The 72,089-nt window shown below is 35.1% G+C and overlaps 3 protein-coding genes across 5 annotated transcripts; 2 read left to right on the forward strand and 1 right to left on the reverse strand.

Moving 5' to 3' along the window:
• Window positions 1-12,694: 12,694 nt before the first annotated feature.
• LOC142177528 (uncharacterized) lies at window positions 12,695-13,246 on the forward strand. Its single transcript, XM_075246542.1, has one exon. The coding sequence runs from the start codon at window positions 12,695-12,697 to the stop codon at window positions 13,244-13,246; it is 552 nt and encodes a 183-aa protein (XP_075102643.1).
• Window positions 13,247-17,293: 4,047 nt separating this feature from the next.
• Window positions 17,294-42,335, forward strand: LOC107829893 (exosome complex exonuclease RRP44 homolog A). 2 transcript variants are annotated; one of them, XM_016657369.2, is made up of 24 exons: window positions 17,294-17,551; window positions 17,661-17,801; window positions 17,898-18,055; window positions 18,924-18,979; window positions 21,812-21,934; window positions 22,148-22,278; window positions 22,380-22,620; window positions 25,054-25,198; window positions 26,800-27,040; window positions 27,306-27,462; window positions 27,598-27,666; window positions 28,101-28,226; window positions 28,379-28,431; window positions 29,187-29,293; window positions 34,343-34,397; window positions 34,512-34,611; window positions 38,183-38,294; window positions 38,786-38,906; window positions 40,474-40,533; window positions 40,623-40,728; window positions 40,815-40,910; window positions 41,582-41,663; window positions 41,748-41,813; window positions 41,923-42,335. In XM_016657369.2, exons 1-24 carry the CDS (start codon window positions 17,498-17,500, stop codon window positions 42,116-42,118), a joined length of 2,796 nt encoding a protein of 931 aa, XP_016512855.1. In that variant the 5' UTR covers window positions 17,294-17,497; the 3' UTR covers window positions 42,119-42,335. The 2 variants fall into 2 exon arrangements, with proteins under 2 accessions (XP_016512855.1, XP_075106132.1); XM_075250031.1 differs by having other exon boundaries at window positions 17,385-17,551; window positions 18,697-18,979.
• A 2,773-nt stretch (window positions 42,336-45,108) lies between these two features.
• LOC107829903 (protein PIN-LIKES 7) lies at window positions 45,109-50,989 on the reverse strand. 2 transcript variants are annotated; one of them, XM_016657378.2, is made up of 11 exons: window positions 50,827-50,989; window positions 48,803-49,143; window positions 47,935-48,014; window positions 47,614-47,738; window positions 47,219-47,340; window positions 46,922-47,125; window positions 46,701-46,817; window positions 46,285-46,385; window positions 46,047-46,099; window positions 45,567-45,752; window positions 45,109-45,448 (listed from the first exon to the last, which is right to left on the reverse strand). In XM_016657378.2, the coding sequence occupies exons 2-11, from the start codon at window positions 48,935-48,937 to the stop codon at window positions 45,324-45,326; spliced, it is 1,248 nt and encodes a 415-aa protein (XP_016512864.2). In that variant the 5' UTR covers window positions 48,938-49,143; window positions 50,827-50,989; the 3' UTR covers window positions 45,109-45,323. The 2 variants fall into 2 exon arrangements, with proteins under 2 accessions (XP_016512864.2, XP_016512870.2); XM_016657384.2 differs by having other exon boundaries at window positions 46,701-46,814; window positions 50,827-50,986.
• Window positions 50,990-72,089: the final 21,100 nt, after the last annotated feature.

A 72,089-nucleotide genomic window follows, 5' to 3' on the forward strand; every position in this document is an offset into this window, starting at 1 on the left:
CTTTCTTCGAAAGAGAATATTCCAACAATATTGTAGGAAGACAATGCTGCATGCATAGCTCAATTGAAAGGAGGATATATCAAAGGAGATAGAACAAAACACATTTCACCGAAATTCTTTTTCACTCATGATCTTCAGAAGAATGGTGAAATAGATGTACAACAAGTTCGTTCAAGTGATAATTTGGCTGATCTGTTCACTAAGGCATTACCAACCTCAATATTTGAAAAGCTGATATATAAGATTGGAATGCGTCGTCTTCGAGACATTAAGTGATTTTTCATCAGGGGGAGTAACTACACGCTGCACTCTTTTCCTTAACCAAGGCTTTGTCCTACTGAGTTTTCCTGGTAAGGTTTTTAATGAGGCAACAAGCAATGCATATTATAAATAACTATGTACATCCCAATATATTTTTTTGTAAGTTTTTAATGAGGCACATTATCTTACATGGACATCCAAGGGGGAGTGTTATGAATAGTTTGTACATTGGATACTACTTTGGATACTACATTGGATGCCCATGACCTATTTTATGTCCATCATCTTTACTTTTTATGCCTATAAAAGGTCATGTAATTGCAATGAAAAATTACACCAAAGTGAAAGAAGAAAATACTTCTACATTCTCTTTATCTCTTCTTGTTTACATTTTACTGCATTGCTTTTATTTTATAACAGTAGGAACATTATTAACAAGGAGAACTTTGAACAAAATGAAATGAACAATAACTTCATTTTAAAGAAAAGTTTTAAGAAATTGCGTAATTCTTGAATCATCGTATCACTGCCTTAGGCACGCATTTAATCTACTATTGTGATTATGTACACGTTCGCGTGACATAATTACGATTCTAAAAGCTAATTCGGAGTATGCGTTTGCGCAACTTCGATCAAACTTTCTTAATAATAAAATTATTTTAATAGACTGCTAAATTAAATTTAGTTTATATAGTCCGAGGTGTGTCATCCACGATTTAATCCTACATGGCCCTCGTATTAATTTTACGACTTAGATATTTAAAATGATGTTCGTAGTTTGCTTTTAGGCACGTTTAGTATACCATCGTGGTTGTGTACACGTTCGCGTGACATAATCACGATTTTAAAAATAAAACCGGAGTATGCGTTTGTGCAACTTTGGCCAAACTTTTCTTAATAATAATAAAACGTTACTAATTGTGGACACGTTCGTGTGACATGATTTTTTACGCGCCAAACAAATGGGTACACATATGCGTGACCCGTTTCAAGATAATTTCTTAATTAAAAGAGGTAAAGCACATAGGTTTCTTAAATAAGTAATTAGACAATTTGATTAAGCCAAGTATGATCAAAGCGACCATGCTAAAACCACGGAACTCGGGAATGCCTAACACCTTCTCCCGGGTTAACAGAATTTCTTACCCGAATTTATGTGTTCGCAGACCATAAATAAGAGTCAACTTCCTCGATTCGGGATTTTAAACTGGTGACTTGGGACACCATAAATTATCCCAAGTGGCGACTCTGAATTTAATAAATAATCCTGTTTTGATTGCCACTTAAATTGGAAAAAATTCCCTTATACCCTTTTGAGGTAGTAAAAAGGAGGTGTGACACCTTTTCTATACAAAAATCAGATTTTCAGACCCTAAAAAACATTTTGAAAGGTTCAGCTTTACTGTTTCATTAATTGTGGATCAAATCTTCTGCTTTTAAAAAGAAAGTTCGAGCAAAACTTTCCTGAGATTTCTGATGATCTAAGTTAAAAACATGGTTTAAGTTTTGGAGTTGTATGGTTTGTTGTTGTATGCTGCTGATTCCTTGAAATTTTCCTTGCTGATTTCTGTTGTTTCTCAAAGATTTCTCATTTTTATTCTTTACTATATCCAGGTATCCTCATGAGCCTTGAAATGACAAAATGAAGATGTAATACGTTGGCTTGAAATAGAACTTCAGATCTTCTTATTTGCATAATGTCTTCTATTTTCTTTCCTTTATTTCGTAGCTTCTTTCAGTTGTTTAAGTCTGATGTCCTACTCTATAACTTAGTCATAATGTTTAGGTGTTTGAAGATTTGAATTAGTTTTAGTTGTTTCATGAATGGTTGGACAGATTGTTATGCCTAACAGTTGTAATTTAATGGGACTTTTTGATAAAAAATGTTGACTGTATATGGGTATTATCAGTTGAGTCATCTTGAAGTTCGATATTATAGATTAATGGCATGTTTGAGTTAATGTATGAATGAGCTCAGGAATTGAGCATTCTGATATACTAATCTACTAATTTTAGTGATATGCAGTATGCACTCATATTGAATCACGCCATACCTGTCTATAGTCAGAAATTTCATCATGTTTCTTGAATTATAGTAGTATTAAAGTGATTGCATGTTTAAGTTTGATGTGGCTCATGAATAAGTAGGGTTTAAATTTTATTTGTTAACACTAATAGCATGTTAATGGTTAGACTTAAAATATGCCCTTGATTTGTGCTGAAATTCTTAATACTTTGGGCTGCAATTGATTTAAAGGAAGTTGAATCTCAATTTGACCTAACATTGACCCAGATGAGACAGCCCAGTCAAGTTTCGAACTGGGGCATTTCTGCCATGACCCAGCTTTTGCTTTGGGCTTAATTCAGGGCCCCAATCAGCTCCAATAATTTATTTTACTAAGTTTACACCCAATGTAATCGGAACATGTTTTAAACATTGAGAACCCGTCTTTGAAGAGCTGGGCCTGGTATTGACCCAATTGAAATTGCCAAGTTTATCAGGTCGTCTGTCCCCTTCCCTTTCGGCTCCAATTTTGAGCCCAGTTCTTACCAGCCCTTCTGCCTTTAGAGATTTTCTTAGATAACAAATTGGGTCTGTCGTTGGCTAACTCCTTCTCAAATAATTAAAAGCCTAGTGTATTACCCTAAGCATGTATATAATTAATAGCCTTATTGAAACATCAAATTAGTTTTAAATATGAACATCTTTAGTTTGCTTTAGTTGAGAACAATCCTTTAAAAATAATTTGAGGTGTGCCATACACAAACAAAATCCACAACTTATGGCCCTCACATTAATGCAAAACTAATGCTTTGAACCTTCGTAGTTTGCTTTAGGCGCGTTTTATAATAAACCACCGTGACTAGGGGTACGGTTCCCGTGCCATAGTCATGATACCTAATTCCCAAATTCGGGGGTGCATTTCATGTAACCCGATCATAACAACTTCGAATATAAAATACACATGTCGTGAATCACGGGTGCATTTCATGTAGCGCGCTTCACGGCGTGTTCCAAAACAAACAAGCGTACAACAATCGTAACTTGTTCAAGAATAATTCCATAAATCTTAAAAGCGTTAAAATAATTAAAAGTGGTTATAAAATGCACAATAGGTTTAAACTTGTAATTAATCATATAATAGGCCAATTTTAATAGTTTAAGCGACCGTGCTCAAACCACGGAACCCAGAAATGCCTAACACCTTCTCCCGGGTTAACAGAATTCTTTATCTAGAATTTTTGGTTCGCAGACTTTTAAATAAAGTCGAAAATTTCCTCTACTTGGGATTTTAAAATAAACCTGTGACTTGGGAAACCATAAATATTCCAAGTGGCGATTCTGAAATTGAATAAATAATCTCATTTCGATTAATGACACTTTAATTGGAAAAACTCTCTTATATCTCCCTCGGGTGGTAAAAAGGAGGTGTGACAAGGCATAAAATATTCTCTGATAAGAACACTTTTTGAAAAGCAAACTCTCTCTATATAAAATACAAACATTACTTTTCTAAAGAGATTCGACTGTCTGTTATTTGACACTTTTCCACCAGATCCGAGAAGGGTCCCAATATTCTAGTATTTTTCTATCATTCATCCTTGTCAGAAGGAGGAATCATCCACCTCATTCAATATTGGGTGAATCTTTCTCCTTATTTATTTTAATGTCATTTATTGCTTGATATTCTCCCATTATTAATCGTCCTGAAACATTGAATGCACACTGTATTTAATCTCCTCTCAACACTATTCTTAGTTATTTGTGTCCACCTATTATAGAGCTGGGGTTATTATCACTAACTGGGTTTAACCCTTCATTACACAAAATTAATTAGTTTAACCAAGGGTTTATATTTTTTTGGTCAAAACCCATAACTTTCGATGTGGAGTAAAAATTTATAAGTAAAAAATCATTAAAATTGAAAAAATATTAGATATAAACCCATAACTTTAAAAATATAATGGGTTAAAGGCTAAAAACCTTAAAAGTTGAATCCATAGAATTAAAATCTTGAATTCGCCTCTGAGTATAAAGTTGTTTATTTCAGTAATATCAATCATTATAATTAGATATACATCAACTACCAGAAAGATTATATATCAATAGAAGTTAAGAATTCAATCACAACGTAAGCCGCCTAACAATTTTATATCGATAAAATATAAAATTGTTATAAGCCATTTATTAATACTAGTCTTAAGGTACGTGCTTCGCGCGTGTACCTATATCGATGAATGTATAATTTTGAAAAATTACATCAATATTATTAGTACCTTTAAATTATAAAGTAAATTTTTTTTAAAAAAGTTAAAATTCTTGAAAATGATGAATGTTGATTAGCTAGTTCAATAAAAGAAGAAATCATGTAGCACAAAAGTTCTTTAATGCCTTATTATGATTTGTGAATTTTTTGTTAGAAAATCTTGTGAAACTTGTTTTTAGTTTCTTCGGTCAAACCCTACTTCAACAGAGAACAAAATCTTATAATTTTAAGTATTTTTACTTAATCATTTTTTGACTTGCGCTTAATATAACATACTTTATCTTAGATAAAAATAACTTTACGAAAATTTAATGGATAATTCTAAAATCCAAAAAGTTACTACTACTACTAAATAGTTTGGTAAATATGAAGGTTGATATGGGTATTCATGTCTCAAAATATCAGAAGCACTTATCTTTAAACAATCTCTTTCTCCTTTTGCTTAAAACTTAAAAATATTTTATCCTACTACTTAAAAATACCTATTTGTCACCGGACTTGACAAAATACCTTATTTTTTTATTAAAAAAATAACTTTTTCGTAAAAATTAAATAAGCATTTTTGGTATTTCAAAGCTTGGCCAAACATGTTATTAGTAACATCTCTATATTGTGTTGGATTCTGAATACCTCACCCCTCTACCTTCCATTGTAAACTTTTTCTCAAAGGCGAACGACATTTCGCTAAGAGTCATCGTGTTTTTAATATAATATATATTACGTTTAACTCTGGGTTAATTTCAAATACCCCTAACTTCGTAATGCTATTCTTTGATTTCCTAAAATTTACCTACATTCTTGATTTCTTTGTAATAATCTTTTTGACCTATTTATCGTTACTATACAAATTATAATTAGACATATTTAACCATACTAATTAATATACTCATTTGTTTTTTAGAATAGTTAATTCTTCATTGTAGCATTTGTAGAAAATCTACTGTCCTAATAGACGTAATTTTTATTAAATTTTAAAGTATACAGTCCTATCAAAGCGTTGAAATTTTCCTCTTAAATTATATTAGTTAGTTTTATTTAATATGTAAGTAAGAAAATAGTTGAAAATACGAATTTCATTACACCTTCCAACAGTGATGATATCGTATGTAACTTTCTATAATCATTAAGAAATTGAAGTCTGCACCTAATAAATGGGACATCATGTTACTTAAACTTAATCAAAATACAATAGAAAAAAATAAACGTGAATCATTAAACTCTTATGGAGAAAATGTGTTCTTTTCCATTGTAAAGTAATGTCCATTTTTTTACCTGTTAAGTAGTAAAATGTTGAATAACTCTTTAGTTTAAATTTATTTATAAAAAAGTTAGTCCTTACATTTCAAGTCGAAACGGCAATTTAAGAAGAATAGTGAACAGTTTCTAGAAGTTGGTAAAAGAATGTTTAAGTCGAAACGTTTTTTAATATCTAGTTTAGAATTGTTGTTTAAGTTCTTTCGTGTTCAAATCAATAAATTGTAAAAGGAAAGAATTTATGTAATGTAAAATGTTACTTGGATTTTGTTTTAAATATTAGGATTTCCTACCTAACTCAAATAAGGAAAGATTTTAATTAGCTATATTTTAATTGAATTTAAATTTCTAAATATTAGGAAAATGGTAAAATGACTATTTTATCTAGTATGAAAATTAATTTTAAAGGGTATAAAAGGCGAACGACATTTCGCTAAGGGCCTTCGTGCTTTTAATATACTAGTTTTAGGATACGCGCGTTGCGCGTGTATCCTATTTCAATAAATATAAATTTCAAAAGATTATATAAATAATCTATTAAAACTTGTGTTAGAGTTATAAAATTAAAATTAATAAAAGTGTAAGTTTCTAAACAGAAAAGACTAAATTACTATGGCAAAAAATATTATTCAATCGCCATATTTTGATTAATCTACTCTTTCTTTGTTTTGGAGTGAGGTTTCTTTCTCCGTTCAAGCACATAACCAAATGCATGTGAATATTTTCTTTTATGAAAGTAAGAGTTAAATTATAACGGAATTGCTTACTGTTAAAGGATTCTAAAAGGACTATATTAATCTATGAGCGAAAAATATAGAGCTTATGTTAAAAAAAAATCCTATGCATTGCACGAAATTAGTAACACCCCTAAACAAATAATATTCTTAGTTATCCCCGAAGTTGGCTATTTGATAGTTATTACTCTTGGACATTGACGTGGTAATGTGCATGGATATATATACTCCTGTAGGCATATGAAGAAAATTTTAAAATTAACTTTAAGATGCAATATTTTTCAATCATTAATATAATTGTTTATTTGTTAGAATATAATTGTGTATTTGTTCTTGCTTCATCTTAATATACAATGCATACTTTATCTAACTTTGTATTTTAATTTCTTTTTTTAAATACAATGGTTATTTGATCCAATTGTATAGTATTTTATTTTTTGGGGCTAAATTTGTAAAAACTTAGCTGGAGTTTTGCCATAAATAAAAATAGTTTTAGCTAAAATAATAAAGTACTAATTGTGTATTATTTTTATTATTTTTTGTTAGATGCAAATGACTATTTATTTTAATTGTGTATTTTATTTTCGGGTCAAATCCAAAAAAAAATTGGCAAAAGCTTTATTATTTTCTTACTTAATTTAAAAGATATACCCAAAATAACATAGTTGCCATTATTTTCAAAAATCCATAACATCTTTGAAATGCTTAAAGCCACCTACTATGTTGTTTAAGTAAATAGAACAATTACATTCAGACCTCTCTATAGCAACCTTCCTATAAACAACACTTCACTATAAAAGCTAAGTTTTTCCGGAACTAATTTTTATGTTATGTTATAATATATGTTCTCTATAACAACATTTCGCTATAACATCCAAAAATATTCGGAACAAACAAGGCTATTATAGAGAGGTTTGACTGTATTATAGTATATTTTTTATTTCTTTGACAGGCACACACATTCTTCCTTAATTTTTCAAAAAAAAAAAAAATCAAAACTTGCATAACAATTCGTATTGTGTGGCGAAAGACTTTTAGAGTCATTTAATGACTATTGTTTCATAAGTTTCGAAAAACTTAAGTAATAATTCTTACAAAAAAAAAAGATAATTCAAATAAGAAAATAATTTATATTTATATATAAGTAATATCTCACTTTATGTGAACCTATTTCATTTTTGGTCCGTTCCAAAAAGAATGGTCCATTTCTAAATTTAGAATAATTTAGCTTAAACTTTCAATTCTAGCATTAGTGAGAAGCTTTTATAACCACACAAATACTTTGGACCCATTTCTGACTTGTTTAGGATCAAAAATTCTAAAAGTTTTTATTTTTTCTCAAATTTCGTGCTCAGTCAAACATGTTCACATAAAGTGGAACGAAAGAAGTAAGAGTTTTTACCTAACTCAAATAAGAAAAGATTTAATAGTCAAAATTTAAATTAATTTAAAAGGCATACATATTAAAAAAATAATCAAATAACTATCCAGTGTGAACTTTATACTAAAAGGGTAAAAAGGGCGAGCGATATTTCGCTAAGAGTATTTGTACTTTTATTAAAAAACCTATATATATATATATATATATAACACATTTAGGCTTGTGCAGTTTTATGTGATTAGATATGACTCTAATTGTACATGAACTATTTAGTTTGTATGATAAAAATAAAAGTCTTTAAAACACGTTATTAATTGTTTATTGTTGAGACAATATTACGTGCTTAGTGTTTTGAATGAATTTATATCTTCTCTATAGTGCTTTGTGATGAACTGTTGATTTCACATAAATTATTTGTTAATCGCGTTAAACATCCTACATGTTACATATATGGATTTATTTTCAAATAGCACACTTCATATAAGGAAAAATATTGATATATTTTAAACAATAAATAGTCGGACTTCGTACCAAAATTATAAGGAAAGATATTAACGGCAAAATTTTAGGTGATTTCAAGGTCCTAAATATTAGGAAAATGATTTAAATTATATTTTTATCTAATATGAAAGTTATTTTTAAGGGTAAAAAAAGCGAATGACATTTCGCTAAGGACCTTCGTACTTTTAAAATAGTATAGATAGATAGTAAGATATAAGTTATGCTGAAAATGAAAATATCAACCAAACACATGAAAAGTACTAACCATATTCTGTCGTGGGTTTATTTTTCCTAGTGTACCTCCCATTATAACGCCTCTTTAGTTCTTTATCATGATGAAATTCGTTCTCGTAAGGACAATCAACTTTTAGTAAAAACGTCATCCAATTGAATGTATCAATTTCCCTAGTAAAAACATTATTCATGTGATGAAAACACTTATTCTTGCACTAGTAGTAATATTCATGTGATGTATCAATGTCCCATTGATTGTCTGCTGTAAGAATAATTTCGTCTCTTAACTAATAAGTTAAATTTTAGAAAAGCAAAAGTAAAATTTGAATTTTTTTTTTTAATAAGTAGGTGCATTCTGTATATTAAGTACTTGGCGGAGTTAAAGTAACAGGTGGAGAAGTTGAGGAAACAACTTTAAAATAAAATCTAAATAACTAGTTTGATTGAATTTGAAAATTAAACTTAGCAATTCTACAATTATATGAAAAATGTTAAAACCATTTTCAGATATACTTTCTTTTAAAAAAAATTACATTATAATAAAAATAGGCAAATTAAAAGTATTTAAAAGACATATTTTGTTCATTTAGAGAAAAATCTATAGAAATGTATTCGGAATATATCAAATTTCTCTTCGTCTTTTTTAAGTTATTCAAAATGCCTTTTTGCGATCCTCTCATTGAAATATGTAAGAGAAAATATCTTTTTGACATTTTTCATAAGATAAGATGAAATTAAATGGAATAAAAAAAAAATAGTGTGAGCTTAGTGTCTTTCTCTCTAACGCCTCCTTTTCCAATAACATCTCACTCTTAATAGCTAACCCACACACCATTAGTGCCCATCCCAACCGATGGTCAACAAGTAAATCGCCTCTCCCTTTTTTCCTCCCCTTAGTGCTATAAATTCGAGGAATCACTTACTTATTCTTCTACAATTTAATCACGTGAAAATAACTTAAATAGAATTATCGCTTGGTTATTCAAATTAACGACAATAGGAAAAAAAATAGTATTTCAATTGGATAAAATTTGAAAAAATAGCAGACTAATTCAAAGTGGTATTTTTATTTTAAATATCATTATAAGTAGAAGAGTAATTTTTTTTTCTGAAAAAATCATTTTAAAAACACCCTCAAACCACACTTATAGAAAAAATATCTTTATATCGCAAAGTTTTTTTCAAAAAAAAAAAAGACTTAAATAAAGAAGAAATTGAAATCCTTTTCCTTTATTTTTGCAGGTTTTGAAGAAAAAAAATCATAGACAAATGCTGCCTCCCAACAAAAGAGAAATTGCTTCCTCACCAAAATTAAGATAACACAACTTTTTTTATTAGATCCTTGTATTTCCAATCAATTTTTTTTATCATTATTAATTTATGGTTACTACATTTGGTATTCTTTCTTTTCTTTAGATTAATTTTAAATTTTGTTTAAAGACACAATCTTCTATCTATATAGAATAGGAGAAGCGAATCAATGTAATTATACCAAGTATACAACAAAGATTTAACAAGTGTCAAATTTTAAGACAAAGCTCCAACAAATTTGGAGATTCAAAAATTATCTTTAAAAAAAGAAAATGATAAAAAATAAAAAGATGCAAATAAATTACCTACCTAAAATTAACTATTCAAACATGGGTGAAGGTTAGTTTAGGTTAGCTAATTTCTTTGTTTCTTTTTTTTAAAATCATTTTTCTTTTTCTTTTTAAAAATAAAATGTGTATTTATTCATTAAAATTCAGAAAATAATATTGAGAACAAGAGAATATAATATAAAAAAAATATTTCAACAGTAATAAAATATATATCTTCTATTATATTACAAAAAGAAAGCAACAGACAAAACTATTAAACAAAGTAATATTATTATAATTTTTTTTATTAACAATGCAATTATACTAAACATTGAATAATATGATAAAGAAAAATAAATAATAAAAAAGTTATTCGATGACAATATAAGTCCGCCTAATTTAATAGAGATTTTATTCATTAAAATTTATATAATATTATTGAGAATAGTAGAATAAAATTTAACATAAAAAAATATTTCAAGAGTAATAAAATATATATCTTCTATTAAATTACAAAAATAAAGTAGCAGACAAAAATATTAAACAAATTAATATACTAGTAAATTTTCTATTAACAATGAAATAATACTAAATATTGGATAATATAATAAATAAAAATACATAACAAAAAAGTCATTCGATGCCTATATAAGTCCATCTAATTTAATAGATATTTTATTTATTAAAATTCAAATACTATTATTGAGAATAGTAGAATAAATTTAAAATAAAAAAATATTTCAAGAGTAATAAAATACATATCTTAGATTGTATTAAAAAAATAAATTAGTAGACAAAAATATTAAACAAAGTAATATGCTAATAATTTTTTTATTAACAATGCAATTATATTAAACATTGGATAATATAACTAAAAAATAGATGAGAAAAAAGTTATTTGATGCCTATATAAGTCCCTTTAATTTAATAGATATTTTATTTATTAAAATTTAGACAACATTATTGAGAACAATAGAATAAAATTTAAAATAAAAAATATTTCAAGAATAATAAAATATATATCTTCTATTAAATTACAAAAAGAAAGTAGCAGACAAAAATATTAAACAAAGTAATATGATACTAAATATTAGATAATATAATAAAGAAAAATACATAACAAAAAAGTCATTCGATGTCTATATAAGTCCATCTAATTTAATAGATATTTTAATTATTAAAATTCAAATACTATTATTGAGAATAGTAGAATAAATTTAAAATAAAAAAATATTTCAAGAGTAATAAAATACATATCTTAGATTGTATTACAAAAATAAATTAGTAGACAAAAATATTAATCAAAGTAATATGCTAATAATTTTTTTATTAACAATGCAATAATATTAAACATTGGATAATATAATAAAAAAATAGATGAGAAAAAGTTATTTGATGCCTATATAAGTCCCTTTAATTTAATAGAGATTTTATTCATTAAAATTTAGATAACATTATTGAGAACAATAGAATAAAATTTAAAAAAAAAGATTTCAAGAATAATAAAGTATATATCCTCTATTAAATTATAAAAAGAAAGTAGCAGACAAAAATATTAAACAAAGTAATATGATAACAAAATTTTTACTAACAATATAATAATACTAAATGTTAGACACTATAATAAAGAAAACTATAAAATAAAAAGGTTATTCAATAACTATATAAGTCCTTTTAATTTAATAAAGATTTTATTCATTAAAATTCAGATATTATTATTGAGAACAACAGAATAAAATTTAAAATAAAAAAATTTTCAAGAGTAATAAAATATATATCTTGTTAATTAGTTTTTTAGAATCTAAACTCTCTCTCATGCTCTCGGCGTAAGTTAGATTAACATGCGCCGGTGTGAAAATGGCAGGAGCGAGAGACAGGGGTGGAGGCCAAGGAAGAGGACGAGGACGTCCACGAAAAATTCAGAACAACAATTTTGAATTGGAAGGAAAAAATTATGAAGAACCAAAGAAAGGTAATGAAGCTGAGGTACAATCGACACATGCAAACAATGGATCTCAAGCTAGGAGTCAAATTAAAGAAGCAGAAGAGTCTCAATTGAGATATGAGATGGCTATGAAGGAACGAGAGACAGAAAATGAGGCAATAAAAAAGGAATGAGACCAATTCACAGATAGAATCCAATGGAACAGTAACAACGACTGAAGAGAACAAGGAAAAAGCTTAGGAGGAGGTCAAACCAACATGGAGAAGCTTATTTGCGAAGAATAAAGCAGCTGAAAATGGTATGAAACTAACCTACATACTCCACAAGCGGTAGATGATGAAATTAGAGTACAATTAGAAAAGGAGGAAGTTGATAGAAAAACAGAGAAATGGAAAGGGGCTTTAATTGCGTATGTTCTGGGTGATTTGCCAGGATATAATGTAATGAAGAGGTATATAGAAAACACATGGAATTCGATTCCAGATCCAGAGTTATATTTGCATGAGGATGGTTATTACATAATCAAATTTAAATCGATGGAAGATATGAAGGAAATTTTGTTAGCAGGTCCATATACTATCCGTAATAGGCCAATTATACTTAAACAATGGACAACTGACTTTGATTTTGAGAAGGAATTTCCCACCGAGATTCCATTATGGGTTAGATTTCCAAAACTTCCATTTAATTACTGGGGGAAGAACTCACTAAGTAGGATTGCAAGTTCTATTGGTATGCCTATGTATGCTGATGAATGCACTGCAAAACAAATAAGAATTTCATATGCTAGAATGCTAATAGAGGTAGATGTGACAAAGCCTCTAAAGGAAGAAATAAGAGTGGAAGATTCAAATGGGAAAACATTTATGCAATCAGTTATCTATGACTGGAAACCAAAGTTTTGTGAAAAATGTCAAACCATTGGGCATGATTGCAAGCAGGAACGAGGTAGGCAGATTCAAATGAATACCAAGAATGAACAAAGAATACCAAAAAAAGTAGTGCAACATTGGGTTACAAAGGAGAAAGGGAAGATGAAAGAAGTTGGACAAGAAATTGCCCCAGAGAAAGGAATGATGCAACAATAGGATAATAGGAGAATAATGGAAGTAGGACAAGGGTCAAGAGAGGTTGAGAAACAGAAATCAATAAGCAATGAAGTACAAACACCAGGGAATACAAGGAAAGAGGTGGAAAGTCAAATCCCAGACTTCAATGACAATCATTTCCCAAATTTGGGATCAGTACCATTGAGGAGTGAATACCAAATATTGAGTAGAGAGGGGAAGGCAGCACACACAATACCTCCAGACATAGGAGGTAAAGTAACGAGATCATTATGAACTAGTTAGTATGGAATATAAGGGGAGTAAATAAAAGATACAAGCAAAAAGAACTGAAGAAACTCCTGAAAACAAAAAAAAATTGGGATAGCTGGCATAGTTGAAACAAGAGTAAAATAGAGTAAAGCAGAAGTATAACAAAAAACATAGCTACAGGGTAGAGCATTATGAATAATTATGCATCAGACAAGAATGGAAGGATATGGGTATTGTGGGACACTAACCAGGTTACTAAGATAAGGGAGAATGCTCAAATGATACATTGTGAAGTCATAGAGAAAGCTGGTCAGGTGGATTATTTGATGACTATCATATATGGTTTTAATACAATTGAGCAAACGAAAGGTTTATGGGAAGAATTGAAGACACCAGCTCAAGGTATCAACAAACCTTGGATAGTGATCGGTGATTTTAATGCAGTTATGTATGTTGTAGATAGGAATCAAGGCAATCCAGTCCAGCAGGGTGATGTACAGGACTTTGCAGATTGCATGCAGACAACCAACCTAAATGAACTGTTATGGAAGGGTAATTATTATACATGGAGTAACAAGCAAAGAATGGAAGATAGAATACAAAGTAGAATTGATAGAGCCTTTGGGAATTATGAATGGATGATGAAATGGGACAATGTAACAATGGAATATGAACTACCTGGGATTTTAGACCATGCACCAATGCTACTGAGATTGGGAGTGGATCAAGCTAACACTAGGAGTCCATTTAGATTCTTTGATGTTCGGGTAGATCACAAAGAGTTTACATAGCTGGTAGAAGAAGTTTGGCAACAGAGTCAAGATCCTTGGATAATGAGAGGATTATGGAGGAAGTTGAAAAGGCTAAGAACTAAACTGAAGACACTGAACAACAGAGAATTTAGGAATGATGAGCAAAAAATGGAAGATGCAAGGGATGAAATAGAGAAAATACAAAAGCAAATGCAGCAAAAGTTTGATGATGTATTACAAGCTCAAAAGAGGGATGCACTGTAGAAATTAGAAAAGTGGTCAATGATAGAAGAAAGCATTATGAAGCAGAAATCTAGGGATAAATGGATAAAATTGGGAGATGCAAATACCAAATATTTTTCATCAGTAACGAAAGAAAGGAAGCACAAGAAACAAATAAAAGAACTGATGAGATTAGATGGTAACAAGATAAACAAACATGATGGGATTCAAGAAGAAATTTTGAGATTTTATAAAGGTCTTATGGGCACAACAGCTGAGAAACTAACCGCAGTTAATAGAGTAGTAATGAAGAAGGGGCCTATACTGAACAAGGAGTAGAGAATGATGCTAAACACAGAAGTAACTAAACAGGAAGTGTATGAAGGGCTAAAAGGAATAATAGATGATAAGGCACCAGGGATAGATGGTTATAATGCAATGTTTTTTAAGAGAGCATGACACATTATAGGGGATGAGTTGACTAAAGCAGTGCAAGAGTTCTTCAGTACATGAAGAATGTATAGAGCTATTAATTGTACAGCCATAACTTTGATATCAAAGATAGAAAATCCATTAACAATTAAAGAATATAGACCAATAGCATGTTGCACAGTGTTATACAAGCTCATCTCAAATATATTGGCAGCTAGATTGCAGAGGATACTAGGAGGTATTATTTGTGAAGCACAATCTGGATTTGTACCAGGTAGGAGAATAAGAGACAACATTATTATGGCTCATGAATTAGTTAAAGGTTACACAAGGAAACACATAACACCAAGATGCATGATCAAGATTGACTTACAAAAGGCCTACGATTCAGTTGAATGGAACTACTTGGAACAAGTTATGAGGTTGATGGGTTCCCAGAAAGATATATAGCTTGGCTGATGGAGTATGTTAAAACAATAAACTACGCAATCATAGTAAATGGAGAACCAACAGAACCTTTTAATGCCAAGAAAGGTTTGAAGCAGGGGGGTCCTATGTCCCCATTCTTATTTGCTATAACAATGGAGTACTTGAGTAGAACACTGAAGGACACGACAGAAAGCAAGCAATACAAATACCATCCCAGATGTGCCAGATTATCACTAACTCATTTATGTTTTGCAGATGATCTTTTAATATTTTCCAAAGGAGAAACTGAATCAATAAATGCAGTAATAAGATGTTTCAACCAATTCTCAAAAACTTCAGAATTACAAGCAAATAAAGGAAAAAACTCAATTTATTTTGGAGGAATGAGACAACAAGAACAAGAGCAAATATTGAAGGAATCAGGATTTACAATAGGAGAACTACCTGTTAAATATCTAGGAGTGTTACTTTCAACTAGGAAACTGACAATGATACAATGGAAACCAATTATTGATAAAATTGTGGTAAAAATTACTTCATGGACAGTAAGAAAATTGTCATATGTAGGAAGAAGCCAATTAGTAAACAATGTCTTATTTGGAGTTCAATCATACTGGGCTCAAGTGTTTATTTTACCAGTTAAAGTAATGAAAGCAGTGGAAAACTTCTGCAGAAGTTACCTATGAACTGGTAATAATGTCATAACAAAGAAAGCTCTGATTAGTTGGGAAAGAGTATGAAGTCCAAAAAGCAGCGGTGGATGGAATATCATAAACATGAAGCTGTGGAACAAAGCTGCCATTGGCAAGCTATACTGGAATGTGGCACAAAAGGAAGATAGAATGTGGATAAAATAAATACACACATACTATATAAAAGGGCAGCAGATAGAGCAAGTTAAACTACCAAAGCAGGCAAGCTGGATGGTGAGGAAAATACTTGAAGCAAAGCAGATCATATAAGAAAATAATGTGCAAATAAGTAAGGGAAAAGAGATCATCAAACAGATATATCTGCAGCTATTGGATGAACAGCCCAGAGTCCTATGAAAATGTCTAATGTTTGATAATGCTGCAAGGCCAAAAGCAAAGTTCACTCTTTGGTTACAAATGCAGAATAGATTACTCACTATTGATAGGCTGAAGAAAAGGGGGATTCAGGGAGAGGGCAGATGCAGTCTATGCCAGGAAAAAGAGGAAACTCGAGATCACATATATGTGGAGTGTATATACGCAAAAGAGTTACTAAAGAAAGTGATGAATTGGGCATAGAAACAAAGCTTACCAGGAACTAACTAGGAACAACATGTGGAAGAAGTGATTAAAAGAGCTAAAGGGAGAACAAAGGAATGCGCAATTATTCAAGATGTTATATACAGAAATAGTACATAATATATGGATAGAGAGAAATGAGAGAATTTTTGAGAAGACAAATACGAGTTGGGAGAAGATAGCCAAGGAGATAGTGTGTGTTTGCTGTGCACGAGCTCCTCCTAGTATAATTGACGTAGTGCAAAGTTATAGATTTTGAATAGATAATAGGAAGAGCAGGAGATTAATGTACATATAATAGTTAAGCTGTGATAGCTAACTATGGTGTTATGTAAAAAATTACTGGTGATTAATACAAAAGCGAATTACCAAAAACAAAGAAGAAGAAGAGTTTTTATTTATCCTATCAGATTAAAAGCAGAAAAATATTAAATAAAGTGATATGCTAATAAATTTTTTACTAGCAATATAATAATACTAAATATTGGATAATATAATAAAGAAAAATATAACATAAAAAAGTTATTCAATAACTATATAAGTCTCTTTAATTTAATAGAGATTGGATATATCGTATTGACAAAGAGGATGACAATTGAAATTTATTAAAGAAATACCATCTAATATGTTCAAACAAGCCCAATTACAATTTAATTTAATTAATGTTTTTTAATATTAACGTTAAACCCTCCTCTTCTTTTAGGTTCTTCACAAAAGGCGGTCAGAGCTTCCAAATCCACTGCTTTAAGGAAGCCCAAATTCAAGAACTATAAAAGAGAACCGGTTCTTCCTCTTACAGGCAGCCTCTTTCGAACACAAACCAACAGCAGTTCGGTCCTAGAAACCAAAAAACGAGTAAACCCATAAACCCCAACACCCAAAAAAGCAGCGAAGAAGAATCATATAATTTCAACATGCTGAAGAGCAGAGCATTCACGCGCCAAACAAGACAAGGCAGAGTACTGAAGGTCTGCACTCCTCATTCCCATACCTTTCTCATTCATAATTGGCGCTGATTCTGTATTTGTTCTCTTTTCCCGTTTAGGGTTTTAATTTGAATTCCTATTTGGATTTCAGGAAGTTAGGGAACACTATTTACGAGACGATATTTATTGCGGAGCTCCATTTTGCGACAAAGGTTGTGACAAGTCATCTGCCCGCTTAAGCGCCTCTCGCTCCACTATTCTTGTTCTTGACACCAACGTTGTTCTCAACCAGGTACTGCACATATAATTTGATAACATGCCGCATATTTCGTGTCAACTTAAACTTTTTATTGGATTTATTGTTTGATATATTGGATTTATGTGTTAGATTGATTTGCTGGAGAATCCCGCTATTGACAATGTGGTAGTGTTATCCGTGGTATTGGCCGAGGTCAAGAACAAGAATATTGCGGTTTATAACAGACTCAGGGCTCTTTGTAGCAATTCTTTAAGGAACTTCTTTGTCTTTTCTAATGAATATCACAAGTATGTTCCTTTTTTCTTCTTCTATTACCCTAGTTATGTTGCTATCAATTTCACTTGCCTTTTGATCAAAAGCTGGGAACTTTTATGCTCTGACAAAACCACTGCCTACGGCAAAATACTTATTTGTGCTGTTTAATGATTGTCTCGTTCTCAATAATGCTTTTTCCCTTGTGCTTAGCAAAATTCCAAGTGCAGCATTTTGGGAAGAGGGCAGGGGTGCAAGAACTATAGGCTTTGAATGCTAGGGTAATATTTGTCATTTGATCCGCTTGAACCGCACTGGTCATTTTCTTTTTGGCGTAGAGGGACGAGATTTTCGAATTTTAAAAGACAACGAGAAAAAGAGGTAGGATAAGAAGGTATATTGTTTATCACCTCGGGCAGGAAAAACTAATTACTTTATTGGTTTCAATAAGAAGGTCCCTTTAGTTGTATGTCCATGACTAGTTTCAATGAAAAGAGTGTATCCGGTCAATGCTCCCTTTAGTTGCGATGAGAAGAGTGTATCACTATTTCAGACTAATTTTAAGATTTGTTATCTTTTCCGCGTAAAGAGTTGCATAAGATCAGAAGGCAGATGCAAGTCAAGTAGGCAAACTCCATTTGCCCACTTGTCCTGATGTTAACTCTCCCTCTTGCAGCTTTGCTGATTGCTACAGATGGCTTTTTTGGATAAGTAGAATAGCGTCTACTGCTATAATTGGGGATTTTCATGGCTGACCTTGAGCTATAAAAAAACCCACCTGGGTGTTCCTTTTGACCAATCCACTTACATGATCCATAGCACTCTACTAGACATCTATAGCTACTGGTTACAGCCAAGGCTGAGATCTGATGAAAAATATTCCTTCATCTGCACATTGTTCAGGGATACTTATGTGGAGGCCCTGGCTGGTGAAAGCCCGAATGATCGGAACGATAGAGGTTTGTCTGTTCACCTTTGTATAGCTGCAATTAAAGTTGTATTTCATTGTTATTCTTGAACATTTTGTGCCATGCATTTCTGCATTATCATTCCACTAGCTGTCTGGGCCCTTCCATTCTAATTTCTCTAAATCCTACAATTATGCTTATGTTAAGCGAATTAAAGGTCATACTTACATTGCATGTTTATTAAGTGCATAAAGGTCCATGTTAAAAAAAAGTGCATTAAAGGCCATACTTATGTGTTTGATCAGTAAGGAACAAATAACTGTACATTTTTACTTGCATCTTTGATGAGAACTGGGCTAGTCAGTAGCCTATGTACAAGGAACTATGCTTCTGTTCTATAGTACACAGTATTTTAAATAGTCAAGCTGCAATTATTAGTTTCTGTTTCAGTTCCAACTGTTGGTCGAGTCTGGAAGACCCCATTGCACTATAACCTAGTTACTGAATTTGGATCGAGTCCTATATAGGTATTGTAGTACAGAGATTAATTATCACTGAATTGTTTTAGTGCATATGCATTTCTTATTGGACATTTTGTTCATTATAGTAAAGTTGGATTTGCTTTATATAATGTAAAATGTGTTTGTTACTTTATCCAAAAAAAAGAAGAAGAAGTAGAGTGTGTTTGTTTTCAATTGAATAAGATTGTCTACTATTATATCCCTAGTTTTTGAACAGCAGCGTAGTGTCTTGGATTCAGAATCTAAACTTTACGAAAGAAAGTCTTGCTTCTGCCAATTGCAATACAAGGTGAGGAATAGAATGCTTGACTTCGTCGCTTCTCATTTTCTAAATTAAGCTAGGGCTATAAAGTTACTAGATTTGGGAAAAATCATTCACTATAAAAATGAAGGTATAACCTTGCATATTCTCTTACGGACCCCTGCTAAGGATGTCTTGTGTTCTGAGGTGCACTGAGGAGTGAAGCACTTCGTTCTTCAGGTTTTGTGGGATCTGGACAATGACAGAATAAGAACCTCTGAATTAACATGAAGGGTAATTTTTGGTCCTTTTGTTGTTTATCCAAGTATAATAATACAAGTACAGTCAAACCTCTCTATAACAACATCGTTTGTTCTGAAATTTTTGGCTTTTATAGTGAATGGTTGTTATACACCTATAACAACATTTGACATTTAAATATATTTTGGTTGTTATAGACAAAAATTATCCAAAAACTAATTGTTTTTCTTTTATAATATTATATATAAAAGATTATTAATAATATATTTAAATTCAAAATCTCAAAAGATATAAATATTTCACGAATTAAATGCTAAATAAATCTAATACATTGTTAAAAAATTCTTAGCTAAACGCACAAATATTTGAACTCTAAGGCACACAATTAAAAAAACGAATAGATTACGTTTACATATTATTGGTAATTGTCCAATATAAGATATATCATGTGTACATCTTCAAATAACAAAAAGAATGATATGCATATCTTCGAAAAGTATAAATAGATCTTTTAAGTATCTTTTGGCATTTTTCTAATGCAAGATATATCATTTGTAGATCTTTAGTTATAAAAATATTTGATGTGCATATGTTCATGGAACATATTGCTATCTTTAAGATAATACATATATGGACATATTGTTATCCTTAAAGATAATATATATAGCTATTATAAGTTGTACATTAAAGTTATAAAATATTTGCTTAAATATTTAGAATTATTATTAGTAATAATCTTAGAAAATCTGCATGAGTGTTATAGAGGGGTAATTTTACAAAGAGCGTGCTGTCATAAAGATGGTTGTTGCTATTATAGGCAAAATGTTGTTGTAGAGAGGTAAAATATAACATAAAAAACCGGTTATGAGAAAAACTAGACTTTATAGTGAATGACTGTTAGATAGGGATGCTGTTAAAGAGAGGTCTAATTGTATATTAAAACACGAAACAAAAAACGAAAAATAATAGAGAATGATATTTTTCCTGATACCCCCAACCAAAAACCAAAGGACCCTTAGTTTTTCCAGAAACACTGGAACTTAGAATTTTGTGATTTAAAGCTGACTTTGACTGAAAAAGTATGACAATAAATAGCTTCTCTACAGATCTTTTTATGTAGGGCTCAATTTGTCTCTTCTTTTTTCTCGTAATTTATTGATTTAGTTTCTTTAATTAAGTCTATTATTGTTTTTAGTTTCTTTAATAGATCTATTATACTAATAAGTCTAGAGGACAAACCCGTAAAAGTTTGATGGTGACCGGCCATTCTTGTTCATAGTGGTCGAGAGAGTCCTCTTCATGCCACTAGGTCAAGAGTTCAAGCCTGCTTCGCTGCCAAATAAAAAATAAAGTTTGGTAGTGGTGTTGAAGGATTTGTGTACTGTAATCATGTCCTCCCCTGGAAATAACTTAGTCTATCAGAATCCTAATTAGGTTGGTAATTTGTATCTTATGCATTGGTCTTAAAAATAATATGGTCCTTTATCATCCTGCCCTCTACTGGAGTATCTCACCCTAATTTTTGTTTTGTGTGTCTCGGTATTTTTGATATGTTGATGTAGGAAGATCTCTTAAAGAAATGAAACAAGATTCTCATTTTCTTCTCTAGTAAAGCTTCAAGATCTCTTCAAGTTTGATTATCTGAGTGCAAAACTCTATATAAGTCAACTATATTAAGTTTCATAGACAAGAAGCAGAATGGGAAAGGTTAACATGATTTGGGAAAGTATAACCGAGAACCTTGATGTCTGTCTCTAATGGGTCTTCGCATTATGGCTTCTACCTATTCTTAACAAAGTTGAATGCTTTTGTTTGTATCACCAGTAGATTGACAAACTTTGGCACTTTTTGGTGGTTCAGCCATTAGGGTCGCAGCTAAATGGTATCATGATCATCTTGGCACCGGAGTAAGTGTCTTGCTAATTACGAATGATAGAGAAAACAAGAAGAAGGCAATTGATGAGGGCATTTCTGCAGAGACAGGTAGAGCTTGCTTGTAGTTTTCTGATGTCAATCATTCAGTAGTATGATACTTTGGCGGTATTGATTTAAACACTGAGAGGCTTCTGTTATGTTCGTGAAAGTTCTCATTGGTCGTTACTTTGGACAGTGTTATCTCGACTTACCTGTTGCACTTCCTTAGTCAGTTAAATTTATCTTCAGGAGTCTTTACTGACTTACTTCCATTGATCTCAGTTGAGTGTTATGTAAAGTCGCTTGGTCAGGTGGAATTGCTTGACCTAATAGTTCAGCCTCCTTCTGAAGACGTTAATATGGAGGATGTTGAGGATTTGAGGCCTTCAAAGCGAAAAGTCATTTATAATGAGGTATTTTTAATTGCTTGATAAAATTTATTTAAACTATTTTGTTGGTGCTGTTTTTAAGGCTATGACCTCCTAAACTTGTCTGTTATTCATGCTTTCTGTAGCATAAACCCATGTCAGAAGTTACTTCGGGTTTGCTTCGGGGACTTTTCCACCAGGGGAAACTTCGTGTTAACCGTTTTAATCCATTTGAAGCATATGTTGGTAGTGAAAGCATTGGTGATGAGATAATTATATATGGGCGTGCAAATATGAATAGGGCTTTTGATGGTGATATAGTGGCGGTTGAGCTTTTGCCTCAAGAACAGTGGCATGAGGAGAAGTCTTTGGCATTAGCTGATGAAGGTCCGTCCACTTTCTTGTTTTCTGTTTTTCTTTAATGGACATGACATACTTATTATATCATGAAAATGTCAAATTTGTCCCTGAAGTATGTGAAATGGTCTAGATATGCCCTCCGTTAACAATTTAGGTCGATCATGTCCATGCCGTTACAGAAGTGGTCTACATGCCCTTATTGACTAATGCAAAACGGTTGAATCGAACTAATTAGTACTATTAATTGCCTTGTCTCCAACACGTGGCTTGAATCCAACCTTTAGTTACCCCTTTACCACCCCTTAACTTTTTACCCAGCCTCCATTCAACCTCCCAATCCTCCACGTTCCAACATCACCATCACTGGCGGTAAAGAGTAAAAATACTTGCAAGAGGTGTATCTTGACCTCCCTCTTTTTCCTTTCACCAGATCACCCTTTTGGTGAAATTTCACATGATCTTCCTTTTTCATTCTTATTACTCTCTGTGGTCCATTTTATATGCAATAAGGCTGTGAAGATTTTGTCTTCTGTAGAAGATGAACCAAACATGTTTCTTTTTGAGCTGAAAAAAGTGTAGCTTGGCGTGGCAGCTCATTGGGCCTATGAGATTTTGGAAAAATTTCATTTACGTGTTTCTTCTGTCTCATGAGCCTACTTAATGCTTGCAGCTATGACGGATTTCAAAGCTTTTTGTTTTTTGTCAAAGAAAAGGTTAATATGAGCTACCCCATTATGGTTGATTTTTTGGTTTTTGTCTGCAAAAAACTGTAGCTTGCCGTGGCAGCTCAGGTGGGCTTATGAGATTTTGGAAAAAATTTCATTTGTGGTGTTTCTTCTGTCTCATAAGACTAACTTATGCTTGCAGCCATGACATATTTCAAAGCTTTATGGTTTTTGTCTGAGAAAAGGGTAATATGTGCTTACCCCATTATGTTGATATTTTGTTTTTTTTTTTGTCTGAAAATATTGTAGCTTGGCGTGGCAGCTCAGGTGGGTCTATGAGATTTTGGAAAAAATTCCATTTTTGGTGTTTATTCGCTGTCTCATAAGGCTAACTGATGCCTGCAGCCATGACCGATTTCAAAGTTTTTTTGGTTTTTTGTCTGAAAAAACTGTAGCTTGGCGTGGCAACTCTGGTGGGTCTATGAGATTTTAGGAAAAATTCTATTTTTTGGTGTTTCTTCTCTGCCTCATAAGGCTAACTGATGCTTGCAGCCATGACGGATTTCAAAACTTTTTGTTTTTTGTCTTGGAAAAGGCTAATATGACCATGTCCCATTAAGGGGATTTTGTTTTCTTTTTGTCTGAAAAAATTGTAGCTTGGCGTGGTAGCTCAGGCGGGTCTATGAGATTTTGGAAAAAGTTCCATTTTTGGTGTTTCTTCTTTGTCTCATAAGCCTACTTAATGCTTGCAGCCATGATGAATTTCAAAGCTTTTTGGTTTTTGTCTGAGACAAGGTTAATATGAGCTACCCCATTACAGTGCTTTTTGGTTTTTGTCTGAAAAAAACTGTAGCTTGGTGTGGCAGCGCAGGCCGGTCTATGAGAATTTGGAAAAAAATTCCATTTTTGGTGTTTCTTCTGTCTCATAAGGCTAACTGATGCTTGCAGCCATGACAGATTTCAAAGCTTTTTGGTTTTTGTCTGAGAAAAAGGTAATATGTGCCTCCCCCATTATGTTGATATTTTTGGTATTTCGTCTGAAAAAACTGTAGCTTGGCGTGGCAGCTCACATGTCTGAGATTTTGGGAAAAAAATTCCATTTTTGGTGTTTCTTCCCTGTCTCATAAGGCTAACCGATGCTTGCAGCCATGACGGATTTTAAAGCTTTTTGGCTTTTGTCGGAGAAAAGGCTAATATGAGCCTACCCCATTATGGTGATTTTTTAGTTTTTGTCTGAAAAAACTATAGCTTGGCATGGCAGCTCAGGTGGGTCTATGAGATTTTGGAAAAAATTCCATTTTTGGTGTTTTTTCTGTCTCATAAGCCTGCTTTGCTTGCAGCCATGATGGATTTCAAAGTGTTTTGGTTTTTGTTGAACCAAAATTGATGATACAAAGTGTTTCACTTTCTATGATATGAAGGAATAATTCAGTACTCCTTGCCTACTATTTATGGGATTACATTTCTATTTCAGAACGTTTGATCCACTTCTAACTATTACTACTTATACAGATTTTACAAATTTCATTAACTTGCGTCATTCCATATTATTTTTACTGTAATAGCTTATCTTCAAACTTACTCCTCCGGGGACTACTTTAATATTTTTTCCTACTATGAATGAATTATTCAATTCAAATTAATGTCCTATAAATTCCATGCAAAACGAAATAGTGATTGTGAACTTGTCCCTCTTCTCCTGTATGTCTGTACATCACGATTGTCCTTGCTTGCTTTCATTATGGTGCAAAACTTTTCTGTTCATGTAATCTCATAACTATTTTGTATCCTGAAGACGAAGAAGAAGATGTTCATTTAGCTCCAAATAGCGCTGATGATGCTCCTAGAGTTGTGAATCAAGGGCAAACTGCATCTGAGGAAATGAAACCTTCTCGCCCAACTGGTCGTGTTGTTGGTATCATAAAGCGGAACTGGCACTCGTAAGTTATTATTGAATTATATGCTGGCTTTAGATAGTCATGGGGAGAACTCTTAGATAAATACTTTTTGGTCCTTGAAGTTCTTCTGATAATTCAATGGGGTTTTAGCGTACTTCCTAAGGATTTCTTTTCCCAATTTTTGTTTTTTTAAAGCACCTGAAAGGATATTTTGAAATGCCTATGCATTATACAATCACGTGTTCAGAAAATCCAAAAAGACATTTCAAGAAGCTGGCACAGAAGTTTTTTCCATTTCAGGAGATACTTTAAAAAACAATTGTCCTATGCTGGTTCTTGCCTGAATCAGCAAATAAGTTATCGAAAATTTTAAGGTGAGATATCCTATCACCTTTAGAATACAGTATCTTTTCTCTTATAAAAAGAGATTGTATCCTTTTCATAATTAGAAAAAGGATATCCACTTGGTTCCTCCAAATAGGTCACCACCTGGCAAAATGGTCACGTCCATATCTGGGATCGAACTTGATATTTGTCCTTGGTTATATTGTTTAATGGTTTATTCCTCATATTTTTCAAATTGTTAGGCTTTTGAGTTCTTTTCTTTCCCTGAAATGGAGAAAATGTTTGAAAATATGTTCCATGCTCTTCATTTTCTAACATGAAATATATTCTGTAAAAATGTTTTGGCCTAATCTTTTGATAATGTTAAATACACCAATTACTTTTAACTTTTAAATTCTTCATCACTTTTGAGTGTTGTGGTTTATATTTGGGGCTGCACAATGACCATTTCTGGCCAGTGAAATACTTTTTCATACTGTTCGATCAGTCAAGAACTCAAAATTAATGGGACCCCACTCTATTACACATTTGAACTACATTTTTACACTTTAATGTTAGAAAGGTTTATTTAATTATCTTTACCATGCCATGTGTAGGTCAAATTCCTTTTCTTGGTCTAAAGCATGTAAATTCTTTGATTTGTAGTAGTGAGACTCGTACTTTGCTTGCTATGGTTCTATGTTAAAGTATTCACATCTGGCCTAAAATTTTAAGGTGAGAGGTAGAGTAACTTTGGATAATTATAAATTCCACGATCCAGATGTTCAGCCCTAGGCATTTCAAATGTGTGATAATTTTGTCTCCTTTTATGGTCTTAGATTTAGCTCTTGAGCTAGCTTTTGAGGTTGAGTTAGGTCCAACATCCATGTGCCGTACATGGTATCAGAGCCTCTTCGATTTTGGTAGCAACTTACATAGCTTATGCTACCGGCAGGCGGCTTACACCGTCTGGTGCTGCTGCTCTACCCACGACCGTTCAAGGCATTGCTCCTTCTCTCAGGACAGTTCAGATATTGCTTCTTTCTCTGGCGCCTTTTCAGGCGTCACTCATCTCTATAGTGACTGGTTCTTACCTCTTGTGGTATCTTTGAGATTGAGTGATGCCCAAGGATTTTCGTAACCGTTTGCAAAGTAGCACGGGATTGGAAAATTCTACCCCTTAAACTAATCCTGCAATTCTATGGTCTGTGGACTCTATCCCCTGTCACTGAACTCGTACTTCTTGAAATCGCTTTATCTAATTCCACTATTAACAAAGTTTTCATTTATCTGGTATATAATTCATTTCATCCTTGCAGTTACTGTGGATCCTTGGAGCCAATGCCTATGCCAGGAGGTAATGGTGGTCTTGCCCATGCCTTATTTGTATCCAAAGACCGCAGAATCCCTAAGATACGGATACAAACTCGTCAGTTGGGAAATTTGCTGGATAAGCGGATTATCGTTGCGGTTGATTCATGGGATCGTTTGTCCCGATATCCAACCGGTCACTATGTCAGGACAATTGGAGAAATAGGTGATAGGGATACTGAAACAGAGGTATGTGGTAAAATGTCATTCGTTCTCTTCTATATTTAAACAGATTATCCTTCTCTACCTTTTCTGTCATGTACTTTCGAGACTTTGTATTTTCTCTGTTGTGGCTTTTTGTTGAAAACCTTCAAGTAAGTGCTAAGGGCGTTGTTCTCCTTTGCTTGTAGCTGCCTTTATTTTATTTTTACATGCTTAAATTATTAGGATTTTATTTATTTGTTTATGCTGATAAATAATAGTCACGACTAAATTTGTTCTGTAATCACTTTAGGTGGTATTGATAGAGAATGATATAGATGCCAGACCATTTTCTGCTCAAGTGTTGGCATGCTTGCCACCGTTACCTTGGTCTGTGTCTTCTCAAGATTTGACAAATCCTATTAGACAGGATCTGCGTCATCTGCGTGTATGTAGTGTGGACCCTCCTGGTATGTTCCCAAATTAAACTGTGGTTTACGTCTTCCATTTAACTAGCGCCCACATTTAGTTTATGTCAGCATAGATGAGATACTTCCTACATGTGATGTCAATCTTAGACAGAATTCTGCTTTTCCGTGACACAGGATGCAGGGATATTGATGATGCATTGCATTGTATGCCTCTTCCAAATGGAAATTTTGAAGTGGGAGTTCGTATCCATGTTTAATTTAAAGATCTTTTGGCTAGAATTTGCAAAACTTAATACTGATTTCTTTTGTTAATTTTTTCTTCAAGAGACAGTGAGCTCCTTGAGGAGGGAGGGGTGTGAGGAGGGTTTTGGGCATGTGAAGCTGTTCGAATTACTCTTTGGTTTATTAGACTTGTTAGGTGGCTGAAATATTATGTTTACAATCAGTTAATGATGAGTATATAACTGTATGCCATCTCTTATTTTCTTTGATGCTTCTGACTCCCCAAATCTTCCTGTGCCCCAGGTACACTGGTTGTGCACTTTTTCACCCACTAAAACTTTTCTCTTTCTTTTCTTTCATTACCTTCAGTTCTCCACAGTTTATTTTGAAATATAATGTCTACATCATGGAAACCATGGAAAAGGTTTGGTTGTAGTCTTTAATACATATATCAGATATTGCTGATGTTACTAATTTTGTTCATCCTGGAACTCCACTTGATGATGAGGCTTCACAAAGAGGCACTTCTGTATATCTTGTAGAGCGTCGAATCGACATGCTTCCAAAACCTCTTACAGAAGGTAAATTTACTTTTATTGCACTAGCCTGAATGGTTTTTGCTTGTCACATGGCTCGGAGATGTATTTCGTGCCGATTGGTGTACCAAAGTATCTACTTTTTGGTTATGCATGGCTTTTTCTCATTAATCTTATGCTTTTTCTTTGCTTGGCAGATATTTGTTCACTTCGTGCTGATGTTGAAAGACTAGCTTTCTCAGTTATCTGGGTATGTGATTTTTTTAATTTTATTTGCTAGAAGTGATAGTTGATCTTCTATTTCTCACAGCGTTATCTCTCTCTCTCTCTCTCTCTCACACACACACACACACACACACACGTACGGAGACGGTCTTCGTTTAGCTATCTGTTTCTCTATGTCATTTTTCTTCCTTCCTCTGTGTACCTACAGGTTCGTACAATGTCCCCCAGTCGAAATCAGTAGATTTTTTTGTTCTGTTACTAACATCCAGCTTATACGGACATAGTTAATGGTCAATCATCTAACTACTTGTTAATTATCTGTCACTTCATTCTGCTATGTCAAAGGTAATGCATAAATACAGAAAGTTGTCTTAGGCTGATGTAAGTTCAAACTCAAAATTAGTTCCTTGTCCCGCCCCAACCAACTGGGATGGTAACCCATAGATCAAGGTGTCTGGTTGAATTGGGTAAACTATTTGTCAGCCAAAAGTAAAATGATTTTTTCCTGATCCTTATGCATGTACGAGTTGAGCATCGTGAATAATCCTCCCATGAGGCTGTTATTTAGGCAGATTGTTGATGAAACACTTTGTAGCATTCCACATTTTGCTGCTTAACTATACTGCCATACGACTGCGACTTCATGAGTCCCTGTCTGCTTTGTTTATTTGTATGCTCGTGTGTTTTTGACCTCTTGCTGGTCATACTCTGATATTTTTCCCCTGACATAAGCTCTATTCATCTTTATTGTCACCTAATGTACGGTTATTTTTCTTTCAGGAAATGACACCTGATGCCGAGATTATTTCTACTAGATACACTAAAAGCGTGATTAAATCTTGTGCAGCATTATCCTATGTCGAGGCTCAAGCGAGAATGGATGACAGGTGCTCCTATTTGATGTTTCTGTTTATGTTTTGTCTGCTTAGCTCTTTTCTGGTCATACTTTATCAGATTCTAAAGCATCATCTCCTCTCAAACATCTTAAACTTAAAGCAGTCTCTTTGAGCACTAGCTAAATTGGTATACGTTAATACGTATGGCCCATTAACCACTGTGTCTGTACTCTATACACTAGCTGGAGTAACTCTTCACAACCTACTTTATGCAAGCACTTTGTGGTTTTCAAACAATTCATTAATAGACGTGGAGTGGTACAAAAATAGGAGCATATATATTATCATATGCCTTCCTTTATGTCTGAAGATTTGTACGTCATGGTTAGTGCATATGGGGATCATCTGTTGAAGGGTATTTCTGGTTCAATCACTATGGCGAGTGTCCTGGTTTAATAAAGACTTTAATACAAAAACAGCATGCTGGGTATGTCAAAAAAGAAAAATTCAGTCTCCTTTATAAATGTAACCGAGAAAGTCTAAAGAACTTTCTAAATAATATACATTTAGTATGTTGCACCAAAAAGCCAAAAAGTATAAACATTTGTATTTGAGCTTTTGTAAAAGATTTTGCCTTAATCCGCGCAGCACCTCTGATTCCTTTCCATCCATACCAACCAAATGATGCATGCAAAATCGTGAACCATACGTTCTTGTGTTCTTTGCAGTTTTCCACCTGTCCAGCTTAGTAGCATCTCTCGCGCTCTTTAGGAATTGACCAACTTAGTACATATAGGTTGAAAAGCATGTCGCAAAGTTGTCTGGCCTCAAACTCTGGCGAGCTTTTTCCAGTCACCTTCCTTTTACTTCCTAAATGTTTGTCTAATCAGTTACCATTCTACATTGAAAACCTTAAGTTGCTTTATGAAAAGTGAGCTGAAGTAGATTTTGGTTAAGTCCACTGTTAATGGTTTCCACTAGTAATGGGTGGATGACTCAAGTTCTTAACCGTCTGAAACTGGAGTCCTCTTGTTTCACACCTCAATAAGTTGGATCAGTGTTGATATTAATTGTTTTATGTTGCCTTTTCCAGTCTATATTGTTGTTTTCCCTCAGGAAATGGGTAAACCTTATCCTTCAAGGTATGAGGCCTTCAACAAGATCAAATTGGGAACCCAGTTTTCTGTCACTGAAAGTACAGATACTTAAACTGCTAAAAAAAGTACAGAAATTTCAGATGTCTGATGTCTCACACATTCTTTTCTTTCTTTACTGGTCTTCTGCCATCTTCTCTTTGCTCTGTCTGTTCAATACTTCTCATGATTTTTCATCTTCCCATTTAAATATTTGAAAGGTAGATTCATCTTTATTTGTTGACCATTTCCTGATAAACCAAAAGATTTCATTGATGTCACACCAAGTGGAGCTTTACGAAAGTGTTATAGCATGTATTTGAAGCCTGCCAATATCTAACCATCTATACAGTGGGTACACCAATTCAGTGTTGTCAAAGGCGCGCTTAAAGCGTGCTTAAGCCCTGAAGTGAGGCTCAAAACTTGTTGAGCTCTTTGCCTCGCTTTGTGGGCGCTTTAGTGTCGCATCAAGGCTCTAAGGCATACTTTTTTCCTTGCTAATGAGTATAATCCTGGAAATCCGACATTAAGCAATTGATATTTCACTTTATCATAATTTTTTTCTACTTTTTTTGTCCATATATTCGTTATTCATGCTTATAATTATTAGTCTTGGACTACATATACATATTTTTACTTTTTCTCTAGTTGCGTCTTTTTTCATTAAAGCCCACGCTTTATTTGCGCTTTGCACTTAAAGCCGCAACGGACGTTAGAGCTTTTTTGCGCTTTTCGCCTTTGATAACACTGCACCAATTTTGCGCTAAGGATTCAAAAGAAAGAAAGAAAACTTTTGACCCTTGAATGCAGACTCTAACTCCCTAAAAAGTTGTCCTACTTTGTCCATATAAAAACAGCAAATTGCAAGAAGGCGAGGTTTTTCATATTTTTTTCCTTCATACTTTTAAGTTGCTCAATCTTCAATTTTTGACCATGCCTTAGTACATGTTAAGATTACACGTATTGGATACATATTGAATGTTGAATACTGCAATTATCAGTGACCTCGTCTTCCCGTTAAAGTCACAATGTAATAAAAGTAGTTCTCATTCTCCTCGTGTTTTTTGTAAGCTAAGGCCATCTCCAACCCTCCCCATTTTCCCATAATGGGGGCAACTTTTGCCATAATGAAGCTCCAACCCTCCCCTATTTTTGCCCCCAAAATTGGGGATGAATAGTGTTCCCCCAAATATGGGGTACACTATTCATCTCCCTCATTACTATTCATGCATATTTTATTGTTATTTTATTATTTAACTCTTTTAATTTAGTTCTTTACATATACCTAATTATGTTTACGTAATATGTTTGTAATATTAATTTTACATCTTAACTTTGGCGTATAATTTTGATAAATTAATTTTCGCGCATGTATTATTTTTATGTAAAATTGTAAATTTTATTATAAGTTATAATTGTACAAAAAATATATAATCATCTAAAAAATGAATGGTGCAAATATAAAATATTAGATGTTGCTAAAATTGAAAGGTGTGAATATAAAATATTACTCCCTCCGTTTCAATTTATGTGAACCTATTTCCTTTTTAGTCCGCGCCAAAAAGAATGACCCGTTTCCCTATTTGGAAACAATTTACCTTTATGCAATGATTTATAGCCACACAAAATATATGTGCCTCATTTTACACCACAAGTTCAAAAGTCTTCTATCTTTTCTTAAACTCCGTGCCCAGTCAAATGGGTTCACATAAATTGAAACGGAGGGAGTATATGTTGCTAAAATTAAAAAGTGAAAATTGAAAATACATTAAATGAAAATACATAAAAATTGAAACTACGGTAAATAGCATAATAACTTAGTAGGGAGATATGTCGTTTCTAGATACACCAAAATCATTATAGTATTGAGTGAATGAGGACGAGGATTGTTGTGGTTGTGACTGTGGATATAATGACTGCATGTATTATACTGTACAACATGATAATCGAGAATGAACGTGATCTTAATGCACCAATTCAAGATGATTTGGAAGGTCCACCTCCAACACTAGAAATGACAGTCGATGAAAATCAACGATTTCAAGAATTTTTAGCTCGACATAGAAGAATTAAGGACAAAGATGTTCATTTTGCACTTCGTAATGCATTAATAGATCATTTATGGGAGAATACTAGAGGTTGAAGTTGAATATTTATGTAGTATTTCGAATTAATTTTATCGTTATCAGTGTTATAAATAGCGCTCGCCTCAGCGCTAGTAGCGTGAGGCGAGGCGAGGCGAGGGTGTGTCGCTTCAGAGCATCTGCTGTGTTGCGATTCCAAATAGCGCTCGCTTCAAGGTGTGTTGCGTGAGGCGACAATGTTGCGAGTAGCGACTATAGTTTCGCTATTTTTTTTAAAAAATAAAAGAGAAAGGGAGAAGACTTAAGTCGGGAATTAGGGCTTCGATCTTTTCACTTGCGAACAAAAAAACTTCAGCGATTAGGGCTTTTCACCTGCGAACAAACCAACGGTCTTCTTCAGTCTTCTTCTTCGTCATCTGGCTTCATCTTCTTCAAGCTTCAATAGCGAAAAAACAGAGGTATGCTTCTTCTTCTTCTTCTTCTTTCTTCTTTCTTCTTTCTTCTTTCTTCTTTCTTCTTTCTTCTTTCTATTTTTTTTCTTCTGTTTTTTGTCGATAGAAACAGAGCCAAATAGGGTCTGTATTTGTGCTGTTTTTGTCGAGCAAAAACTGAGGCTTTTCTTCTTCTCTTATTATTTTTTTTTGCTCTCTTTTGTCTTCTTCTTTATTTGCTGTTTTTCTAGAGGCAAAAATTTCATTTTTGTTCTTTCTTTGCTGTTTCCAAAGGCAGAATCAATTTTTTGTTTTGCTCTTTTTTTTTGTCTTTTTTTCTTTGCTGTTTTTATCAGAGGCAGTGTTTCCAAAGGCAGAATCATTTTTTTTTTGCTCTATTTTTTTTGTCTTCTTTATATAGTAGAATTAATTGCATATTGACTTGATATTGAGTTTTTAGTTATATGTATATAATATTTTATGTTTTTGTATAAATTGTCGCTTCACATCAAAAAGGTGAGCGCTTCGCTGCGCACCTCTCGCCTCAGTGAAGCGGGCCCTCGTCGCTATTTGTCGCCGCACGCTATCCAAAACACTGTCCTTATGTAATATGTATTTAATTAATCTTGTATCACAATGATTTCACTTTTATTTGAATTATTAGTTAATCTATAATAATTGCTTACAAATTATATTATTTAAAATTTTATGAAATTGTTTTAATGGAAATTACAAATTAATGAAAATAAAAGATGGAATTTGTTTAATGGAAATTAAAAAATAAAATTGAAATGAAAGATAATATATAATATAGAAGAGAGAAGAATATAAAAAAGAATATTCTCTTTTGGGGGAAAAATAGGGGAATGGTTGGAATAAGTTGTCCCCAAAATGGGGAAATCCCCATTTTGTTATTCTTAAGTTGTAAGCGTTCAGTTTGGTTCGCTGCAGTGCAGTGAAATATGCTACCTTCTCTGGAGCCATAGACTTCCATAACAATTTCCACTATAAATTAGGGTTTCCACTGCTGAGAAGCCGTATTGTAGTTGGATTTAAGTTGAGAAGCATCTTGAGGATGCTCCTTTCCATATGATATTGTACTCATTTCCAAGTAATTCCTGCAATTGTCATACTGTTTTGACAAAAAATCATTACATGTAGTTGAATTGATGGCTCAACCGGGTGAACCACTCAACAATAACTACTACTATGCCTCAGTCCCAAACCAGTTGGGGTCGGCTATATGAATTACTTCTCCATTTAACTATTCAACCTGAGAAAATATAAACTTGTGGGTTTGTTTCTGGTTCGGCTTTAAACTATTCAGTGCTTATATGTCCATCTGCTTAAACTTTGAAAAGAATACATATTTATCTACTGCAGTGCTTTTGTTGTTTCCATCATTTTGTACATCCTAGTTCCTGTACTTACAAGTTATATCTGCTATTCCAGTCGCTTGGTGGATCCAATAACTTCAGATTTACGAAATTTGAATGGGTTAGCCAAGGTGATGATCTCCTAATCTTTATTCTCCTTTCTATAGTTACAAATTCTTAGATTTGGACTTTCAGCTCTAGTATATCAATATATTAAAGGCATTATAATTAAACCAACCTTGCAGATAATGAGGCAAAGACGCATTGATAGGGGTGCACTGACACTTGCTTCTGCTGAAGTCAAATTTCAGATTGATACTGAAACTCATGACCCTCTTGATATCGGTATCATCCTATTCTTTTTTAATTCTCTTTAGTTTCTTTTGGTAGCTTATTGTAAATTAGATAAAGGTGCCCTACTATCTGTCATTTGGAAAGCTCAGAAACTTTCTTTCAATTATATATTTGGCAGTGCTTAAGAATTATTTTAGGGATCATTTGTTTCAGACTAGTGTGACATTAAGATTTTCTTAGCTTCAAGCTCATAGAACATATGCTGTATCAATGGCATTACCCAATTCTGGCGTATTTTGGCCTATATTGAACAGATGTTATCGAAGGCAGAAATGTATCTTTGTTTTTATCCTTTTTATTGTTGTAACAATAGACAAGAGGGGTTCCTCTGATGGTAAGCAACCTCCACTTCCAACCAAGAGGTTGTGAGTTCGAGTCACCACAAGAGCAAGGTGGGGAGTTCTTGGAGGTAAGGATGCCGGGGGTCTATTGGAAACAGCCTCTCTACCCCGGTTAGAGGTAAGGTTTGCGTACACACTACCCTCCCCAGACCCCACTAGTGGGATTATACTGGGTTGCTGCTGTTGTTGTTGTTGTTCTTATTATCATTATTATATTATGATCATCATCATCGTCATTATTAGGTATGAGGTGTGGGAAAATGGGAATATGAATTGTCTTGAGGGAGAAACATGCGTTACTCTGAACTTTTTTCGAGGAATATGAAGGGTTGAGTTACATGTGCTGAGGGATATAAAGGATTAATTTCCATCTGCTGAGAGTATGAGACGTGGGTTCTGTCATCACTAGTTTGATGGCTGTTTCAGGAGAGCTCCAACAAGGAGATAAGCACATGTTGCCCGGGGCTTATTGCTCTTGCGGATGGAGATGTTGGTTGACTGTTCTTGACCCTTATCCATTTGGAGTCTTACAATTCGCTAAGCTAATCAGCAGTAATGCATGCTAATTCTCATAGAGTAACTATGGGAGACTGATTTTTTTTTTTTGAGAATGAAACTATGTGAGACTTGGAGCTTATTATAGTTTTCCGAATTTGCAACTTCTGGTAGTTATATTACTATAGTACCTCAAGCTATCATGTAAACCTATCTGACATGCCCAGTAAGATGGAGGTTCATGAGCAGTATCCAAGGACATGGTCTTTTGCAAGGACTTTGAGACGAAGAAGATAAGCAAATGATGATCATCCTTTGGTCTTCCTTGATTATTCATCTTTTTAGTTTGGGGGGTCCTCTCTATTTCTGATTTTGGGTTCGTTCCGAGTGTAGTGGTGGTGAAAGAATAAGAAAGTGAAGATAAGAGAAGGAAAGAGATTTAGTCGCTCACTTGATGATAAGATAAATACCAGACATACCTATTTTTAGAACACTCAACCACATTACACATGATATTTGTCCAGTGGGCCTATACCTTATTTAAGAACCAAACTTTTTTAGTATTCTTACTCTTAACATTCTAATGTTCACACTTTACTTTGAACATGCCCCTCAAACTCAAGGTGGGGAAACCAACTTGAGTTTGCTTATTTTAAATCGGAGAAACTAAATGTTGCCTAAAAACATGTCGGAAGTCACCAGAGAAGTTTTGCAATCATGTCAGAATGCACTGGTAACAGGAATTTTGTCCGAGAAGTTGCTTTGCGAAATCGTCAGAAGAGGTCGTGCCATCTGAATGGTTACCTGAAAAGGCATGGTGCTGCTGGAACAGTCACAGGAAAGAGGCCTGATGTTACTGTTTCTTATGACTTAATAACTGAATTCTTCTGATTTTCTAGCTGAAACAATTTGAAGTTAACACTTATGACAGTGATTAGAGTAGAAACACGCAGGACTTGATATAGTAGAAGCTGTCATTATTTGCGGAGATGAGTTAGAAAGTTGTGTATAGTTGTTTAAGAAGTTAAGCTGTTTTCTTCGGAAACCGTTCATGTGTTGGAGCTTCTAGTCCAGCATTTAAAAGATGAGTGTTGACTTAATGTGGAATGATTCAATCAGACTTTTAAATATCGACCTGCAACCAATTTGGTACTTTGTTTATAGCTTTTTAAAATTATGCTATAACGGAGGGGCTTGCGCTTGAATTGAAGTAGCACCTTTGGCATATGAGTGGGGGTCCCAAACATCGCAACGAACCTACTGAATATTTGTCATTATATGTGGATGCCTACATAGAAATAGGGTTGGCTTGATTCTTTGGCGGCCTATCTCATAAGCGGTCTCTTAAACTTGTTCAACTCTTTCATTTTGACACTTGAACTAAGACTAGTATCTATTCTACACTACTCAAGAAGTGTAGCAATTTAACGCAAAATGCTGACTTGACAAGAAAAGTTTTCTCCACATTGCATAAATGAATGCCAAATACAATAACAGTTTTCCCTTTTTTTAAAAAGGAAAAACTCTCATTTTTTCTACCCATTATTGCCACCAGTCTTCACCTTCGGTCTCTCCCTCATCTACATCTCTACCGGAAAACTTCAAAAAGCCGGCGAATAAACCTTGAGAAAATTTGAAGTTTCCAATATATAACCGACTCATACACCAAGTTTAGATTGCAATTTTTTTTTTTCAAATCTCACAGTAGTAATATATAAACTTTTCTTCATTGCCCCATTTGCCCTTTGATTCTTTCGTACCGGTAAAGATTCTTTCCTGTGCAAAAACAATTGCCCCAAACCCCCAACAGTCTCACTTTTTACATTCTTGTCCCACTTCTCTTTGCACCCTTTTCTTGGTGCGGTCTTGTCTGAAATTTTTTCCAAAAGAATTAAATCTTTGAAGATTTACTCAGCTTCTTCATCTTCAAGCTTGCATATCTGAGGAGATCTGGATCAATATTGAATTGAGCGTTTTCTACGTAACAGTTTACGTAATGTTTTGTTTGTGTTTCTGAATTGTGAAAGACAATAAAAAAGTTTTGGAGTCTTTGGTCTTGATTCTTTGGTGAGGTGGTGTCAGGCTGTAGGCGGCAGGGGTTTGGTTACCGGCGGCGAGTGGAGGGGGGTTTGAGGTGGAAGAAGAAGAAGAAGAAAGGGGGAGAGTTTTTTGGGCGGGGGTGGGTTCAGAAAATAGGCTCTTTTATTTTTACTCAAAATTTTTTATAATTATTTTGGTCCAAATGCCACATGTCATCATTTCATTCTTTCCTTTGCCACAACATCTGCGTGTGAGTTACAGGCATTATGTTTTTTTGACAGATTGTAATTTGTGTTTAATAGGTACACATTTGTTAAGGTTGGAGTGTTTAATAGAAACACGAGCCTATGTAAGTTTCAAAATGAAAGAATCGAATGAGTTTAAGTGACGGCTTATGAATTTGACCTTCTTTGGCTAATGAACTTTTACTGGTTGCCACTGTCGACTGTCGAGATCTAGTCATATGACAGGAGAGTCTCGAGCCTAAACATGCATTAGTTTGGGCTATTTGCTGGTTAACTCGGCTAGTGCATGCACTTCTTGGAGAGTGAGACATGGTCTTTTATGTGCTTTCCACAATTTCATAGAAGAGTTCTGCTATTTGGCTGTGATTGCACATAACTTTGTCCTTTGTTTTACTGTTTTGAGTTATTCGTGTAAAGCTAATTTTTAAGTTGTATGTTTAGGAATGTATCAGATTCGTGAAGCAAACCAAATGGTTGAAGAGTTTATGCTTGCTGCTAACGTAGCAGTTGCTGAAAAAATCCTGAAGCATTTTCCTCTCTGTTCTCTACTAAGGTATGCTGCTATTGTTACTTAGAAGGAACATATCTGTTTGTTTAGTTTGAAGTTACATTCTTTTTTAGCACACGAAGGATGTGGAAAGAGAATCATACAACATAGCAGGTTGTGGATATGAGACGGGAAAATTTAGCCATCTTATACATCAGATGGCTATTCATAGTGGTCCTAAGATGGAGCACTAGAGACAGAGATTCTTGATTCCTGCTCAGAACTCTGGATTAATATAAATGTTCTGAAAACTTTGGAGTTCATGTTATGTTAGACTTACTTCAAGATAGCATGGTCAAGCGAAGCTCGGTTTTCTAGTTAATTTATTTGCTATCATCTCTCTTACTTGACATAATTTCAAGTATTCTGCAAAAATTTGGATTACATTTTAATGCCAGAGAGTTGTGACACTATGAAATGGCTATTAAAGCTTAACCTTTGTACTTTAATTAAATTTGATAATCATCCAGGTTTTCATAATGCATTTTTATTTGCAGACGCCATCCTAGCCCAACCAAAGAAATGCTTGAGCCTCTTCTCCACACAGCTGAAGCAGTTGGTCTTAGCTTGGATGTGACATCATCCAAAGCATTGGCTGACTCTCTGGATCGGGCCGTGGTGAGTTGTGGCTGTCATTGAACCTGATGTGCATAGTGAAATCTGAAAATTAAAGCATGAAGTTTATTCCTACCACTATATTTCCAAAGAGGTTTTAGCGATAAATCAAGTTGAATATCGCAGATGCGTTCACAATCTGCATGTGGCAACTCATTTTTGGCTGAGCCCAGCTTGTCCATTGTTGAGCTTAGCTGAGCTGAGCTGAACAAGCATCGAGCCGATTGGCTGTAGGCATGCTGACCTAGACAAGAAATGAGTTCCATCCCTTTCCATACAAGCTCCCCGGAACTCTAACCTTTCATTTTTCTGCAGACAAGCTTCCTAGAACCTTAACTAATTTTTCCAATTGCTTTAATGGGTACGCACACGACCTATTTCTTTGTCAGCTTCTCATTCCCTTTCACTTTGTATTAAAACCACTCATGAGGAAAAGATTCACTACTTACTACTCTCATCTCCATTCAATTGATTGACGATGGAATGAACAACTAACTTTACAATTGGCTTTCTCGTAGACACCAAATTCTCGTTTGGTGTCCCGCTATTAGGACACCACAATCAATCCTTACCCTTCTATAACGAACAGAAGAAAATCAATTCCTCTAATTGATTTCTCTCCAACCTCTCTTTTGAATCTTGATGCCGATAGTCAGCTCTGTCTTGGGCTCTTGGCTCCTTGTGACGAGATCTATTAATATGCACTATGTCGCTACTTCATTCATCTTCTATGACTGTAGTTTCATTGGCTCTCCCAACTCCCCATTATGTATTTTAATAAGTGGAATGTCATATTTTCTTATTTGCAAGACGTGTTTTGTTGGCTTGGAAGAATAAAATATGTTTGCAGATTTAAATGAATTGTCAGGTTAGAAATTATTAGGATTTTTATTTTAATTTCGGCTTCTTTTAATTGGAGCATAGAGCTTGTGGCAGATCAATTCTTGATGTTCGAGCTTTTGCGGCTTAATGTCAAGCCTTAAGATTCTCCAATCAAACTGACATCGAGTCATGGAATTTTAGGTTCAATCTGTCTCGATCCTAACCTTAAATGGTTGAGGCTCGACTCGGGCTCGCTATCTAGCATCCTAATTTTTACTGTTAAGACATTCAGTATCATATCTTTTGTAAGGCAAGATGCTCACTGTACTTTTTGGGCAAACATAAGGTACTTAAATAATGTGTTTAGCTCACAAACGAAGGTAACTTGATGAAAAACTATTGGTTTTTCTTCAAAATAATAGGGAATATAAAAAATAAATAAAAGGAAATATCAAGAAAAACATGATTACCTTCTCTGATTCTTATTTTGGCTTGTTTGTTATTTGTTGAACATTTGCATTTGTCCTTGACTAAAATGCCCTTAATTTATATTGTATAGAATTACATAGGTCAATTTGGCTCAACATTGACAGGAGGACTGCTTTTGCTGAAAAAGTAGAAATCGGGGACTTAATAGCCAAGAAACTTTGAATAGGAATGATGTTGCACTACTCAAAGTAGTTTAGGGACGTCTAGTTCCATTGTGTTGTTGTGGCGTTCATATGCTAACTTCCTATCTTCTCCTTAGGGTGATGATCCATACTTCAACAAGCTGATTCGGATTCTGGCAACCAGATGCATGACACAGGTTCCTTCTTGGTTGATTTGACAAATCCCCTACATTTGAAAATATCAAGTAACTTCTGAGTTAGTGTTGCTTTTGGTACGCATTTTCAGGCGGTTTACTTCTGTAGTGGAGACCTTAGTCCTCCGGAATATCTTCATTATGGTCTTGCCTCTCCACTTTATACTCATTTCACCTCGCCCATTAGAAGATATGCTGGTTAGTAAAAGCTACCATCCATTTATAGTGACGAAGTGCAATGGATGTGATCAATCATGAGCCTCTTATTTTATCTTGCCTTGCAGATGTAATCGTTCATCGGTTGCTTGCTGCATCTTTGGGAATATATAAGCTTCCTGGTGTTTTCCAAGATAGACCCAAGCTAACTAGTATTTCGGACAGTAAGTACTGCTTTTCATTATGCTTGGTATTCGTTTTAAATGCACTTGACTTCTAGTAGATTGAGTAATATGAGCTTGCCTTTCTAGTATGCTTGTTCTTGATCAAATGGGCCTTTGGTTGCAATCTGTTCAGAGGTAGATCATAGAAGTTTGTATTAATTGTTTTATGCTTTTTCCTCCACTGAGTGAATAGTTGGGACTGAATGTGTCTGTTAGTCCGAGGTTTTACTTAGCAATAACTTGAGTACTTTTTGGCCCCCAAGGATTCAGTCTAGTGGTAAGAGCGAAACACATGATGTGTGGGTTAGGTGCACGTCACGGGCTCGAACCCTGCTGCAAACAGATGCCTGTGGAGAAGGGTAGAGGGGCGGGCCATTATTCACCGAGTTTCGAATCATGCGCCATGGCAGTCGAGGATTATCGGTTATTGGAAGTACTTGAGTACTTTTGTTAATGCCCGTATGTTCAACGTAAATGATCTACTTGTGCAGTGTCATCGTCCTAGTATTTATGCTATTGCTGAACCTTGGACATTAAAGGGTTTAAACTTATAATGACTAGTGCAAAAAAAAAAAGAAGAAAAGGAGAGGTCTTCTTTATAGGAAAAACCAAACTCGTTCTCTAGTTTCGCATTTTGTTTGGTTATGTTTGCTCATTCCCTTCCGGAACAGATCTAAATTATCGGCATAGGAATGCTCAGATGGCCAGCAGAGCATCAGTAGAACTCCATACTCTCATTTTCTTCAGGAAGCGGTATGAGATTCTTCTTGGTTCCTCTCCCCCCATTCTGTCCTCCCATATTCTCATTCTCATTTTTACTTGTCCATGCTTGTGCAGGCCGACAGATACCGAGGCGAGAATTGTGAAAATAAGATCCAATGGCTTCATTGTCTTTGTGCCCAAGTACGGTACCCGTTTCTGCAGTTCTATTTGCCATACTGCTTTAACTTAAAGACTTCATTCGCGTTAGCTGTTGGATACTCATGATTATTGTAAAAAAAAACCTTTCCAGGTATGGTATTGAAGGGCCTGTTTACTTGACATCAAAAGGCGAAAATGCAGGGGAATGGTCAGCCGATGAGAAACAACAGAGAATACGGAAGGTTGATGGGAGTGTCTCTTATGGTGTGCTTGGAACAGTGAGGATTCATATGGAGGTTGTTGAGCCTCAGCCTAATCGGCCTAAACTCCAACTTACCCTTGTATGAGACCCAAAACTTTACCAAGTAAGTGACGGTAACGGCTCCACCCCAAGGCCAATAGAGCTCTTGCTTTAGGCCCCAAAAATTATGTTTATTAGATATAAAAATATGTAATTCAAATGATTTTTTAGCGTGTTTTAATGATAAGTAAATCTTTTTAACCGTTTGTTGTCAGCTTGTATCATATATCAATATAATTCTTATTTTATACTACTATTTTGGGGCATTTGTTTGAGGCAATTATAAATGAAAGTGGTAGATAAGTAAAACTGCAATCACTTCATGCTTCTTTCCTCTTGTTCACTGAAACTACAGCTGTATTGTGGTCCGGGCCCGTGCCTAAATGGGCCAGGGCTTTGGTGGTCCCGGGCCAAACGGTCCCGGGCATAACGGGCCAAATGAGTGGAACTGGCCCATTGCGGTCCTAAGCCCACATGGTCCCGGGCTAAATGGGCCGGGCCAGAGGGCTTAAACGGGCTTTTTCGTTCCGTTTTTTTTTAATCTAAGACAATTTTTTATAAACTATATACGCATATACTAATATAAATTGTTTATATATAGCTATATAAATATATATAGTATGTATATATAATTATATATTGCCTTATATAATATATAGCTTATATATATTATATATACTATATCTATATATATAGTGCAATATGTAGATATAGTATATATAATATATATAAGCTATAGATATAGTTCAAATTAAAGTTTACATTTAATACTCGGTATCAAAGCTGCAAATTAAAGTTTACATTTAATACTTCAAATTAAAGTTCAATACCTTCAACATAATACTTCAAATTAATCTAACAAACTAGAACATTAAGCATAATACGTCTAATAATTTTAAAATAACACAAATTATCTCAAATCAACTTAAAATCTTAAATGCGAATGTCTGGAGAACGCGCAAAACAACTCTTTATTGCCTAAGAGCCTGTGCCCTCCTTTCGACGACGAGTGTAGACTCAACCACAGTTCTTGCACTTTATTATGTAAACTTCTTCATTTTCTTCTACCACATTAAAGTGTTCCAAAACAAATGGGTGCAATCTAGAATCACCGGGCATGATTTAACTTGAATTAAGAATTAGAGTTTGAGAAATAAGAGATGAGTAAAAACTTGAAGACTTGAATACTTCAATTTGAGTTTGAGAAATGAGAGAGATTGATGAATTTGTGAGTAAAAATGAAAGAATGAGGGGGTATTTATAGTTGAAAATAGGGAAAAAGTGTAATTATAAAAAGTTTGGGGTTAAAACAAAGTTTGGGAGCCAAATAATATTTTTGAAAGTGCCAAACGGCTAAAAATGCAGTCCAACGGCTACATTTTAAATATCTGACCGTTGTCCCTTTTTATTTTTATTTTTTTTATAAAAAAGATTAGCCGTTGGGCCCGGTTGAACCGGCCCAGGCCCGCCTGCCGGTCCCGAGCTCACAGACTTTTTGGTAAGGACCGACCCGCTATGGGCTTTTGCACCACTAGAGACCGGCCCGTTTGAGACCGACCCGTTTGGCCCGTTTGGCACGCGGTTCCGAGCCGGTCCCGGACTGGGCCCGACCCACAATACACCCTTAACTGAAACTGAACGGAATAAATAATTTTTGAAACTGTCTTTGTAAAGTTACTTCGTTTAAGGTCTCAATAGACTCGTTTCAAGCTAATCAGATCGTGGTACATTTCATATTAGAATTAACTGTGCAAGTTGGAATATTAAATTTATCTATTTTATGTACTCAATTAGATAAAGACTTCATTATTTTTCAATAGTTGCCTCAGTTGGAAGAAGTTTTATAATTAATAACATTTTACTTAAGATCAATAGTGTTTCAAGGAAAGTTGAATTAAATACAACAACCACCCAGTGAAATTCCATAAATGGAGTTTGCAAAATATTGAATTAAATGAATTGTCTATTACTCTATATTATCAATTGAGAAAGAAAACTTCTCATTTTTACAGCGACTTCTGAAATGTTTTCAGGTAAATATTATTTCTCTATTACTTCAAAAATAAGCTCCTTCAAGTTGGTTTTACCACCTTAAGAATGTTAGAAGTTGGAGTGTTTATGGTTCGGTTTGGATCGGTTTTTTCCTAAAAAGAAATCAAATTAGGTAAGTCAGTTTTTTAAATATTAGAACCAAACCAAACCAATTAAGTCGGTTTTTTCTCGATTTGGTTTATGTCGGGTTTTGTCGTTTTTTCGGTTTTTTGGTTATTTGTCGGTTTTTTCTTAAATATAAGACATACACTACCAAACACATATTCCAGCGACCACATTTTCAACGTAATACTATCAAATTAATTGCCCTTTGAGAAATTTATTATTTACCAAGATATATTTATAATAATTGAATCAAATAGTGATAGAATAATTTAAGGACTCAATTAAAAATATATTATTTTTAACACAAATGGATTCTTACACTTAATAAAAGAAACTACCAATCAAACTAGAATGTAAAGATAAAGAACTATACTAAAGGTATAAACTATTAACATTCACCATAAAATATTTGAAACTTTGTATAAAAATATAAATATATATAGGTGTAATAATAAATTTGAAATAGCAACTCCTATAGTCGATTTGGTTCGGTTTTTTTTCTCGATTTTTTCTGATTAAAACCAAAATCAAACCAAATTTGATCGGTTTTTAAAATTCAAAACCAAAACCAAACCAAATCAAAAAGTATCAATTTTTTTGATCAGTTTGGTTTGATTTTTCGGGTTTTAATGAACACCCCTAGTTAGAAGTGAAGTGTTAATGCATAGTATCTTAGAAGTTTTCTAAAAGAAGGAAAAAGATCTCCGATGAGAAATAATGATTTATATTGTGATAAGTAAATGTAAAACGACATATAAGCTCTCTCATGGAGGTGACAACTTATAATTTGAATAAAAGAAAATGACCTTTTTCAAATTTTTTATGTGTTATTTTTAGATATCTTATGTGTAAAAAGGAAGATCTCTCGTAAAAAAGACATAACTAAAAATAAATTTATAAAGGAGTACAATCAATTCTCCTTAGGCACGATGTTGACTTACATCAAAGAATTGTGGCTATAAATGGAACCCAAAAAAACAAAAAAAAAAAAGAAAAAGAATCGCTACGTCGAGTATCTAAGATTTGTATGCCTATATTCTATAAGATGCTAGTATTCAAAAAGCACAAAATATTCTTTCCGTCTAAAGGTGATATTATGACAAGAGCCACATGAAAACAGTGGACCAAATGGTGAGTGCAAGTGCTGCTACTAAGTAAGTCCACATGAATAGTACTGAACATTCTTCTTGTGCTACATCAAATAATTGTGTCATTGTTCCTGCATTTTTTTGGTTAATAAACAACAATATCAGTAGGTCAGACAAAACCATAAAACATCAGCTTAATTAATTCGTTCTGTGTTGAATTAAGTAGTAGTAATGACATCTTAAGCTTACCGATATTCATGGCAGGAGGGACGGTGTATTGAAGCATTAACACAAAATGGTAAAGAGGATCTGCTGGTAGGAACCCTAAATTTGCTGCTGCTTTAACAATTCCAATCCCTATCAATGGACTCAATATAAATCGTACGCTGACTACTGCTATTATGATCAATGGTTTTACTTGTGCCTTTCTCAATCCTGTCAATTTGGCAATGCACAAGTTTAGTTTTTGAAGTTAAAGAATTAGGTAAACCTCAAAGCAAAAAAGGTCTACGAGAGACAATTATCATTTAAGCTATATGACATTCAGTGACAAATTCAGAATTTAGAGTAAAAAATGTGATAATTTGTTTTTGACATTATGTGTGCATAGCTTGAGCCTAAAGTACTAGGTTCAATTGAAGCCATAGACCCGCCCTAGATTCGCTTGTGACCACATTTACTATGACAGTTTATTCCATTGAGTGAATAAGAAATTAGGATATCTTTTACCTTGGGTGAGGTTGCCTCCGAGTATAAGGGTAATGCAAGGAATGGTTCCATCTCTGATAAGGTAAGAAATCAATATGTCATTTTGACTAGAGAAAAGAGGAAAACAGTTTTGAAAGAAAGAGGTTGAATACAAAATTACAATCTTATTTTGAGTGGAACGAAATCATAGGAGGAAAAAATTATCGTACTAATAATTTTATCAAATTTGATAACTAGAGTTGGGAAATATAGTACATACCCAAGTAATTTGACAGAATCTTGAATAACTCTAAGGGGAGCAGCATCCCCAATCACCAGGTTTTTCAGCCATGTCACAGACCCAAACAGAAATCCTACAATCTGAATGTACCCAAAAAAAAGAAGGAAAAACCCAAAGATAAGTAAGAACAGAGGTGGACCTATTTACAGAGAAGAGGTGTCACCGAACCGTTAACCTTGGAAAAAAATTCTAGATATATATGTTACAAATGATTATATGTTTTGCCTAGACCCTTAAGATTAATAGTCCGATGGGGCATTGGCGGAAAAATCCACTGCCCATCGCCTTCAAATTTTGAGTCCGCCTCTAAGTAAGAATACTGTTTAATAGTAGCATCTTTCTGGAAACCCCAAGTGAAAATCAGAAGTGCAGAGTGAATATAAAGTAGAACTTACAGCTCCAAGAGTTGGAGGTGCAGTTAGCTCTTCCAAGAAAGTGTGTAACACCCCTACTATTTTGCTCCATGTTGATACTTTCTTTAGCTCCATATCTGCTGCTTTACATGCTTTCTGCTAGTTATATTCATCGATCGATTAGACATCTAATTATTAAACAAATTATTATGACTTGTTAGAGAGTAGAAAGACAAAGTTGTATATATATATATGTAGCTTACTGTTTGATTTTCAGTGGATTTTGTCACACTAACAGGAAGATGATCTTGAGCATTGTTATCAAGAAGGTAAGACTTTTCATTTGTATCTAAATCCTTGTTTGGTTCCTTAAATGCTTCTTCCTCTGCTGCTTTTAGTGCTTTAAATTTCAAGGACGAGCTTCGTATTAGCTGATAAGTGTATGTCCATATGTAGAAACCACCAAGCTACAAAATCAAGAAAATTTGATGTTGATATTTATTTGGAACTTAACTTCGAGGCTTAAAATATAACATAAAGGGATAGGTATAACAACTTACTGCCATGGAAAAGGAGGCATAGGACAAACCAACAGAAGCACAAACTCTATGATCACCAAATGGACTACCATCTTCTTTGCAAATTGCAGGAATGACAATCAATAGAAGATTTCCCAAGTTTCCTGTTTGTCAAAATAATATTAGAAACTTTTACAATGTGGAGGTTTTTTTTTTTTTTTTTGGGGGGGGGGGGGAGGGGGTGAAGCTACATGTTTTAAAGGATGGTCCTTCGTCAAACAAAATTATACCGAGTATAAAATATTAGGTTTTAGAGGTATATAACATATACTGAATACCCTTTGTCAAGAATTTTTTTTTCATTTCTTTCATGTTTGAAAGCCCTTGAAAAAATTTCTGGCTTCGCCAAATTTTAGCAATTTTTGATGATGAAGTACCTGAGGAGCAAGTAGCAATTATGAGACCTTCCAAATGAGGTTTTGGTTTCAGTATTTTCACAGCTATCCATCCAAGAATCCCTCCAAATAGGAAAGTTAGCCCAACATTTACAGGCATAAACCACCTGAGGAAACCATAATTAGTAAGATTAGTATATCATGGTAAATTAATATGATTTGGTATAAATAACAAGCGTGAGTAATTTATTCTCTTCTTTAACGGTCTGTTGAACAATATGGTCAAAGCTTGAAAACTGTTTGTTGATTAAACCAATTATCAAAGAAATGTTTATGAAAAAGTATATTATATTAATGTGGTACCATGAGATGATATCTTGAAAGGTGACACTCTCTGCCAAACTTGCGAACATTAGGGATGGCGTAAATGCCACGAACACTATCTGCAGTGATACGTTTATAATATTAATAATTCAAGTTAAAAAGTTGATAAAATTCCAACAAGTTAGGAGATGGGAAAGAAAAAAACAAATATCCAATCATGCAGTAGGAGACAATGCATTTCCTATCTTCTTTTTTTTCTTGGTAAAAAAGAAACTAATATTATTACTACTACATAGCTTCATTAATGTTCCAGAAAACATAGTACCTAAACAACAATTTTCGATATATATTTGTTTAAATCTATCTTTAAATTAACAATGTAAATATGTTACTTATATTGCGTGAACTCTCCAAAATGTTATCACATTCGTATCAGATCCTTCAACAATACACTACTTTGACAGGATACGACATACCCCTTATTACATTTTCGAAAAGTCCGAGCAACATAACATTTTGCACTATCAGTTACTTTTTATAGATAGTTACTCCATCTGTTTCAATTTAGATGACACACTTTCCTTATACGTCTGTTCCAAAAAGAAATGATACATTTATAAATTTGGAAATAATTCAACTTTAAACTCTTCATTTTAGCTATTTTACCCTTAACGAAAAACTTTTATAACCACACAATATCATGACCCCATAAAAATTTTACCCCTTAAGCTTTTAGTCTTCTTTTTTTCCTCTTAAACTCCGTGTCAGAGTCAAATTACCTAATCTAAATTGACTACTATTTTTTAGGTGATATGACTGTAAAATTCCTTTACGTTTTTTCAGTGTACAAATGTTAAACTATTACAATATGAACGTCGAAAAATATCTGTAGCAAGAGATAACTTACTTTGTTAAGGGACTTGCGGGCATCAGCAGGCAGTAGCTTGAGATAATCAGTAGCCATTACAGCACCTAATACACTTATTATAAGCACCTGCAGTATTGGCATGGATGCCACCTCTAATAATGTCCAGAAACCCATCTTTTCTTTTTCTTCTTTCAAAAATTTAATTTGTAGCTAAAGAATGTCTATGAATGTAGAATTAGATTGCTGTCTGATCTCTTCTGCTTTTCTAGTTGCAAATTAAATGCCTAACTATTGAGTTTCACATAACTGGTTTTAGTATTTTATATTATAACGTACGAATGTCTCTAACTAACGGCTCAAATACAAAATAGGACGAAATCCTGCAAATACCAGAAACAAAAAACAAAAGGTTAGTTCGTGCAATGGTATATTATAAATAAATAAGCCAAAAAAATAAAGATTAATAATGAAGTAAGAATTAAAAGTACAGTCCTATGGCTTTTGTCATCTATTTATGTAAGCATAGGAAAGAACCAGGAAACCACATTTCCTTGTCATGACATGGGCTTGGGAATTAAAGTCTAATTAACTCATATTCCCACATAATCAATCCGTTTCAATGCATAAATCACCATCAATAAACTAAATTTGAGCACTTCTAATTTACCTTTCTGCTGTTAATTCTTTGACAAATGAAGTTCAAATACAAGTGTTAGCAAGGGAAACATGTAAAACAAATGATACGAAATCAAGGGTGCGGTGGACTTACTAACCCATAAAAAAAAAGTAGTGACATGACTGAAAACGGCCATCCAATTTCAAGTCAACATAACTTGTGACATAGTTTTCTCACTCACGCCTATAGGGGCATATACTACACCTTTTTTAAGTTATATATACTAACATCGTAACTTAATCTATTCACATGTACCCAAGAGATTTCGTCGGAAAATATATATAATGATATCCTTGACTTCTTGGTGAGTTTGTTTCTTTATGTTTTGATTCTCTTTAATGAAAATTTTGGCTTCGCCACTGTCTATTAGTATAACATATTAAGTGACTTAATTTTGTAAACATGTTCGCGCTGTCAATGTGTAATACTTTAATTTTAAAAAAAGAAGGAAAAAAAATCTTCGTAAGTTTTTTCAAATTGAATTCCGATCTTATGAATTAGCTATAGGATCAAGTCAATGAAACTGTAGAGAAGAAGCAAAATCAAACACCAAAACAAAATTGAGCAGCCAAATGCAAAATCATTATTTGAAAGAAAATAGTGGAGGTGTGGCTGGCCACATAATAGCCATACGAGTTTGTCACCCAAGGACCATGCACACGCCAACCTTTATTTTTTAGTTTTTTTTCTTCTTTTCAAATTCATGATAAGACTAAACCAAGTTTAGGCAGAGAGTGTCTGATAATAGTAATAATAATAATAATAATAATAATAATAATAATAATAATAATAATAATAATAATAATAAGGGTGTGAGATAAGAGTGCGGTTGGTACGACTAAAGTTATTTTTGTTTTTGGGTATTTAGTTGAGTAGAACAAAATATTTTTAGGAAAAGATATATACTACTAAAGATTAACAACAATTTTAGCAAATTGGAAATTACCTTTGATGAAAATTTTAATTTTTAAAAATTAATAATAATGCCACCCAAAATTGGTTATTTCTACTTTTAGAGAAAACATTTCCACCTCAAGAATAAATTAAGACAAAAAATAATAATAATAATTATAAGTATATTTCTCAGCTCATGTTCTTGCACAAGGAGGACCCAGAAGACAAAAGAAGAAAAATTCTGTTAATGCTTAAAGAAATTTTAATATTCTAGTTTTCTTTCATGCATAAATCATAAAATTCATTTAATGCTAGCCATCTTTCGTTTTTAATAGCGAGAACAGAAATACAAAAGAAAGAATTCTAACTGCAGCAACAAGAAATAATATCGATGCATCTTAATTTCAAATTTGATAACAATTTCCAAATCAGCCCCCAAAAAGATGAAATAAGAAAAGAGAAGAAAAGGTAGCAGGAAACATAAGAGACGAACCTGGAATTATATATATCCAATTTATGTTTTTGACAAAATTGAATCCTGAAAATCCGACGACCGAGAAAGAAAAAAAAAAAGCGTCGACGTCGTCGGAGAAAGAAAGAGGAGTTGGATTTGAAATGTAGAAGAATTAAAAAAATGTAATACAACTCCAATTGTAGCGGACCTTCTTATATATATATGAGTGGTGGCTGGTGATGCTTGTTATAATACGTAATCAGTGACAACTTTACATACTTAGTAAGTTATTATTATTATTAATATTTTTTTTAACAGATGATACAGCTAGCTCTTGAGTGTAAATAATTACTTCACTGATATGGTCCGTGTTGGACTCAAACTCTACGTACATGAACGGAAAAGTGGGTTGGCATCGATCATTTTGATTAATGACTGGCCATTGATCTAGGACCATTCTCGAGGACAAAAGCGCAAGTCGACCTGGAAAAGGATTAGAGTAATTTAATATAATTTGTAGTAACGGTATGATATAAGGATGCTGACTCTACAATGACATGTAGTTCTGTTGAATGCAAATCCAAATTGGCTGCTGATAAGTTATTTTTTGAGTTGTTTAGATTTTTGGCACACAAGGAAAAGGAGGAGAAATTCCTATTGGATTCTGGCTCTGTTTTTAAAAGGTTAATCATAATCGAAATGTCTTGAACATTCTAAATTGGTGGCGTTACATCAGCTAATTACCACCTTTAATTTGTCCGTCTAGGACAAGTAGATGTATACTCAGTCCATTTAACTTATGTAAATCTATTTTTAATCCATGCCAAAAAGAATAAGCTCTTTCCTTATTTAAAAATAATTTATCTTTATCCAATAATTTATAACCACACAAAATATATGTGCTTCATTTTACATCACAAGTTCAAAAGTCTTCTCTCTTTTCTTTCTTAAACTGCATACCCAGTCAAATAGGTTCACATAAATTAAAATTAAAACGGAGGGAGATATATTGGTCAAAATCCCTCCATGAGGATCGACGCTAAAAGGAATGGTGGGTCGATTGAGCCGTGGTCGTATTCGCAAGGCATAACAATGATAAGCATCTCGGCCATTGCCGAGATCGAGCCATCACTAAGCTTGTACGGCGAAGTGTGTGTCGTAACGCTTGAGGGGAATAATGAAAAATATAATCAAGAGAGAATATTCTAGTTAAAGACCGTTGGTCAAATGAGAATGTTGTTAGTATAAATAGAAGGTAAGGAGACAAGAAAAAGGGGGCTGACTCCCTAAAGAGTAAAGGGAACAGGGGAATAGGAGAAGACCTCCAACAATGTAAAAGCCTAGATTTCCGTCGCAAATCTCTGTAATGTTCCATGGCTGATTCAACAAAGATAAGTCTCATAATTGTCAATAGTATTCCTTCCTCCTCTACTCTTACAAGTACAAAACAATATATCAAAGATGTAAGCTTATTATTTATGTTTGATGCCTTTTTATAAACTCAAGGAGAGCTATATAAACTTGACCTCGTTTGATTTTCATGTTCACTATGCTTAGATATAGAGTTAATTATGTTTGGCTAAGATTTATCCTTCATTTTTTTCATTAATTGATTTAACGAAAAACTTAGTGTTTTTTGGTTAAACAATTTGGCGCAGTCTGTGGGAATTTTCTAGTCAAATTTTAGTTTCCTTTAGATCTAAAACTAGCCAAAGTACCACTTCCCCGCTGTCGCAGGCTCACCATCTCGGTGCGAGCACTAATTCAAAAAAGTAGAAGATAAGTGGTTGAGGCAACCAACCCAATCTGGGTCAGACCTCCACATAAAATCGGGACCATGTCCAACGTCTATGCAAAACTCACACAACACCTGTAGCGGTGGGTTTGGCACGTCATATGCATGTTTAAAGTAGAATCACGATCATTGTGCGCTTGGCATGACCACAATCCCATTCGACGTATTCACCTTACATACCAGCCTATACTTCCACCTCTTAGGAAGAAACGATAGCTCAATGTGTGATCCTTTGAAATAACGGGTATATCTTACCTTATCTTCATACCTACATGCACTGAATGATTTATGAACAAAGTATGACACGTTTCCCTTATGGTTTGCGCATATCGGGCGGAGCCGGACTGGGACTCGATCTCGGTCTCGGTCTCGATATCCCAACGGGCAAGGTAAGTCTAACCCACGAGAAGCCTAGGCGCAATCAATGACGAGGCCGAACGCGACAGCCAAATCTGAAACCATCATTCGAGTACGAGGCGAAGCTAGCGACCCTACAGTGTCGTCCTTCCTTTCACTGACTTGCCAGGCAAAGGTAACAGTTTTGTTTGGGCCTTAACTTATCACGCTCTTTTGTTGGTTCAGAACAGGAACACGAGCACTCTCCTAGGTACGCGAACAAGGAATGAACGCCACTACAACACCCTAGAAAAAGGTTCCGTACCATGCCATCTCGCAAGTAACGACCGAGCAAAGCCCTCTAAGCCGTACCATACTACAAATTTCGACATGACTCAACTGTTGAGAAACAATCTCCGGGATAGGGGACTCTCCCATGAAATGCATGGTATTCTCAAATGAAAGCAAAGTTAGGCAAACTGGGACTCATCCATGAAACACACAATATTCTCCAATGAAAGCAAAATTAAGCGAACCGGGACTTGTCCCGACGCACGCGTAAACAACACGACTACGAGTGATGTTCTCCAGTAAAGATAATACATTGGGTTACAATTCCGATCTTGCTCGAATTAACACCCTTACGACTGTCGGCCATCGCCAAATAAAAGGAAAATTCGACCTTGCTCGACTTTACAATGGGTTACAATTCTGACCTCGCTCGAATTAACACCCTTACGGCCATCGACCATCGGCAAACGAAAGGAAAGTTCGACCTCGCTCGACTTTAAAATGGGTTACAATTTCGACCTCACTCGAATTAACACCCTTACGGCCATCGGTCATCGCCAAATGAAATGAAAGTTCGACACTCGCTCAACTTTACAATGGGTTACAATTTCGACCTCGCTCGAATTAACACCCTTACGGCCATCGGCCATCGCCAAACGAAGGGATAGTTTGACCTCGTTCGAATACATAAGTCAGAAACTGACTTCGCCCAAGATGGAGACTACCAGTTCGACCTCGCTCGAATACATATGGAATAATTGACTTCGCCTAAATTGGTAAGTCTGAATTCAATTTCACTAAAATATACAAGTTGAAACTGACTTCTTCCAGGATGGCGAATCTGAATTCAACCTCATTTGAATTAAGGTTGATTTCTCCTAAGTCGGCAAATCAGAAGTCAACCTCGCCCGAATTTGCAGATCCGAAGTGACTTCATTCGGACTCACATGACAAGATCCTTCTGGATCCGGGCAAGACTGGATTCCCAATTAAAAAGATCAGGGACTCGTCACAAAGAAATCCGAAAGTCTACGCAATATATATATATATATATAACAAATGGGAGGGAAGGAAAAAGAAAATCAAAAGATACACAAACAAAGGCGAAGCAACTATTCCATTCTAATATACGTGTGCAATAGCCGCACCTTACAAAAGGCCGAAACGGACCCCAAAAAAAAATGAAAACAAACAAGAAGAACAAAAAAAACTAAGTATTAAAGCTTAAACAACGTTTAACTCGGCATTATCTCCACCGCCATTCTCCCAATCATTATCATCAGGAGACCCATCCTCAACATCAGTGCCCTCACCGACCTCCGATGTCACAGGGTTGTCGCCGCAGGCAACACGAGTCTCGTGTGCCTTCGCCCGAGCATTTTCAAAGACAGCCTCAGGAACACTTCCTGCCTCCCACAAACCCTTGTATATATCTCGTTGGGCCTCAGCATGGACCCAAAGCACATACAAGTGGCGGGGAACAACGACAGAGGCAGATTTAATATGAGCCAATAATTGCGCCTTCTCAGCCTCAAGGGTCGCAATCAGGTCTCCTAAGTTTGAAGCTTCCTGGTCAATTTCGCCAATGCACTCCTCAAGCCTCGCCTCCCTCATTGTGGTCGTCACCCTCTCGGATTCTTGCTCGGATCTGAGGACACGGATAGTGTCTTCTAGCGCCGCACCCCTCGCCAAAGCTCACACTCGAGCATCCTCGGCCCGCTCCAACTTGGCCACTTTCTTTTCCAACTCGGCCACCTTTTCCACCCATTCTGTAATGAGAGCGTCGATGCCAGCAGCATTTTGTTCTAGCTTAGCTCGTAATGATAGCAACTTGGCCTGAAGATCCTCGCACTCCGCGACGACCCCTTTGCCCACCTCGAGCTCCTTGTTCTTGGTATGAAGTAGCTCCTCAAGCTTATTTTACCTGCGGATAGATCGCATCAGGTCCTCATCTCTTTTCTCCAATTCCTCTCTAGTGGACTGGGTACCGGCGCCCGCTCTAAGCCGCTCACGCAGCTCACGGCATCTGTTACGATACCACTGATACTTCTCGGCCATTTTTAGAAAACTCTCGGCTCGCATCTCAGCCCTACGAGCGCTTTCGATCTCCAACAAGTAAGTCTGCAAAAAAGGGGAAAGAGTCAGTAAAGATAAAGGGTCGCAAAATAATGAAGACAAAAGGGAACTCACCCTTAAGCCCATTGTAGCTACACCACATGACAACTGAGAATAGATGACCTCCTGGAGGGCCCCGCTTTCAGCGACGGAGCAGAAAAGATCAAACTGCGGTATAAAATCCACCATATCCTGCAACAGTTTGAGATCCGACGGAATTTCGACTATGCGAGAGGGGCCTTCCGCCATTACTACAGTCCTGGTAAAGCCTTCCTCGAACATCCTCATATCATTAGGGTCGATGTCGGATTCAGTCTCATAATCCTCAACCATGATGCCTTTCCCTTTTTCTTCGGCCGAAGAGGGGGAGCGGTTTTGCCGGGATGATAATGGTCTACTCGGAATAGCTACGGTGACCTCGGGACTCCGTACCTCTGCTACACTAGCCTCTTGAACGCCCGCAACAGGCGTCGCCTCTACCTCCTGGTTAGCCCCACTACTGGTTTTAGGAACCGTTGAAACAAGGTCGTCCCTCGAGGATGTTTTGGCTACAGAGGCTGGACTTTTCCAGCACTACCCTCTGTCTCTTCCACAGGGCCTCTCCACTGCCGATGAGATAATATTCGCCTGTTGAGCGAACTGCGGGGACCGGAGTCTCCGGTTGGGAAGCAACCTCCAAGCGTACGACTTTAGCTGCAGGCGCATTTTGACGAGCAGCTAGGCTTCCCGTACTTTCGCCCGCAGTAACTCTTGGTGCAGGCTGAGCAGGGGGCACCGATTGACGAAATGCGAACGAAGGAGCCCTCGTCCTTCTCACTCCTCTCCGACCTGTTAACTATGAAGGATTAAATCATATAACGACAAGGTTAAAGAAACTACGAAGCAGAGCAAAGCGAAACTACAAGCCAACTCACTAGTAAGAGGTTTGCGGCCGAATTTCTCATGGAAGGACGCCCACTCACGAATCCCCATCGTATGGGGGAGAATTATGCTCACCCACTCGCGGATGTCAGCAACTAGCGGGGGAGGTAATTTCTCCGCTGCAAAAACAAAAAAAAACAAACAAAACAAATCATCAGCAAAGTTGCCAAAAGGAAGACAGTTAATAACCATTTTAAAAAATCACAAAGTAAACAGAAGGAAACTCACGAGCGAAGTTCCACATCTTCGAAAACCCTGGCGAGTTCACCATAAGGTGCTCTGTCCGCACATAGAAGTAACTTTCCCAAAAGCAGCAATTAGCCTTGTCGTCCATCTTTACCACCAAACTCTTGGTTCCTCGATAGCGCAGATGAATCATCGTGCCTCGAAGAAAATGAGGTGCGACGATGTGGAGCATATGCCCTAGAGAATTTCCTCGGCCGACCAGTTCTGCATACTTGATAAGCATGGGAAAGAGCTTGTATGCATATGGAGAGAGTTGGGCCGGGCACACTTCATAGAAGCAGTAGAAATTGGCCACCAAAGAAGGCAGAGGAAGCGTGTACCCAACAACAAAGGTATATGCGTAAAACGTGCAGTATCCCGGGCGGTGAAAATGCACTATATCACTCCCTGCGGATACCATTTCGATATGGGCTGAAATTTCCCACCTGGCTTTGAGCACCGTGATCGCCGCCTCATCCATAATGGAAGGAACGGGCGCCGGTTTGTCTCCGACAGGGTGGTTAAAGTTAGTCCTCGCTTTTCCCGGGCGGGGAACCACCTCATCCACCGTCGGGAACCCCTTATCTTCCACCACCTCTACTTCCTCCTCAAGTATGGATACACCATTCTCTGGTACCGGAGCACCAACAACCTTGTCAGAATAGGAAGAAGTACCAGCCATTTGTTGTCTTTAATTGAAAGAAACGAAAACAATGAAGGGAAAAGATAATGGTCACAACCAATTCTAGCAGAAGCAGAAGTATGAGGAAATAGAGAAGGAGGAGAAAATTTGCAGCACTGTTTTCTTAAAACAGTCAAAAAACGCTCCCCCGTCTATTTATAAGGATATAAATGTCCTGAGCGGGAAAATCAAGAGCCGCCAATTAAGAAAGAAAAATGGAAAGGGCACGGGAAACGACACGATGCCTAGGAAACGTGTGCCATAATGACGCTTGAGAAGCATTTATTACATCTTGAATTAATGCGACAGTCTAATTCCGAACTGATGTAACAGTCCGACATAGTTCTTGAATCGTCATATCGCTATCTCACCATGAGGACCTCGTCTCTTGTGTAAGACGGCCAAATTTCTCCAACTTTTTGAATCAGCAGGGTCCGCCCATCGAGCTCGCTAAGAGGTGACCCCAACAGGCGGATGGACTAACTGTATGGGTCAAATCCGTCCATGAGAATCGACTCTAAAAGGAATGGCAGGGGGTCGACTGAGCCGTGGTCGTAATCACAAAACATAACAACGATAAGCATCTCGTCCATTGCCGAGATCGAGCCATCACTAAGCTTGTACGACGAAGTGTGTGTCGTAACGCTTGAGGGGAATAATGAAAAATATAATCAAGTGAGAATCTTATGGTTAAAGACCGTTGGACAAATGAGAATGTTGCTAGTATAAATAGAAGGTAAGGAGGCAAGAAAAGGGGGCTGACTCCCTAAAGAGTAAAGGTAACAGAGGAATAGGAGAAGACCTCCAACAACGTAAAAGCCTTGATTTCAGTCGCAAATCTCTGTAATCTCCATGGCTGATTCAACAAAGATAGGTCTCATAATTGTCAATAGCATTCCTTCCCCCTCTACTCTTACAAGTGCAGAACAATATACCAAAGATGTAAGCTTATCATTTATGTTTGATGTCTTTTCATAAACTCAAGGAGAACTATATAAACTTGACCTCGTTTGATTTTCATGTTCACTATGCTTATATCTAGAGTTAATTATGTTTGGCTAAGATTTATCCTTCATTTTCTTCGTTAATTGATTTAACGAAAAATTTAGTGCTTTTTGGTCAAACATATATGATTATGATTTTCTTGTCCAACTATTTTTTAAAAAAGTTCGCATAGTGGGTGGGGATTTTTTTTTTTTTTTGTTTTGTTTGTGAAAGGGAAATAGGTTAATCAATGGTAAAATAAGTTTTACGTTGCCATGTGTCTATTCAACACGTAAATAAATGAATGGAAATGTGCTGCGTATGAATCTGCAAGCAAAGAAGCCATCATCGGAATTCCGAATTGACAAAATTCAAACAGAAATTTATTAGGCATCTGACTTGACTTTTGAATCTACTCAGTGTTTTAATTTTGGCATGTGAATATACCATTATTAGTAATTAGTGTTTTAAAAGGGGTGGGCATAAGGCGAGACATTTTACATATGTCTCAACAAGGTGTAAGCCCCGAGGGATGACGCGTAAGCTTCGTGGATATTTAATTTTTAATATTTTATAAAATAATATAATGACATTAAATATTTATAAACATGTAAAATTGCATAAAAATTGAATATATATATATATGTATATGTGCTCCAACCCCACAAAAAATTAGTCAAAACAATTTATTATACGCTACTTACAAGCACAAGTAACTTGAGTCGAAAAGAATAAAATTTTCTACATAGAAGAACAAAAAGGATGACTAATTAACTTGCAATTTGAATTTTGAACTTAGCTACTATGAAGGAGAATGGAGTTCTCTTTGTAATTGTAAAAAAAATAAATTAAATATCTATTGTTTTGGGAGATATTAGCATACTAGCGGACAAGATAAAGAATTGAGAAAGACCATAAATTAGGGCTTCGATCAATAAAAAAAGGTCTTAACTTTTAAATTTAATACATTTCAGTTCCTTTTTTAAAACTTTTGAGTAATTACAAGCTAACTTTGAGAATTTGGGTATTATATGAAAGTTTTTCAACAAATTTTGTTTTAATTTGAAAAAGTCTGTGGGGCTTACGACTCACTACAAAAACACGTTTCAAATGCCCGTGCATAAGCCCCGAATTGCTGGGCGTACGCCTCTCGAGACTTTCGCCCCACACTATCGTCTCGGGACATTTTTAGTGCGCATCGCCCCAAGGCTCGCCCGAAAACGCCTTTTAAGACAGGGTTAGTAATTATGGTTAGGCAAATAATTTGCTTTACAGGTGATTTACATAATTATTTAGATTATTTACCTACATAGTGTTAAAAATAATTTATAAGTTAGCATAACCGAATATATATATATATATATAGCGGGAACTTTAGAAGAACATTCTGAGGATAAACTTACAAACTATCGGATATAAATAATTTTTGGCGCAGGCTAAAAGTAATAATACCCTTGATCAGTGGCGAAACTAGAAATTTCTCCAAGGGTGTTCAAATTTAAAAGAAGTAAAAAAAATTAGACAAATGGTGTTCAATATGTGTTATATACCTGTAAAATATAATATTTTACCTATGTATACAGTGCAATTTTTCGTCGAAGAATGATCAGTTGACCACCATTAGGAACACCCTTGATGTTATCCTTATCGTTATAACGGTATTGTGGAATGACATGTTATTGAGTTGAATATAAATTAATCCACAATTGGCTGCTGGCAAAGTTGTGTCATGTGTGTTCTTCTTGAGTCCTTTTGCAATTTTTAGCAGACATTTACAAGGAGAGGCAAAATCCAATCAGAATTAATTTCTTTTCAGAAGGATAACCATAATGATAAGTATTCAACATTCCAATTTAGTAAACACCATATTAAGAATGTATTTGTGCTAGTTTAGCCCAACATGTATCCAAATAGATGGCTTTTGAAGGTGAAGGTTACCGCGAAAAATTTCCTGCCATAATCTTGTTAATATTTGAAAAATAGAGGTACTGGTGCAGCAACTCCGAAAGGTTGTTCTATTCGGGAATTTAGGATCTATGCTTATTTTTAATATTCTGAAATATTTCGTCGATGCAATTGTTTCAAATAAAAAAGAGATATTTACACATAATTACATTCCACACACATACATTACAACTAGTTGGGCTATACACAACTTTGCTGAGTTTGTAGTAAAAAAATAATAGGTCAAGATTTAACATCTAACCCCAAATAGGTTCTAAACATCGTTATTCAGTTTTCTTTTTAAAAAAATAAAAAAATAAAAGCTCAAGTTTTTGACAGAATCTTCGAAGTAGTAATTGTGACTCAAACGTTATTCGACAAACAAAATCCATTTGGGTGGTGAAAATTAGATTTTTAAAGTAACTCACCGTTGTTTACAAACTTAAATAAGTGCGGCTTAAATTTCGAATTTAATTTTGTGAGGAATTTAGAGTGAGTATTACTTAGACTTGTTAGAAATAGTCTACGGTGATTATTTATAAAATTTGAAGTTATTTAATCGAGATTTTGACTACTTATGAATAGGAATTGCACTTTTATACAAGGCAAGTACATTATGTATGTAGGTGTATAGAAGTGTATAATAGTGTATAAGAGGAGTTTATACACTTATTATAGTACTAGTATCTATAAACGTGCATTGCACGTTAATAATGACACATGATGGTTTAAACATTTATTTATATGAAGGAAGAAACAAATATTTAATAAGAAAATAATAATAATAATAATAATAATAATAATAATAATAATAATAATAATAATAATAATAATAATACATCAATCATTTAAATACTGAAAAATATTATTATATTAGCAGTAATATGTGAATCAAAATGAAAGGACATCATCAGAACATACACAAATGATCAATTTAATCATGTTAATTAGATAATTATATATTGTAGTTTAAAAGTATCTAATGTGATGGTATCTTATCGAACACTTCTTTGTAGACGATATTTTTTTGTTTATGTTTCTTTCTAATGCTTTGGTTGTTCTGCTATAACCAGAACTCTTATATTGATATTGATATCCCTCTTGAAAATGCAACATATAGTTATTCAGTTAGGCTTTTCGGGGTTTTTTTTCCAGTTTGGTTCTGACCATTGTTACACTGGTTATTGCTGGTTTTGTTGCTGTTATTTGATGTGGGATTCTATTGCTGTGTTATTGCTGCTGCTGACTCCTCCTTCTTTTGTTCTTGTACTGCCATTTCCAGGTACACAGTTGTACACTCTCGGCTTGAAGCGAAATGAAATATTAATCAGGCTTTGTTCCTGTTGAATTCCTCCTGTTTAGATTTGTGTTTGAATATAATTTTCCTTTCTTTGTATAAAAATGTAGTTGACTGATTAATGAGTAACGAGGTTGCATAACTTCTTCATCTAATAATGTTAGTTTAAATTAATCAAAACACAAGTAATCTGTTTTGATATTATTGTGCGTAAATCTCATGTTCCAGTGTTATTAAGTAATAGAATATAGAACGGAAGCAATCTCTCTTTGTACAAACTCGATTGCAATTTTCCATTTGCATTAGCCGTAAACTAATAGCTAATAAGTTCGACTTTTTCAGCATGTAATTAATTGAGGGATTTCCTTTTATTTTTAGAGACGAACTTAATAGAAGAAATGTAGTCACTATAGGTTCATCCTTTTAAATAAAACGAGACGAGCCTCGCCAAATAAAACACACAGATTGCGAGGCCCTCACAAAAATATATGTGTTAATTACTTAGAATTTGGGAGGGCCGATTAGCGAATTTCATGGCCTTCCCAAAATAATAACGCGATAGTCTCTTTAGGCGCGTGTTTAATAGTTTACTTTCTTAAGCTTGGGTGTGCATTTTATGCGACCCAAATCCAAATCCCAAAACATCAAATAAAATGTGTTCCGGATTGTAGGTGCATTTCATGTGACGCAGTCCAAAGACGTGTTTTAAGCGATGTTCACATTCTTTTAAAAATAATAATAATAATAAAGTGGTAAAAAGTTAAAATTGGCACATCGGTTCATAATTGTATTAAAATCAGATAAATAAGCCGAATATGATAGTTGAGCGACCGTGCTAGAACCACGGAACTCGGGAATGCCTAACACCTTCTCCCGGGTTAACAGAATTTCTTATCCGGATTTCTGGTACGCAGACTGTAATATAGAGTCATTCTTTTCCTCGATTCGGGATTAAAATTGGTGACTTGGGACACCCTAAATCTCCCAAGTGGCGACTCTGAAATAAATAAATAAATCCCGTTTCGATTGTCCTTTAATTGGAAAAAACTCCTTGTACCCTCGCGGGGGCGGAAAAAGGAGGTGTGACAGCTCTGGCGACTCCGCTGGGGATAGACCCAGAACCACTGGTTCAGGGTTAGAAATCGAGCTTAGAATAAATTGTTATGTTCAGCTTTATCTGATTTTGTTACATGATCTGTGCTTAATGTGCTAACTAATTGCTTTTACCGCTTTGATATTTTGTGAACTGTATATAAACTGTGCTGAAACCCATCTTCTCTCAAAGTCTTCTGAATCATGAAGAAGGGTGTACTTCGTACGACTTCTTTTCTGTATAGTGTCAAGTCCCAATTTAGAACGAGGTTTGGATAAGTCGCAAAACCGGTGAAGCTTCTGTATTCCCGGACTGCCGCCTCCTCCTCGGCTCGAGCTGTCCGCTCGGGTAAGCCAGGTCTAGAACAAATACCCAGGTTCTGAACCTAGAATAACTCAACTTCATGCCGGATCCTTAGTAGGAACGCTTATCTGCATCATGTGCATTTTTGACTTAGGGGACTCAACACAGGGGTTGGGTCCGTCTAGGAATAGCAACCTGAAATAGAAAAGACCATCCTGATGCATCCTACTCACTGCTTGTGCATTTATTTGCTTTGAACTTGCATGATGACCGGTTTTGAGTATGGGAAAAAATTAAAAAAAAAAGAGAAAAAAGGAAAATAGCAGTGTATAGGGTTACTCTTCTGTTTTGAAAAAATAACAATGTCCAAATACTGGCGAAATTCTGCCGAAATTTTGGGAAAAATGAAAAGAAAACAAAAAAAATATTTTTTATATATAGTTTGTTTCGCTCAAAAAAGCAAAAGAAAAAAAATAGAAAAGAGTCCCTTATTTTTAGGTTGAAGAATAGGTTGATCATTTTGTTGAAACTAAAAAATCTTCACTTTGTCTTGTCTTCAAAATGAAAAAATGAAAAAGAAGAAAAAGAAAATAGTTTGTCTTGCCATGAAAAATGAAAATGAAAAAAAAAGTCTTGTTTTTAAAATGGTTATTTATTTATTTATTTATTTAGTTGTTTATGAAAACGCCAAAAATAAAAATAAAAAGAGTCTTGCGTCGTGGTTTTATTATTTGTTGCAATATATATATATATATATATATATAAATCCAAAAAGTATTTTTCTTTATTTTCTTTCTAGAAAAGTTTTTTTTTAGACCCCAATTTTCAAGAAACAAATCCAAAAATATTTTCCATTGTTAATGTCTTTAGAAAGTCTTTTTAATTGTTTTAAATGAATAAAAAAAAATATATTTTTCTTTAATTTCTTCCAAAAAAAAAATCCGAAAATATTTTCATTCTTCTTTCAAAATTGAAAAGAAAAGTCAAAATTCAGAAATATTTTTAGAAGCATTTCTTTCATTGAAAATAAAATTCCAAAAATATTTTCTTTCTTCTTTAGAAGTTTCTCTTTCAAAATTTTAAAAAAAACTCTTCTTTATAAGTCTTTCCTTCAAAAAAAAAGAACAATAATAATAATAAAAGAAAAAGGGTTAGTTTATTTACTTTATTCATGATTACCCGAACTACGCGGGTTTGATTCTCACCGGATGTGAGATACATAGGCAACCCTCATCGGGTTCAACCCCCTTTTTTTGCTAAAATAGCCAAAAACAAATAAATAAATAAAAAAAATATATGTCAAAATTTTAATTTTGTCATGAATAAGTCGGGTGATGCTGTTTTTTCAAAAATAGCCGAATGTTCCCGAAAGGGACGCCGGAGGGCTGACTTTGCATAAACAGCCACTTTTCGGGTCATGTTTAAGATTTGGTCCAGTTGACCCACACAACCTTAAAAAATCTTCGTCCCCGAGGCGTTGAAGGCCGTGTTTGCAATATTGAGTTTTCTAATTTGAAAAAACGATAAAAGAGTCATAAATAAGTCCGGTGATGCTGTGTTGGCATAAATAGCCGAATGTTCCCGAAAGGGACGCTGGAGGGCTGACTTTGCATAAACAACCACTTTTGAGTCATGTTTAGGATTTTTGGTCCAGTTGACCCACACATTAAAAATCTTCGTCCCCGAGGCGCTGAAGGGCCGTGTTTGCAACACCACGTTTTCATTGTAATTTGAAAAAAAAGGAGTCAGCGGTCAGGTGAATACCATTTGGGCTTTTGGTCAAAATAAGCCGAGCCAGCTTCGGCAGTGTCTTAAACCGTTCTTGCCGAAATAGCCTTAGAGTATCTTTCAGTTGTCGAAAGGCTATTTTCGTAAAAGAACGGACAAGTTTGTAAAGTGTCATAAAATAATCCTCCCCGGCCTCAAAATTCATGTGAGATTTGGAAGCGGCCACATTTGCAAAAAATAATCGTTTGGTTGCATTTGTCAAACGGGGAAAAGAAGCTGGCCTTTTTGTTTTGAGGTTATAAATCTTTTGACTAGAATATGTGAGTTGTTTGATTTTTGAGTTTGTTGGTCATTTTTCAACCTTTGAAACCCAGTTTGTTTTATTATGAAAATTGATAAAGAAAAAATGTCTCATTGTTGTTACCTTTCATTTTGTCCGAACTACGCAAGGTCTGATTCATGCGGGGTTATGATACGTAGGCAATCCCCATAAGATTCGACCACCCCTAGAAAAAGAAAAGAAAAAAAAAGAGAAAGAAAAATAAAGGAAAGCGCGAGTGCATCGCATCTCTGATAGAACGGTTTAACTGCTTAGGTGCATTGCATCTCTGATATATGATTGTCTGTCAAATGCCCTAACACTAACGTGATGGCTTCCCTTTGCTGTGTTCATATATAGAAAAGTGGTTGGTTGTGGTAACTCCTCCCTGCAAAGCAAATGACACAGAACCTCAGAACAGAGTGGGTCGGTACTGATGACCGACAACAATTGGTCGAACGGAACAACGGGTTGGTAGAAGAAGTGAAAATGCTGAGACAACATGTGGCAGACATGTATCAGGCATGGATAACTGGGAAAACACCTCCCCCTCCACCGCCAAGCCTCTTGAACTCTGTCATTTCCCAAGCACCCAACACCATAACGGAAGATCCCCCATACTCTCCATCCCAACCCACTTATGGCATCTTTCCCAGCTACCCGAGTAGCTCCATCACTCATCAACACTACTCCCCTCCCCAACGCTACTATTCTCCACGAGATTCCCAAGGACGGACTTCACTGACCAAATACCCAGCTCCACAGAAGGCCTATCCACCCTCACAAGCCTACCGGAAGCCCCCTGGATCAGGTTTTCGACCCAATCAAGCATTTAGGAATGAGAGGTTGCTGAAACGAGGAAAGACTCTCACCCCTATCAGAGTATCTTATGCCAGTCTGTTTGAAAGGCTAAGGCATGTTGGCTTGATTGAGCCACTCCCCGCATGTACTCCAAATCCACGTACAAGGAACTTTGATCCGGCAGCACGATGCGCATACCACTCCAATGTCAGAGGACATAGCATTGAAAATTGTCATTCCTTGAAAAGGGAAATAGAAAGAATGATTCAGGGAGGGGCAATTGTGATCAATGACAGTGACATGGAGCACGCAAATCCTCTTGAGAGCTCGCTGACCAAGGTTTATGATGTTGAAGCTGGTAATGGTTTTGGTAGTATTGACGCAAAGCTCAGTGGCTAAGATGCCAGGTTTGATAATTGGGAGGGCGCTTCGTTCCTTGGTTATCAAAAGAGAAGTTTTTGATGGTTTATTTTGTTGTCATTTCTGTTGACCGGATTATTCTTAGGGTTGTGTTAAACTTTCTTATCTTTCCATTTGTCATAGCGGTTTGTTTAAGTTTTGTCCAGTTTGTTTTTTTGGGTTTTGTTTTGGTTTGTTTTGTTTTGTTATTCAAACCATTTCACCGGTAGTCTAATGCAAAATCCGGTCTTTTATTATTTCCAGTCATCTTTTTGTTTAGCCCTTTTTATCATTTTTGTTCAGCACCGATGCGAGTGACATGACATGCGCACACAGTTTGGGCCTAATCTTAAAGGATAATCATAAAACCATGGAAAGGTGATCAGAACATTTAAAGGAAATAAGGACGGTTGAGATTATTCAGAGCTCGAGTCATATGGAACTGGGGCAAGTAAAACATAAAGAAAACCGTTAATAGCAAGATTCGCCAAATTGACATAAGGGTCTTCATGATAATGAGAAGTGAGAGTGTCGTCCAACGGTGCTTTAGAAATGACAAATGAAAAAGCAAATGTGTGAATATAATTGTCAAGTCCAGCACCATCAGAAGAGGCTACAAATCTTTGTTTAATTGTGTTGTTTGCACTTGGCATGTTTTGAAGACTGGAATGACGAATGCATTTTGTTCTGCTACCTAAACACTTTATCCTTCATTACCCCTTTTGTGCCTTATTTATTTTCTTTCATACCCCTCGTTTGGAATCAATAGCAACGACCAGAAAACGCAAGCATGGAAGGGAAACAAAAGAAAAAAACAACAACAACAAAACCAAAAAAAAAAGAGGGAAAAAGAGAAAAGAAGAAAAAAATGATAACAAAAAAAAACAACAAAAGAAAGTCAGAAGAAAACGGAGGAATTGGGAATTACGTTTGACCTGATTCCTCAAAGAGGATACGTAGGCGCTTCACGGCTCGGTCATAGGGTGCATAGTGTGCATGGTGTAAAAAAATATATAATAAAATAATAATAAATAAATAATCCCCAAGCAAGAAACTGGGGCAAGGGTTGCGTTTATTGTAAATTAATATGGTTCCGAAGGTTGTAATTTTGAACCTCAAATGGATTTGTTTTTAAGCCTTTAATACCCTTTCTTTCTAGCCCTATCCAATAAACCCACATTATGGTCCAAAGAAAGACCTTCTGATCAGTCTTCAAAAGATGCCAAGTCAGACAAATGAGAGTCTTACCGGCGAACATAACATTCTGTTCCACAGTAGAAAGGACTCTAATCTCCAGCAGAGAGAGTCATACCAGCAACACTCCAAATCCCCAGCTGGAAAGTAATACAAATGAGAGAGTCTTATCGGTGAAAATCTTCACGGACACCATAAGGCGATGAAAGCTGAGAGAAAAACCAAAATGAGAGAGGCTTGATAGTGAAAACCCTTCGGGCACTACAAGTCGAATAATATTGAGAATCAGATGGGGAATTGCCAATTGAAGGTCTTGAAAGACGATTGACGGCGGAGGATAGGCCACATGTGCATGTCATGACCATTAGAGTCGGTATCAACGTTTGATAGGTTTTTATTTGTAGTTTCTTTTGTTAAAGAGTCATCTTTTTCCTTTGTCTTTTTATTCTGTTCTCTTTTATCTTTTCCTTTCATAGAAAATTCCCCAGTAAAGTCTATTTGGTCAGAACAAGTGAGAAATGACTTCAAAATACGCCATCAGCTTTACAGTTATGCAAGAGGAGATCTGGCTAGTACATCCAAGTGGTATAGTCAGCAAGGAACAAGCACGAGGCCAATGTCAAAAAAGATATCCCCAGCAAAAGGGAATTGACAAAAGGATTGACGAGTGTCAAGAGGGATATCCTTGCCTAAATCAAAGGTTATAAACCTCAAGGCCGGGGCCTGTGGACAAAGCAAGGAGAGCAATGAGCATGGTGTGGGAAATTCATACAAGACTAAAAGTCGGGGAAATGCCAGTTTCCGAGCTATGCCACAAAAGAAGAGGGATATCCCCAGCAAATAATATCATCCCCAACAAGTTTTGGAACGCAGAGCAAGAAAGGAGAAAGGGAAAAGCCATCCCAGTAGGAGTATCACAACCAACCATCACGTTTTAAACTAACAAATTTTGTTTGATTTGAAACAGGTAAAGGAAATGGCATTGATGACGGAAATGCATGCCACAAGGGAGATTATCAAATTGGGGCAGAAAATTTTCCTTTCATTTAGAAAATTTTCTAGAAGTCAGGTACCCATTTGGGGAAAAATAAAGATAACACCAGTCTCAAGGAAAGTGGTCTTTGAACCAGTGTTGCCCCAATATAATAAGTATCAATGGAGGAAGTTGTTCCCCAACGGACAGAACAAAGGGATGAAACTTGAGCTCAGAAAAAGCAAGAGGCCAGCATCATTCCCAACAGCCTTCCGAAGAGTGAAGCACTAGTTTTGAAGGAATCAGAATCCCCCAGCAGTGTTATCCTCGACAGTGTTATCCCCAGCTTATAACATTTTATCCCCAACAGGTAAGTAAATAGTTCCCCAACAGTGTTATCCCCAGCAGTTTGAAGGAGTCCAACACAAATTTGGTGAAAATCGGTATCCTCAGCTGTTCCTTTCGGGGAAAGGCAAAACGAGTCTTAAGGGAGGTAGTCTTCGAAGGAAGAAGCTATGCAAAAAAAAAAAAGAAAAAAAAAGAGAGAATAAAAGGAAAAAGAGAAAAAAAAAAGAAAAAAAAGGGGAAGTAGTTTGCAGAGGAGTGAAACATCCTACTTAAAAGGAAGTAATTTTGGAAGGAGTAAGATAACATATTTACTCAGCAGAGTTATCCTCAACAGTGTTATCCCCAGCAGGGTTACTCAGCAGTTCGCAGTGTTATCCCCAGCGGATCATCGAGATGTAGAAGCATCCTCGACAGAGTTTCGACCAAGTTTCAAGAGGGTCGGACAACCCAGAGTGGGTAAGGAAGAAAAGGAAAATTCATCCCCAGCAAAATAATCCCCAGCAGTTTCGAGGGAAGACAACACAGGTAAGTAAATAATTCAGGAAGAAGGAAATGGTTCACGCATAGGAGACGCACTTCCTAAGTTTAAAGTTTCACCCATAGGAGGTGAATTTCCTCCTAAATTTATTTTACCCATAGGAGATGCATTTCCTCCTAAAGTTTATTTTTACCCATAGGAGATGCATTTCCTCCTAAAGTTTATTTTTACCCATAGGAGAGACATTTCCTCCTAAGTTTAGTTTCACCCATAGGAGATGCATTTCCTCCTAAAGTTTATTTTTACCCATAGGAGAGACATTTCCTCCTAAGTTTAGTTTCACCCATAGGAGAGGCATTTCCTCCTAAGTTTAGTTTTACCCATAGGAGAGGCATTTCCTCCTAAGTTTATTTTTACCCCATAGGAGAGGCATTTCCTCCTAAGTTTATTTTTACCCATAGGAGATGCATTTCCTCCTAAGTTTATTTTTTACCCATAGGAGATGCATTTCCTCCTAAGTTTGTTTTACCCATAGGAGACGCATTTCCTCCTAAGTTTATTTTTACCCATAGGAGATGCATTTCCTCCTAAGTCTGTTTTTACCCATAGGAGATGCATTTCCTCCTAAAGTTTGTTTTTACCCATAGGAGATGCATTTCCTCCTAAGTTTATTTTTACCCATAGGAGAGGCATTTCCTCCTAAGTTTGTTTTTTACCCATAGGAGATGCATTTCCTCCTAAGTTTGTTTTTACCCATAGGAGATGCATTTCCTCCTAAGTTTGTTTTTACCCATAGGAGATGCATTTACTCCTAATTTTATTTTACCCATAGGAGACGCACTTCCTAAGTTTATTTTTACCCACAGGAGAGGCATTTCCTCCCAAGTTTAGTTTTACCCATAGGAGAGACATTTCCTCCTAAGTTTGTTTCACCCATAGGAATGACATTTTTATTTTAAAGTTGTTTGTTGAAATCAGGAGCCCGCCTGAAGAGAGGAAAGACGTTTTATTTTTAAAGTTGTTGTTGAAGTCAGGAGCCCGCCTGAAGAGAGGAATGACGTTTATTTTAAAAGTTGTTTGTTTGAAGATAGAGCCCACCTGTATAACGAGAGGAATATTTTTATGTCTTAGTTTAAATAGGCGTCCATCTGTATAATAAGAGGAATATTTTTATGTCTTAGTTAAATAGGCGCCCACCTGTATAATAAGAGGAATATTTTTATGTCTTAGTTAAATAGGCGCCCACCTGTATAATAAGAGGAATATTTTTATGTCTTAGTTTAAATAGGCGCCCACCTGTATAATAAGAGGAATATTTTTATGTCTTAGTTAAATAGGCGCCCACCTGTATAATAAGAGGAATATTTTTATGTCTTAGTTTAAATAGGCGCCCACCTGTATAATAAGAGGAATATTTTTATGTCTTAGTTAAATAGGCGCTCACCTGTATAATAAGAAGAATATTTTTATGTCTTAGTTTAAATAGGCGCTCACGTGTATAATAAGAGGAATATTTCTATGTCTTAGTTAAATAGGCGTCCACCTGTATAACGAGAGAAATATTTTTATGTCTTAGTTTAAATAGGCGCCCACCTGTATAATGAGAGGAATATTTTTATGTCTTAGTTTAAATAGGCGCCCACCTGTATAATAAGAGGAATATTTTCATGTCTTAGTTAAATAGTCGCCCACCAGTATAATGCGGGAATACATTTTTGTTCTAGGTCGCCCACCAGTATAATGCGGGAATACATTTCTGTCTTTTCATTTCTGTTCTAGGTCGCCCACCAGTATAATGCGGGAATACATTTCTGTCTTTTCATTTCATGTTCTAGGTCGTCCACCAATATAATGCGGGAATACATTTCTGTCTTTTCATTTCTGTTCTAGGTCGCCCACCAGTATAATGCGGGAATACATTTCTGTCTTTTCATTTCATGTTCTAGGTCGCCCACCAGTATAATGCGGGAATACATTTCTGTCTTTTCATTTCTGTTCTAGGTCGCCCACCAGTATAATGCGGGAATACATTTCTGTCTTTTCATTTCTGTTCTAGGTCGCCCACCAGTATAATGCGGGAATACATTTCTGTCTTTTCATTTCTGTTCTAGGTCGCCCACCAGTATAATGCGGGCATACATTTCATATTTTTGCATTCAGGCGCCCACCTGTATAACGAGAGGAATATTTTTGAGTCTTATACTGCAGATCTTGAAATCAGTAACCCACCGGAAGGTAGAAGGTTACAACAGGAATCCCCAGCAGGAAACAATAAAAATCCCCAGCACCGGAAAGCAGAAGGTTGCAACAAGAGGTCCCAACACAAGTTCAAGCGCATGAGTCAAAAGAAAGAAAAGACGCATCTTGAAAGAAGCGGCCTGTGAACATTAAATTATGCCCAACATAACAAATCTGATGAAAAGAGCCGTATCCCCAGAGGAACCGCCGAAAAGCTTAATGAAGAAAGCCATGTCCCCAGCGAACCGAACAAAATGATGAAAACTGGTATTCAGAAAAGCAAAGGGCCAGTGTCATCCCCAAATTCACGAAAGAAAAGCACCGGAGAAAACACAAGCCGGCAAGAAAGCAAGGCAACAAGAACAAGTTGCAGTCTAGCCTAACTTCTTGTTTTCTTTTAAGCACGGTGTAACAAGGAGATCGGTAAGCAGTGTTAATAGCATGCAACAGCAGTAACATTGCAGTCCCACGGTAGTCCCAGCTACCAAAACTTCCCGAACTACATTAACCTGATTCCCCTTTAGCCAGGGATATGTAGGAAACCTTTGAAGCAAATGTTCGGTTAAATCTTTTTCAAAAAAAAAAAATGTTTCACACGGAGTACTCGGGTGGGCAAAAATTGCTCACTTTATCTTTGCACGAAAACCCTTCGTGTCTTCGGGCAAAGAGGGGCAGCTGTAAGCACGTGATTTTTTTCCTATGAAAGAATTACTCCCAAAAAATTCAAAATAAAATAATTTTCCTTTGTGTGCAATTTTTGTTATTTTTGTGGTATTTTTGTATAATTATTTGTATTTTTATGAGTGCATGTTTATTTGTTTTAATTAATAAAAATATA

This window comes from Nicotiana tabacum, chromosome 3 (assembly GCF_000715075.1).
Source record: "Nicotiana tabacum cultivar K326 chromosome 3, ASM71507v2, whole genome shotgun sequence".
Lineage (NCBI taxonomy): Eukaryota > Viridiplantae > Streptophyta > Magnoliopsida > Solanales > Solanaceae > Nicotiana > Nicotiana tabacum.

Bases quoted from the DNA above. Each gene is read 5' to 3' on its own strand.
- LOC107829903 (XM_016657378.2), bottom strand. From the start codon at position 48,937: ATGGGTTTCTGGACATTATTAGAGGTGGCATCCATGCCAATACTGCAG. The intron at 47,739-47,934 runs GTACCACATTAA...TGGTTTCCTCAG, and splicing joins TTTCAAGATATCATCTCATG to GTGGTTTATGCCTGTAAATG. The intron at 46,818-46,921 runs GTAAGCTACATA...GAATATAACTAG, and splicing joins AATCCACTGAAAATCAAACA to CAGAAAGCATGTAAAGCAGC.
- LOC107829893 (XM_016657369.2), top strand. From the start codon at position 17,498: ATGCTGAAGAGCAGAGCATTCACGCGCCAAACAAGACAAGGCAGAGTA. The intron at 25,199-26,799 runs GTAAGTTATTAT...TCATCCTTGCAG, and splicing joins ATAAAGCGGAACTGGCACTC to TTACTGTGGATCCTTGGAGC. The intron at 28,227-28,378 runs GTAAATTTACTT...TTTGCTTGGCAG, and splicing joins TCCAAAACCTCTTACAGAAG to ATATTTGTTCACTTCGTGCT.
- LOC142177528 (XM_075246542.1), top strand. From the start codon at position 12,695: ATGGAAGATATGAAGGAAATTTTGTTAGCAGGTCCATATACTATCCGT.